Source organism: Carcharodon carcharias, chromosome 4, assembly GCF_017639515.1.
Source record: "Carcharodon carcharias isolate sCarCar2 chromosome 4, sCarCar2.pri, whole genome shotgun sequence".
Taxonomy (NCBI): Eukaryota; Metazoa; Chordata; class Chondrichthyes; order Lamniformes; family Lamnidae; genus Carcharodon; species Carcharodon carcharias.
In genome coordinates, this window is record NC_054470.1 from 112,849,429 (window position 1) to 112,921,517 (window position 72,089).

Here is a 72,089-nt window from a genome sequence, read left to right on the forward strand (position 1 = left end):
CAGAGTTACATGGGTTATTTGAATGTGTGATTGACGTTGTTTAGGGATGGGAAGAAGCTTTGCAGAACCTTTTCTCAAGAGGATAAGTGACTCATATCAACAGTGGAATAGAATGTTTCTGAATTGTAGAAGGGATTATAACCTTTCTTCATGGAGTGTTTTCTTCTTTTATGTTTTCACTGCACTAAGCAACAATATTTTTGCAGCATTTGATTATTGTAATCTGTCCATGCTTTCGTTTATTGTTGCTTTGCTTTAATCATTGTACAGACTGCTTCTCTGAAGTCGAGAGAGAGCAGATCAATCACAGTCTTGATGCACTGCAAACATTAGTCAATGTTAGAGTAAGCATAATGAGAGATGAATATATCTGAATTTTGCACCATTTTGTCAGGTTACATACATTAAGTTAAGAACAATGAGAGACATGAAAAGATGCCATCAATCCAGCCTGCCCCACATTATTGGAACACCTTTTGCAGCACGATATATGCACTCTGTATCCCACCCAACACTATGTGATCTCCTGGGAGATTAAACAGGAAATATGGTACAGAAACATTCTTAAGTTATACAAGGATATATGGCATTCGGCCCACCAGGCCATGCCGGTGTTTACGCTCCCTTGAGTCTCCTCCCATTTTCCTTCTAAATCCACCATTACACCCATCTATTTCCTTCTCCCTCATATGCTTATCTAGCTTCCCCTTAAACGTATCTATTCAATACTATTCACTTCAATCACACCCTGTGGTAGCGAGTTCCACATTCTCACCACTCTCTGGGTAAAGAAGTTTCTCCTGAATTCCTGATTGGATTTCTTGGTGACTGTCTTATATCGATGGTCTCTAGGTTATCCTCTTCCCCACAAGAGGAAACATTGCCTCTGAATCCACTCTATCAAAACCTTTCAGAATTTTAAAGACTTCGATTAGGTCACCCCTCAGCCTTTTTTCAAGAAAAATGAGCTCCAGCCTGTCAATCCTTTTCTGATCTGGACATCTGCACATTTCTGGTACCATCCTTGTAAATTTTCTCTGCAGCCTCTCCAGTGCCTCTATATCCTTTTAATATAGTGACCAGAACTGCACGAGTGGCCTAATCAAGGTTTGATACAGGTTTAGCATAACTTCCCTACTTTTTAATTCTATTCTAAACAAACAGATAGAAAACCCAGGCCAACTTGGGAAAAATTAAGTCTATAAAATTCCTCCCTTTAGTTGATCGAAACTACCTATCCTTGTATGAGCGCTGAACTCCACCCCAGCCAGAAACAGCTCCTGCTTTCACGTGAAGGATTTCATCGAATTCGTGCCCACTGCACAAGATGGAACTTGTTCCAGAGATTGACAATTCCCTGGGGGAAAGAACCACCTCCTGACATCTAAAATAGAATTTGGCCTTGTATAACTCAGCAGTGTCACACCTGGTCTTCCTTAGCCTATTTAATTTGAACCAGTTGTGAACTGGAACACAATCTATCCCTTCATCCCTCAATGAGATCATCCCTAAGTTTAATCTTCTCTAAAATGTAGCATCCCAACTCTTTAGGTTTATCTTGATAAGTTAATGATGTATTGAATAAGGGGCTCAAAAACATGTTGTTTAAAGCCAGTTTTTAAAATTTATTCATTCTTAAGATGTGGGCGTTTCTGGCTGGGTCAGCATTTATTGTTCATCCCTAGTTGCCCTTGAGAAGGTGGTGGTGAGCTGCCTTCTTGCAACGCTGCAGTCCATGTGGTGTAGGTACACCCACAGTGCTGTTAGGAAAGGAGTTCCAGGGTTTTGACCCAGCGACAGTGAAGGAACGATGATATATTTCCAAGTCAGGATGGTGAGTGACTTGGAGGGGAACTTGCAGGGGGGGCTGTATTTCCATGTGTCTGCTGCCTTTTTACATCCAAGTGGCTGTGGCCGCAGGTTTGGAAGGTGCTGTTGAAGGAGCCTTGGTGAGTTCCTGAAGTGCATCTTGCAGATGGTACACACTGCTGCCACTGTGCGTCAGTGGTGGAGGGACTGAATGTTTAAGATGGTGGATGGGGTGCCAATTAAGTGGGCTGCTTTGTCCTGGATGGTGTCAAGTTTCTTTGATGTTGTTGGAGCTGCAGATGAACAAATAGGCTTCTTTTAACATTGAGCATATTGAGCACGGTGTTCATTATGCAAGCTTTCTCAGTCACGTGATTCAGTTCAGGTGATCTTGGAATACACTAATATCAATCTCTTAATAGCAATCAGTTCATGGTCTTATGAAAAAAGCAATTGAGCGTATTTGCAGTTTTGTAAATATACTGTCCACTTTTTTAACCTAAAGGAACAATGTTGGAAATTGTGAGATGTCTTTTATCTTTCTTTCAATGCGAGGAGGCCATGCAGAACTGCAATTCTGCAAGTGTGAAGGTACCAGTACATTAGTGCCAACCTAGTATTGCTTTTCATTGTGTCAACCATGGCTCAGGTTTTTACCTTGCACTGCTCAATATCCAGGCACGCAATAGTGAGGGTTTGTACCGATAAAAGACCCCTGGTTGGGGAATCCTTAGAAATTTCCAGTCTCTAGTTACTGATAAAGGAGCCAGGCCAGCAAAATGTAACCTAGCCTCGACCGCAGCCGCCATGTCTGAGCTCTGCCATTGAATGAAACGAGCCAAATTACTTGCCACCATAAGAGTTGTGGAAAAAATTATACATTTTTTTTGGAAGGATTTACGAAGTCATGGTATTTACAGTCTCTCAGGCTCTCTCAGCGTTGCAAAACTCCCCCCCTTACACTGTGTTCACTTTACACACATGTTTGAACCTCAGCATTTTATGATGCTGTTTTAAAAACCTGTCTCTGGCTCCTTGGCTTAGGCTAAACAGACCCAAGTATCTGTCTCTGGCCCTCGTGCCAAGATTAAACTGGCACGTAATGTATCTTTGTCTCTTTAGCACAAGCTAGGCAGGGCCCTGCCTCTGGTTTTGATTCTGTCGGGTAGGTTAAACGGACCCATGCATCTACTCTGCTTGGCTCTTGGCTTTAGGAATGTAGCCAGCTTCCCTGTTGCAAACAAAAGATTATTTGTGTTACTGAGCCAGTGAATGCTTTTAGTGGGAGAAGCACAAATTAACCTTATCCATTTGCCAGATCTTAAGTCAGTTGCGTGAAGTTGAAAGCTCCCTCATTGACCCTCAAACCTAGAATGGTTCAGCCTTATAAATAAAAAGAATTAACAAGAAGGTTTTACTGAGATCAGTGTTGCAAGACTCCCCCCTACACTGTGTTCACTTTACATATGGATGACTTGAGCTGTCAGCTCGTGGCTCAGTGGCTCTTGTCTCTCAGTCAGAAGGTGGTGGGTGCAAGATCCACTCGGGGGATTGGAGCTCATAATCTAGGAAGGTCAATACTGATGGAATGCTGCAGTGTTGGAGGGTCAGTACCGATGGAGTGCTGCAGTGTCGGAGGGTCAGTATTGAGGGAGTGCTGCACTGTTGGAGGGTCAATACTGAGGGAGTGCTACACTGTCGGAGGGTCAGTACTGAGGGAGTGTTGCACCGTCAGAGGGTCAGTACTGAGGGAGTGCTGCACTGTTGGGGGGGCAGTACTGAGGGAGTGCTGCACTGTTAGAGGGTAGTACTGAGGGGCGCCGCACTATGAGAGGGCTAGTGCCAAAGGAGAGCTGCACTGTCAGAGGTACAGAACTGAGGGAATAACTCACTATCGAGAGGCAGTACTAAGAGAACACTGCACTGTCAGAGGAGCAGTACTGAGAGAGTACTAGGGAGCTGCAGTACTGAGGGAGCACTGAATTGTTGGAGGAGCAGTACTGTACTGTCAGAGGGGTAGTGCTGAGGGAGTGCTGCACTGACAAGAGGGGCAGTACTGAGAGCGTGCTATAATGTCGGGAAGAGTGCCGCAACACTTGTATGTATCCATTGTCTGGCTATTGGTGGCCATGCCTTCAGCTGCCGAGGCCTGAAGTTCTGGAATTCTCTCCTTAAACCTCCCCATCTCTCTTCCATTACACTCTTTAAAACCTACACTTTTGACCAAGATATCCTAATATCATCCTTAAGTAGCTTGGTGCCAAATTTTATTTGAAAATGTTCCTGTTTAGTTTGGGATGTTTTAAAGGCACTATATAAATGCAAGGTATTGTTGTTGTTGACAAATGCTAGAACACAGTCCACAATGACATTGAACCATCCACAACACGCTGCAGGGAAAGAAAGAGCTTAGTGATGGTGCAAAATATTCCTTGGTAGAGCAGTTAATGTCTCCTCAATGCTCCAGCTGCTTCTGAATACACTGCAAAATATTGTGTTGGCAGATGTTTTAATATGGTTAAGCTTTCATTTCAAAGTGAGTATTATCACTGACTCAGAAGTTTATCTAGTACCGTCCTTGCAGCCTCTGTAATCACTTGAAGTTGTTAATGGGTCTACAGACAGAATAAGTCAATTATAACTAATCCTGATCAGTTGGCACTTACTGCCAACAAGGGAACCATTTATTCAGTGCTCTGTTCCAATTCAACTCATTCCCACTTATTTAATTTAAGCTTAAGTTCCCCTCGAATGGTTATCAGTTTTGATTAAATTATTAATACCGCAATATGGTGAATCTAAATGAGGCAAAACTGGTGATTCTGTATAAAAACTTGTGTGTAGAAAACCCAGGAATATTCCTCTTCACGGAACAGTTTGAACAAGGATTAATGACACCAATGGAGCTCAAGAATATGCAACCAGAATCAGTCAAGCAAACATGCCAGCAACGGAATACACCCAAAACGCTGGCATCTACTCAACAATATGGAAAATTGCCAAGGTATGTCTTGCCCACAAAGGGCAGGGCAATCTGGCCAATTTCTGCCCCATCAGCCTCCTCTCTATCATCAGCAAAGTGATGGAAGGGGTCATTGACAGTGCTATACTCAGCAATAAGCTGCTCGCCAATGTACATTTTGGTTCCGCCAGGGCCACTTGCCTCCAGATCTGATTAAAGCATTAGTCCAAACATGGACAAAAGAGTTGAACTTCAGAGTTGAGGTGAGAATGACTGCCCTTGACATCGAGGCAGCATTTGACCGAGTGTGACATTAAGGATCCAAGCAAAATTGAAGCCAGTGTAAACTGGGGGAAACCTCTCCGCTGGCTGGAGTCTCACCCAGCACAAAGGAAGGTGTTTGTAGTTGTTGGAGGTCAATTATCTCATTCCCAGGGCATCGCTGGAGGAGTTCCTTAGGATAGTGTCCGAGGCCCCACTATCTTCAGCTGCTTCAATAATAACCTGCCCTCCATCAAACTGTCAGAAGTGGGGAGGCTTGCTGATGATTGCAGTATTCAGTTCCATTCACAACTCCTCAAATACTCAAGCAGTCCGTATTCATATACAGCAAATTCTGGACAATATCCAGGCTTAGGCTGTTAATTGGCAAATAACATTCATGCCACATAAGTGCCAGGCCAAGGCCATCTTCAACAAGGAAAAATCTAACCATCTCCCATTGACATTTAATGTATTACCATCGCTGAATTCTCCACCATGAACATCTTGGGGATTACCATTGACCAGAAACTGAGCTGGACTAGCCATATAAATACTGTGTCTGCAAGAGCATCCATCCATCACTTAAACATTGACTACTGTAGCTTTGCTACACGTTTTTCTTGTGGGTCCATTAAAGATTGCACAAACATATATTGGGAACTACTACACCCTTTTAGAGGAGGTATCATTTAAACAACTATAATTTGCGTCCAATGTAGTAAAATGTTCACATGAGCGTTATTAAACAAAATTTGATACAAGCCAGATAAGGAGATATTAGATCAGATGATCAAAAGCTTGGTCAAAGGGAGAGTTTTTAAGGAATGCCTTAAAGGAGGAAAGAGAGGTGGAGAGATTTAGGGAGTGAGTTCCCAAACATAGGGCCTTGCACTTGAAGGCACAGCTGCAGTTGTGAGGTGAGTAAAATTAGAGAAGCCCAACAGACCAGAATTGGAGGAGTGCTAAGATCTTGGAGTGGGGGGGGGGGGGGCGGGGGTGGTGGGTGGCGGCGGTTTATAGGCTGGAGGACATTACAGAATTAGGGAGGGGTGAGGCCATAGAGAGATTTGGAAACAAGGATGAGAATATTAAAATCAAAGCATTGTTTAACTAAGGTGATGCCAGAACAAGATTCTGTGCATGGTAGAGCATAGGCAACAGAGTTTGGATGACTTCCAAGTTTAAGATGTGTTGGTTTTAATTTTCCAAAATTCCCTAGATTTGGGGAAGGTTCCATTAGATTGGAAAATAGCAAATGTAACTCCTTTATTCAAAAAGGGAGGGAGACAGAAGGCAGGAAACTACAGGGCAGTTGGCTTAACATCTGCCATAGGGAAAATGTTAGAAGCTATTATTAAAGACATTATAACAGGGCACTTGGAAAAATTCAAGGTAATCAGGCAGAGTCAGCATGGTTTTGTGAAAGGGAAATCATGTTTATCCAATTTATTGGAGTTCTTTGAAGAAGTAATATGTGTTGTGGATAAAGGGGAACCAGTGCTGTACTTGGATTTCCAGAAGGTATTTGATGGCTGCCACGTCAAAGATTATTGCAGAAGATAAAAGTTCATGGTATAGGGACTAGTTGACAGGAAAAAGAGAGTAGGCGTAAATGGGTCATTTTCTGGTTGGCATGATGTAACTAGTGGTGTGCCACAGGGATCAGTGCTGGGGTCTCAACTTTTTACAATTTATATAAATGACTTGGATGAAGGGACCGATGTTGTGGTTGCTAAATTTGCTGATAACACAAAGATAGGTAGGAAAGTAAGTTGTGAAGAGGACATAAGGAGGCTACAAAAAGATATAGATAGGTTAAGTGAGTGGGCAAAGATCTGGAAAATGGAATATAATGTGGGAAAATGTGAAATTGTCCATTTTGGCAGGAAGAATAAAAAAGCAGCATATTATCTAAATGGTGAGAGATTGCAGAGCTCTGAAATGCAGACGGATCTGGGTGTCCTGGTGCATGAATCACAAAAGGTCAGTATGCAAGTACAGCAAGTAATTGGGAAAGCTAATAGGATGTTCCCATTTATTGTGTGGAGAATTGAATACAAAAGTAGGGAGGTTATGCTTCAGTTGTGCAGGGCACTGGTGAGACCACATCTGGAGTACTGTGATAAAGAGTATCGGTCTCCTTATTTAAGCAAGGATGTAAATATGTTAGAAGCAGTTCAGAAAAGGTTCACAAGACTAATACCTGGAATGGTTGGGTTGTCTTATGAGGAAAAGTTGGATGGATTAAGGTTGTATCCACTGGAATTTAGAAGAGGAAGAGGCCACTTGATTGAAACCTTTAAGATCCTGGGGGGTCTTGACAGGGTGGATGTGGAGAGGTTGTTTCCTTTTGTGAGAGAATCTAGAATGAGGGGTCACTGTTTAAAAATAAGGGGTTGCTCATTTAAGACAGAGATGAGGAGAAATTTTTTCTCTCAGAGGGTTGTGATTCTTCGGAACTCTCTTCCTCAAAAGGTGGTGGAAGCAGAGTCTTTGAATATTTTTAAGGCAGAGGTGGATAGATTCTTGATAAGCAAAGGGGTGAAAGTTTATCTGGGGTAGGCAGGAATGTGGAGTTACAATCAGATCAGCCATGATCTTATTGAATGGCGGAGCAGGCTCGAGGGGCCAAGTGGCCTACTCCTGCTCCTAATTTGTATATTCGTATGTGAGTATGAAAGGTGATGGGGGCTCATCCAGGAGTTGCATTGGAATAGTCAGGTCTAGAGGTAACAAAAGCATGGTTGAGGATTTTCGCAGCTGATGAGCTGGGCATGGATGGAGTCAGGCAATGGGTGAAATGACCAGGTATCTGGATACAGAGAAAAAGAAAGTATTTAAAGGTAACTAGAACAAATTTCAAATGGGCCAAGCTTTGAGGAGGTACCAGACATGCAGATTGGGGAAAGGCAGTGGATGTAGTGTACATGGATTTTTGGAAATTCTTTAATAACCTCCCTTGGGGCACCTGGTCCCAGGAGATTCAGTATTTAGCGTGGGTTGGCGGTAAATTAATTGGATTAAAGGTTGTTTAAAATGAAGAAAACAGACTCGGAGTTATGGGCGGTTTTCCCAGGGTAGTTGCACATGGATCATTGTGTCTCACAGAAAGAAGAACAGAAAATGCTGGAAAAAACTCAGCAGTTCTGGCAGTGTATGTGGATAGAGAAATAGGGCTAATGTTTTGAACCCAATATGATTCTTCTTTGGAACTGTGATTTTATTCTCTCACGCAGTTCTGAGACAATCCGGAACGGACTCGCTGAAAGGGTGGTGGAGGCAGGTTCGATCGAGGTATTCAAAAAGGAATTGGATTGCCACCTGAGAAGAGAGAATGTGCAAGGTTACGGGGGATAAGGCAGGGGAGTGCGACTAGGTGGAATGCTCTTTCAGAGAGCCAGTGCAGACTCGATGGGCTGAATGGCCTCTTTCTGCACTGGAAAGACTCTGTGATTCTGTTCTGGGACTGCTTCTGTTCACTGTTTACACCAATGCATTGGATATAGACTGGGAGAGAGGGTCACCATAAATTGCAGATGATGCCAGAATAGGAAGTTTTGTCACTTCTTTAGAAGGTCAAAGGAGACTGCAACACGATATTGTAAGAATGGAGTAAGGGGCTAAAAAATGGCTAAGTAGTGGGCTAATAATTCAGCTTCAGGAAGTGTTATTAAAAAATGTATCATTAATTATACTCGGAATTAAAATGGGATGTGAAAGAAGTAGGACATTTGAGTGTATCATCTCAGAGTGCTTTCTACTATATTTAAAAAAAAAAATTTTTGTTCTATGGGGGTCAGTTAGCTAGATGGCTAAGCGGGGGGGCGATGTAGAATGATGCCAATGGGGCGGACTCAATCCTTATACTGGCAGTGGTAGTTCATGGGGGGCCTGCCTCCTCCTCTTATCCTGCACTTGCAGAGTGGTGCCTCCCAAGGTGTATAAAACCTATGGTCTCTCTCTATGTTGGACAGATGCCTATATTTTGCAGACTATGGCTCTAGCTCCATTTGCTGACTGCAAACTGGATAGGTGCTCCTTGCTCAAAGCATACTGTCCTGTGCGCTCAGTAACCTGGGCCTGAATGTTGCGCTCCCGAGGCTGAACGCACACAGGAGTTAGAGCCGTGCCTGCCGACAATTCAAGGACCAATTAAGGTCATTAAGAAGCCCATTGACCGTGATTTTACATGACCCGTCCGCTTTTGTGGTTGAATGTGCCACATGGACACAGTTTGGTGCATTTTTTTCCTCCCATCGAATCTGTCCGGGTCTACAGCTCCTTGAGGCAGCTCCGCAGCAGGTGCCTGCCTTCAGGTAACTGGCTAGAAGTGCCCACCTGAACCCTGACTTTTCTTGGCGCCCGGCCTCTTACCGCCCCACTGGCAGCGCCGAGCCTTACTCCGAACACGGTTAGGGGGCCGATTGCAGCCGGAGGGGCGTTTCACATCACTCGTGCGTGCCCTACAAGTGCAAGATTCAGGCCCTGGTAAACCTTTGCCAGTGCATTCTGTTCCTCCGCTGGACTCTTATACATTCCGAGTGTCTACGGTGTTTACCCAGAAGGAACAGGTGCTGGTCTGCCGGCTGGGGAATGTTGAGTTATTATTATGTTTTTAAAAACTTGGATGGAGAGGAGCTAAATTATAAAAACAGAAAAATGCTGGAAAATCTCAGCTTTTTGCCTTTCACCATCATCCCTTTTTGTCATTTAATCGCTCCTGCCTTCCGCTCTATCACTGACCTTCCTTTTTGTCCTCCCCCCACCCCCCCACTTTCCCTGCCTCTGTTGTTGCTCGAAACCTATGACGTTTCTAACTTTTTCCTGTTCTGATAAAATGTCATTGACCTGGAACATTAATTCTGTTTCTTTCCCCACAGACTCTGCCGGACCTTCTGAGTATTTCCAACATTTTCCATTTTTATTCTTCAAATCACTCATATGTTTACACTGCATATTGTTACAGCAATAGGGACTTTGACAGAATCCTGAGATTAGATCTTGTCTATAGTCATACATAACAGCTTGTGCTGACGACTAAATTGCTTGACTGTCATAAACAAAAATGATCCACATTTCAGTGACATGAGGAACAATGTGTAGACGTCAGTAATTTTCCCTCATTATCTTTCTGGTGCAGGTTCCTTTGGGATATTGTGTGGGGAGCTGTTTTGAATTCAGGTTGGTTTCCTTTCCTGACTTGTGCACCAGTCCATGCACAAAGCCAAAAGGACGTGGGGGCAGCTAAAGTGACTAGAAACACCTCATTACTATCCGTGCATTGAAAGAGTTTACATTTGTACAGCTCTGAAGGAGAGTCATACGGATTCAATACATTAACTCTGTTTCTCTCTCCACAGATGCTGCCAGACCTGCTGAGTTTTTCCAGCCCATTTTCTGTTTTGATTTTGCATTTGTATAGCACCTTTCACAGCACTGAGGACACCCCAAGCCACCTCACAGCCAATTAAGCACTTTTGAGATGTAATCACTGTTGCAGTGGAGGAAATGTAGCATCTAGTTTGTGTCCAGCAAGATCCCACAGACAGTAAATGTGTTCATGACTGGGTAATCTGTCTGTGATGCTGGGTTGGGGATGAGCTCTTTACAGCCATCAGACGCCTCAAAGCTTTTTACAACCAATAGAGCACTTTTTGAAGCTGTTGTAATAGGAAACGCAGCAGCTGATTTGCACACAGCAAGCTCCCACAAACAGCAATGCGATAATGACGAGAAAATCTGTTTTTTTGTGATGCAGGTTGAGGGACCAGGACACTGGGGAGAAAAATCATCGTGAATTTGCACCTTTCCCCTTGCAAAATTTCCTCAAATGGCAAAGCGACTATGAACCATGCTCTCTCTCTCTCTCTCTCCTTGTGCTCTCTATCACTGTGTTTGTCTCTAGTCTGCACTCCCAGTTAGTGTCAGGTATTTTTTCATAAGCCACTTTCAAAATGGATAACCTCTTGCCTTAATCATGCTGCTGTGAATTTGTTTCGGAGTAACTCGTTCACTAATAGGTTTGAATCACCCCCAGGAAACAATCTCCAGGAACGGGTCCAACTGGAGCAGGTGACCTATCCTACCAGCACATGCTGGTATTTTGCTTTGGGTGGGAATCAATGTGTCCTGAATGGGGTTGCTGATGTTGTGGGGGGTGGAATCAGGGCAACAGTTGAAAGGCTGCTTCAGCTGAAATGGTTGCAGGTATAGTCAGTCACTTGGAGAGAATGTGTGTGGGGAGTAAGAGAGAGGAAGACACGGGGATGGACTTGAATGTTGAAAAGCAGCAGCAAAAACAAGGACCCCTCTTGGCAGTAAGATTCAATAGCAACGGCCAAGGCCTCAGAAGTCACAGTGGAGATAATGGAGCTCTCATTAATTCATGGAATATGTGCGGCGCTGGCAAGGCCAATATTTGTTGATCATCCCTAATTGCCCTTGAGCTGAGTGGCTTGTCACACCGTTGCAGAGGGAAGTTAAACATTAACCACATTGCTGTGGGCCTGGAGTCACATGTAGGCTAGACCAGGTAAGGAAAATTTCCTTCAGTGAAACCAGATGTTCTTACAACAATCGGCAATGCTTTCTTGGTCTCCATTACTGAGACTTTCCTATTTTTTTAAAATAACATTCATGGGATGTGGGCATCACTGGCTAGGCCAGTATTTACTGCCCATCAGAAGGTGGTAGTGAGCTGCAGTCCAAATTATTAATTGAATTCAATGCAGCAGGATTTGAACCCTTGTCCCTGAAATGTTACCTGGCCCTCCCTGACCCTCAGGGCTCTGAGGAAAGGAAAGATCAGGGAAGTAGGGTTAATTGAACAGCTCTTTCCTAGAGTCGGTACAGCCACAATGGGACAAATGATCTCCTGTGTTGTATCTGTCTATGATTCTGAAAAATAAAGGCTGTTGGTTTTTTTATAACTTCCAGGGAGTTAAGCTTCAGGAAGAAAGGGTATGCAGGCAGGTGGTGCTCTATCTCAGAGTTGAATACAATTCTGTGGAAAGAGCATGCATTTGGCTCCATCTAGTGGCTGTTCAGTAGAAACAGGCATTGTACAGAAATAAAATCGAGAACTTCAATAGCACATTTCAAGTTCCAATATACACAAGGACCTTTAAAGCAACAGTGCAATATCTCAAAGTGGATTATTTTAAATGATGTAGAAATAAAGAAGATGATTCTGCTTCTGGGGAAATCCAGAACTAGGAGCCATCAATACAAGATAGTTACTAATGATTCCAACAACAGTAACAACTTACATTGCACTCACACTGAACAATTTTTCCTTAAACTCCTCTCACTTCCTCCAAATAAAAGGTGTGGCTATGGGTACCTGCATGGGCCCCAGCTATGCCTGTCTCTTTACTGGGTATGTGGAACATTCCTTGTTCCAGTCCTACTCCAGCCCCCTCTCACTACTCTTTCTCTATTACATCGATGATTATCTCGGTGCTGCTTCATGTTCTCATCTGGACCTGGAAAAATTTATTAATTTTGCTTCCAATTTCCACCTCTCCATCATTTTCACATGGTCCATCTCTGACACTTCCCTTCCCTTCCTTTACCTCTCTGTCTCAATCTCTGGTGATAGACTATCCACCAATATCTATTACAAGCCTACCGACTCCCACAGCTAACTCGACTACAGCTCCTCACACCCCGCTTCCTGTAAGGACTCCATCCCATTCTCTCAGTTCCTTCGCCTCCGTTGCATCTGTTTCAATGATGTCACTTTCAAAAACAGTTCCTCTACACATGTCTTCCTTCTTCCTTGACCAAGGTTTTCCAGCCACAGTGATTGACAGTGTCTGGACCATCTCCCACGCATCCGCCCTCACACCTTCCTCTCCCTCCCAGAAACATGATAGGGTCCCCTTGTCCTCACTTTTCACCCCACCAGCCTCTGCATTCAAAGAATCATCCTCCGCCATTTCCGCCAACTCCCGCATGGTGCCACCACCAAACACATCTTCCCTTCACCTCCCCGGCAGCATTCCGCAGGGATCGTTCCCTTCGGGACACCCTGGTCCACTCCTCCATCACCTCCTACACCTCAACCTCCTCCCACGGCACCTTCCCATGCAACCGCAGAAGATACAACACCTGCCCCTTTACTTCCTCTCTCCTCACCGTCCAAGGGCCCAAACACTCCTTTCAAGTGAAGCAGCATTTCACTTGCACTTCCCTCAATTTAGTCTACTGCATTCGCTGCTCCCAATGCGGTTTCCTCTAAATTGGAAAGACCAAACGCAGACTGGGTGACCGCTTTGCAGAACACCTTCGGTCTGTCTGCAAGCATGACCCAGACCTCCCTGTCGCTTGCCATTTCAACACTCCACCCTGCTCTCTTGCCCACATGTCCGTCCTTGGCCTGCTACATTGTTCCAGTGAAGCTCAATGCAAACTGGAGGAACAGCACCTCATCTTCCGACTAGGCACTCTACAGCCTTCCGGACTGAATATTGAGTTCAACAACTTCAGATCATGAACTCTCTCCTCCATCCTCACCCCCTTTCCAATCCCCCTTTTTTCCAATAATTTATATAGATTTTTCTTTTCCCACCTATTTCCATTATTTTTAAATGTATATCCATCCATTGTTTTATCTCTACCTTTTAGCCTATTTTGATCCCTTCCCTTCACTCCACCCCACCCCACCCTCACTAGGGCTATCTGTACCTTTATTAGCACATTCCTTTAGATAATATCACCACCTTCAACACCTCTTTGTCCTTTTGTCTGTGACATCTTTTGGTTATCTCCACCTATCAGTGGCCCTTTATCCAGCTCTACCTGTCCCCGCACACCCCCCCCCCCCCCCCCACCCCCACCCCCCCCCACACCCCCCACTGCTTAAACCAGCTTATATTTCACCCCTTTTCTATTTTTCCTTAGTTCTGTTGAAGAGTCATGCGGACTCGAAACGTTAACTGTGTTCCTCTCCGCAGATGCTGCCAGACCTGCTGCGTTTTTCCAGATATTTTTGTTTTTGTTTTAGCTTATATAGCGCCTTTGATGTAATGAGAATTCTCAAGGTGCTTCACAGGAGCATTAGAAAACAAAGCATGACACTGAGCACATTAGGAGATATTAGCCCATAACTTCCGTGCTCCTGGGCATTGTAACTGGGGCTACCCAAAAGATGCACTATGGAAACCACCCCCCTGCCCCCAACACCCACCCCCAAAACCCCACTCCCAACCCCCCACCCCCCACACCCACCTCCCAGCCCCTTCCTCCCATACCCCGCACCCACCCCCACCCCCACCCCACACCCAACCCCCTCACCCACCCCCCTCACCCACTCTCCACACCCAACCCCACCCCCACCCCACACCCACCCCCACCCCCATACTCCCCCATGCCCACCCCCGCCCCATACCCACACCCACCACCACTCCACACCCAACCCCTCCATACCCACCCCTGCCCCATACCCACACCGCCACCCCCACCCCCACCCCATACCCACACCCGCCACCACCCCACACCTACACCCACCCCCACCCCCCACAACCACCCCCACCCCATACCCACACCCACCACCACCCCACACCCAACCCCCCCACACCCACCCGCACCCAACCCCACCCCCACCCCCCCTACACCCATCCCCACCCCCACACCCACACCCACCGCCACCCCACACCCAACCCCCCCATACCCACACCCACCCCACACCCAAACCCCCACCCCCACCCACACCCGCCACCACCCCACACCTACACCCACCCCCACCACGAACAACCACCCTCACCCCATACCCACACCCACCACCACCCCACACCCAACCCCCCCACACCCACCTGCACCCAACCCCACCCCCACCCCCCCACACCCACCCCCACCCCCTACACCCACCACCAGCCCATACCAACCCCCCAAACCCCCACCCCCACCCCATACCCACACTCATCACCACCCCACACCCACCCCCATGCCATATCCACACCCCCCAGGCCCCCACACCCACCCCCCACCCCACCCCCACACCCACCCTGCAATCCCTGGAAGTTCCCAGTTAAGGGTTGCAGGGTGTTTACCTGGGAAGTTCAAACCAATGCTGAACGTTCAGTGCTCAGCAAAGGACTTAGTTTCATACCCTTACGCCCTCACCTCAATGAATTTCGGGCTTGGCATAATGCTGAACTCTTCTTCCGCCGCCTTCGTCTCCGGGCTCACTTCTTTGGTCAGGAGTCCTCTCCCCGTTCAACGGATCCTTTCACCCACCTCCAATATTCTCCCTCCACCTGGACCCCTCCCTCTGGGTTCTTACCTTCTCTTGATCTTTTCATTGAGAACTGTCAGCACGACATTAGTTGTCTCAATTTCTCTGCTCCTCTCACCCATTCTAATCTCTCTCTCTCTCAACTTACTGCATTCCATTCTCTCAGGTCCAACCCTAACATTGTCATCAAACCCGCTGACAAGGGTGGTGCTGTTGTTGTCTGGCGCACTGACCTCTACCTCGCGGAGGCTGAGCGTCAACTCACAGACACTTCCTCCTACTTCTCCCTGGACCACGACTCCACCACTGAACATCAAGCCATTGTTTCCAGGACTGTCACTGACCTCATCTCCTCTGGGGATCTTCCTCCCACAGCTTCCAACCTGATAGTTGCCCAACCTCGGACGGCCCGCTTCTATTTCCTACCCACAATCCACAAACAGAACTGCCCCGGTAGACCGATCGTCTCAGCTTGCTCCTGCCCCACTGAACTCATTTCTCGTTATCTTGACTCTCTTCTCTCCCCCCTTGTCCAGTCCCTTCCCACCTACATCCGTGATTCCTCTGACACCTTACGTCACATCAACAATTTCCAGTTCCCTGGCCCCAACCGCTTCCTCTTCACCATGGACGTCCAATCCCTCTACACCTCCATTCCCCACAAGGATGGTCTGAGGGCCCTTAGCTTCTTCCTCAAACAGAGGCCTGAACAATCCCCATCCACCACTACTCTCCTCCGTCTGGCTGAACTTGTTCTCACACTGAACAACTTCTCCTTCAACTCCTCTCACTTCCTCCAAATAAAAGGTGTGGCTATGGGTACCCGCATGGGCCCCAGCTATGCCTGTCTCTTTATGGGGTATATGGAACATTCCTTGTTCCAGTCCTACTCTGGCCCCCTTCCACAACTCTTTCTCCGGTACATCGATGATTACTTCGGTGCTGCTTCGTGCTCTCGTCGGGACTTGGAAAAATTTATTAATTTTGCTTCCAATCTCCACCCCTCCATCGTTTTCACGTGGTCCATCTCTGACACTTCCCTTCCTTTCCTTGACCTCTCTGTCTCAATCTCTGGTGATAGACTGTCCACCAATATCCATTACAAGCCTACCGACTCCCATAGCTACCTCGACTACAGCTCCTCACACCCCGCTTCCTGTAAGGACTCCATCCCATTCTCTCAGTTCCTTCGCCTCCGTCGCATCTGTTCCGATGATGCTACCTTCAAAAACAATTCCTCTGACATGTCCTCCTTCTTCCTTAACCGAGGTTTTCCACCCACGGTCGGTGACAGGGCCTTCAACCGTGTCCGGCCCATCTCCCGCGCATCCGCCCTCACGCCTTCTCCTCCCTCCCAGAAACATGATAGGGTCCCCCTTGTCCTCACTTATCACCCCACCAGCCTCCGCATTCAAAGGATCATCCTCCGCCATTTCCTCCAACTCCAGCATGATGCCACCACCAAACACATCTTCCCTTCACCCCCCCTATCGGCATTCCGTAGGGATCGTTCCCTCCGGGACACCCTGGTCCACTCCTCCATCACCCCCTACTCCTCAACCTCCTCCTATGGCACCACCCCATGCCCACGCAAAAGGTGCAATACCTGCCCCTTCACTTCCTCTCTCCTCACCGTCCAAGGGCCCAAACACTCCTTTCAAGTGAAGCAGCATTTCACTTGCATTTCCCCCAACTTAGTCTACTGCATTCATTACTCCCAATGTGGTCTCCTCTACATTGGAGAGACCAAACGTAAACTGGGCGACCGCTTTGCAGAACACCTGCGGTCTGTCTGCAAGAATGACCCAAACCTCCCTGTCGCTTGCCATTTTAACACTCCACCCTGCTCTCTTGCCCACATGTCTGTCCTTGGCTTGCTGCATTGTTCCAGTGAAGCTCAACACAAACTGGAGGAACAACACCTCATCTTCCGACTAGGCACTTTACAACCTTCCGGAATGAATATTGAATTCAACAACTTTAGGTCTTGAGCTCCCTCCTCCATCCCCACCCCCTTTCTGTTTCCCCCTTCCTTTTGTTTTTTCCAATAAATTATATAGATTTTTCTTTTCCCACCTATTTCCATTATTTTTAAATCTTTTATGCTCCCCCCACCCCCATTAGAGCTATACCTTGAGTGCCCTACCATCCGTTCTTAATTAGCACATTCGTTTAGATAATATCACCAACTTTAACACCTATGTGTTCTTTTGTTCTGTTGTTTGTGACATCTTTTGATGGTCTGCTTCTATCACTGCTTGTTTGTCCCTACAACCACACCACCCCCCTCCACTTCTCTCTCTCTCTCCCCGCCCCCCCCCCACACACCTTAAACCAGCTTATATTTCATCCCTTTCTTGGATTCACTCAAGTTCTGTCGAAGGGTCATGAGGACTCGAAACGTCAACTCTTTTCTTCTCCACCGATGCTGCCAGACCTGCTGAGTTTTTCCAGGTAATTCTGTTTTTGTTTTGAATTTCCAGCATCAGCAGTTTTTTTGTTTTTATTTTTAAGTTCAAACTTCCGTTGAGCAGTTGTCCTGCAATTGGAACCATCCTAAAATACAACTTTAATTGCAAACTTCAGATGGTTCTGACTGTCTTTTAGCAATAGTTACCCAGGAAAAGTTAGGAGAATTAAATCCAGTTCTAACTCCTGTGTAACTAAAGTACTGACCCCTACTCAACTCCCCAAAAGGACTTCCCCCACCCCCGACAACCCCCATGAGACCTCTGACCCCCCGACCACCTGAACCCGAACCCCGAACCCCCAAGGACCACCCCACCCACTGACCAGCACCCCTGACCACACGGCCTCCCCACCCCCAACCACCTGAACCCCTCCCAACCAACCAACCCCCCACCTGACCATCTACCTCCCAATCCTACCCACTTACTGTACAAACATACCCTCTCCCTGCCTTCTGAAAGTGGCTGGACCTTTAAACTTACTTGCTTTGCAGCAGCTTGTGCCCTAAAAATGGGGGCATGGCCTCCTTACCTCTGACTCTCCGACCCTCGACTGAAGGCCTCGGGACCACGCTGCACTCGTCAGCTGTCACCCAGCCTGAGTCGGAAAGTCGGGCGAGAAAGGAGCGGCTGGATTTACGGGTAAGAAACTAAGAGCAGAGTAGCAATCCGACCCCGATTTCCACTGCACAGAAATTCAGGCCCATTAGGGTCAGATGACCAGAAGCTTGGTCAGAGAGGTAGGATTTAACAAGAGTCTTAAAGGAAGAAAGTGAGGTAGAGAAGCAGAGAGATGTAGGGAGTGAATTCCAGAGCTTGGGGCCCAGGCAGCTGAAGGCCCGGCCACCAACGGTGGAGCCATTTTGATTGGGGAAGCACAAGAAGCCAGAATTCGAGGAGAGCAGAGATCTCGGAGGGTTGTGGGGCTGGTGGAGATTACAGATGTAGGGAGGGACACGGCCATGGAGGGATTTGAACTCAAGGATGAGAATTTTAAAATCAAGATGTTGCTTGATAGAGCCAATAGGGAATTCAGAAGAAAATTCTTTACCCAGAGTGTGGTGAAAAATGTGAAACTCGCTACCACGGGGAGTGGTTGAGGTGAATAGTATAGATCCATTTAAGGGGAAGCTGGATAAGCACACAAGGGAGAAAGGGATAGAAGGATAGGTGATTGATAATGGCCTGAATCTTACCTTTGGCGGACACACGTGATCAGTGGCCCAGGAGTGGTCGGGAATCGGGCCCCGGCCGCAATTTCATGCCAATTAACAGGCAGCCAGCGTGAAACATGCGCTGAAGAGCTCAGCGCTGCCGGGATGGGGACAGGAAGAGGGTGGGCGATGACCTTTTCGTGGGCGCGGGTGTGCGCTGTGAGAGCGCTCCCCGAAGGCAAACAGCTGCCTCAGGGAGCTGCAGACCTGCAAATCATCAACTAAAGGTTTAAAAAGCTGCAAAAAAATGTCCATGCATCACAATCAAGCACCTGAAAATATACCTCATAAAAATGCTGTCCAAAGATGCTTATTCTTGTTTTATTTCAGAGTGGAAATTTCATCCTGCCCCTGAATGAGGTTTGATGAAAAATGCATAGGCCGATTCGCCTTTTTTCCAACCTAAGGTTGGACAGGCCACGAAAAATCAGAGACAATTGCGCCATTAATAGGCTTAATTTCCCTCTTAATTGTCATCGGGTGCACTTCTGAATTTTGTGCATGCCCGCTAAGTGAAATATCGCACAGGTGCGCGGTGACGTCAGGGTGCTCGTCCGTTGTCTTCTCACGCGATTTTATGCCCTGTCGGGTTGGGTGCGGGATGAAATGTCCATTATGAAACAAAATAGCCTTCCTTCTTTCTTTATATATGTTTCTCTCTCTTTAATCTGTAAATTCCATATTCCATCTGTCTTTGTATATTTACTTTTCCCATAATATAAATATCTTTCATGTTGCCAATATGGTCAGTACCTCTGGGAAAAATAACCACACTGCTTGGCCTTGCTTACCTTGTTAGTTGTAAACATCCTATCATCCCTTTGAAACCTAAACAACCCCTTCACTTATCTAAAAATGCAAATTTCCTTCACTCTTTGCATGTTGCCCTCATCCATACTTACTCAATAGCATTTAAAATGCCTTTCACACCTAACTTCTTTTGATAATTTCAACCGTGCAGTCTGTCTGACTCTAATTCAATTAAATCACACAGACAGAACCGCACACACTAACACTCATAAACTTACTTTACAGTAAACCACAATGATATTATGAAAAATATGATAGGTTCGTGACAAGTTGGCGGGAGGAGGCTTAAACACCAGCATATGCAAGTGGAGCCTATTGATCTGTATAGTCCTGAAAAATTCTGTATCACGACATCGCTACGCAACTGAATCAAATATAATGCAATGTTTAAAGGGATCGAGAGAGATTTAGGGATCCAGGGTACACAGATCAGATTTAAAATCAGAAAACAGATAGAAAAAATAATTAAAAGGGCAGAAGACATTGTAGGTGATTCTCTGGACATGACACTCTCCTCTTATCTTAAAAAGGTGAGGTAGTCGCTCACAATGGTATGAGAACAACGGAAACATAAACCCAGGAAGCTTGGCATTTCACTATATTCCTTCCTATGTTTTTATGTTGTGTACATTACGGGAGTTGAGGTTGTGGGGGGTGGGGGGAGGGGGGTGGGTGCTGCACTCTATTTTTGCCCCACAAGCACCAAGAGGGAGAGGATGAATCAGCATGAAGTTTGAAACAGATTTTGATTCTAATCCTATGCATTTGAAGATTGCAGGGAAGGTCATTTCTCGTTGGCCAGTCACTGGTGAGACTAAATTGCAATTGAACTGGCTTTCTTATTCAACGCTGACAGGGTGAGGGTTCTTGGGCTGGCTGTTATTTCAGACAGATCCATTATTTGCTGCAAGACTAACTACGTGCCAACAGCTGCAGGTAATGCAATGAAAATGCGAAAGCAAACTGACAGCTTCAAATTGTTTTTTTGATCGGATCTTGACAATGTGGCCTGACTGTAAATAAGTGAGGAGCGCCAGATGTAGACAGTGCCCCAATATCTATTTCAAAATAGAATCTGAGACTGAAATTGCTGCCACTCACGCATTACTCTGTCACTCAGACATTTGAAAGACGACTGCACTTCTCCTCCTGTCTCCTCACCCACCCATGACCCAATTATACCATTGTTTAATTCCTCCTCTTTCGGCTCTTCTGCCCCCCTGTCTCATCTGTCACTGCTCCTCACTGCTACTGCCACCCCTCTCATCCTTCCTCCCCCAGAATTGGTGGCCGTGCCTTCAGCTGCCAAGGCCCTCAACTCTGGAATTCCTTCCCTAAACCTCTCCGCCTCTCTGTCTCTCTCTCCTCCTTTAAGACACTCCTTAAAACCTACCACTTTGACTAAACATTTGGTCACCTGTCCTAATATCTCCTTATGCAGCTCAGTATCAAATTTTACTTGATATTGCCTCTGTGGAGTTCCTTGGGACATTTTGCTACTTAAAGTTAAGTTATTAATACGGTCTCAGCCTGCTTCGGAGTTAGGTTCACATTTAGTATCTGCTTTGCCCAACAGATAATACATGGCAAGTGTTAGAATTGTTTTTCTGAGTGTGCTGAGAAATACTGAACCTGCCCTGAATTTGGTAGACTCCCTTTAATGAATCTCTGCATTCCTGAGGCTTTATCAATTTCAAGGGGTAGAGCATATTTAGAAAATTGCTCTTTAACTACTTGGCTTTACGAATAGAGACTTAGTGTACCGAAGGAAGGAAGTTTTGCTAAACCTTTATAAATCACTGGTTTAGGCTTCAGTTGGAGTATTGTGTCCCATTCTGGGCACTGTTGTGTTTTTATAATGATATAAAGACGCCAACCACTCCTAAGGGACTGGGTAAACACTTTGTGGGTTCATTTATTTAGGCTAGGCCGGGGTGGGGAACCTTTCTCTTATCACGGGCCTTTCACACACAGACAAAATCAGTCGCGGGCCACACAGATAAAAGCCAACTTAATTTAGATTTTCTTTCAGGGAGAATACAGAAATATGCACCTCACCTGCTGTTTTAAGTCGCTGGCTGAATCTGATAATTATATTGTTTATTATTGTTATAGTAATTTAGCTGATGCTTTTATCTAAAGCACATTTGTAACGATGATGATAAATGCTATTTTGAAGGTGCTACTGTTATTGTTCGATATTTTTAGGAATCTTGCTGCAGGCTGTATGAAATTGAGCAACAGGCTGTATCTGTCCCACGGGCCGCAGGTTCCCCACCCCTGGATTAGGCACATGAGATCAATTATACAAAGGTAGAAATCTTGAAGTTGAGCAGCAGAGCTGTGTTCTGCTCATAGGCAAAAAGTGAAACTAAAACTGGATCACATGACAGACTTCCCTTCTAGTGATGGTGTGCTGCTGTCACTTAAAGGCATATCACAGCAGGCACCAACTGCACTTAAGCAACAATGTCCAGGCTTCGGAGAGGGTGCAGAGGAGGTTTGCCATAATGATGCCAGGGATGAGGGACTTCAGTTACGCAGACAGACTGAAGAAGCTGGGATTGTTCTCCTTGGACCACAGACGGTTAAGGGGGTGATTTAATAGAGGCATTCAAAATCATGAGAGGACTTGATAGAGAAGATTGAGAGACAGTTACCAGTTACAAGGAGGTTCAATAACCAGAGAACGCAAGTTTAAGATAATTAGCCGGGGGAGATGTTGAACAGAATTTATTTTGCACAGAGGGTTGTTGTGATCTAGAACACGCTGTCAGAAAGGGCGGTGGAAGCAGATTGAAAAGCAACTTTCAAAATGGAATTAGATAAATACTTGAAGGGTAATAATTTTTAGGGCTATGGGAAAAGAGCAAAGGAGGAATGGGACTGATTGGATAGCTCTTTCAAAGAGCTGACACAGACACAATGGGCCGAATGGCCTCTGGTTATGCTGCATTGTGCTATGATTCTATATTCTTTGCTCCCTCACCAACCTGCCCAGAGTAGTGTATATGAAGCATCAGAAAAGGTACATGAACCATTCCAATTGAGAATAACAATGAACTTCACGTTTCCATTATTTCTGATTCATTGTTGTATTTGGAAGAATTATTGCGCTGTAGATAAGTATGATTATGTTCCATCATTACATACATAATTCAATTTTTTGCAAGATTTATTGCATCGCAAATAAAATTTTCAAGAGTACAGAGCCATGAGTCAGCACCACTGATACATTATTTATGAATCACCAACCTCCGAAGTTGAATATATTTTGACCTGGCCATTTCTTTTTAACTTTGTAGACTTCAGACACAAGCATATTGACAGGAGAAAGAATAAAATACAGTGAAATCTGTCAGTAGCGATCACTTTGAGTTGTTAGCTGAATAAAGAAAGAATCTCAAAATCAGAAAGCAGCTTGTACTCTCCATAGCAGAATGGGCAGTTTGAAGAGCACACAAGAGATTTAACTAGCAGATCATTACATAACCATAGTTAACAAATGCCTACTAGTTAAATACATGCAATCACATAGCATGGACATTACAGAAGCCGACCTTTCGCTCAAACTGGCTTATGCCCCACACGAGCCTCGTTCCACCCTCGTTAAGTCACTCTAACAACATATCTTTCTATTCCTTTCTCCCTCCTAGTATATCCAGCTTCCCCTTAAATGCATCTATACTGTTCACCTTGACCACTCCCTGTAGTAGCGAGTTCCATATTCTGGCCACTCTCTGGGTAAAGAGGTTTTTCTTGAGTTCCTGATAGGATTTATTAGAGACCATGGGCAGAGTTTAATGTTCCCCCACTGACGGTTTTGTAGGCAGGGGCTGGCTGTAAAATTCCTCGGACTACCTGGCTCCCGCCTGCCCCGACCTCTCCACAATTTTACGCTGGGACGAGTGAGGCCCCAGTTGAGGCCCTTAAGTAGCCAATTATTGACCAATTAAGGGCTGTTTCCCACCCAGCCTCAATTTTCAGGCAGCGGGAAGGTGTTCATGGGCAGGGAGGAGGTTTGTCCCTCTTCCGCGGCTACGTTTGCGGCCGGGTGTCTTTGGAGAGGGAGCACGCGGTGTCTGCCGGCACTCTCGAGGCCTTCCGTGCCCAGTGGGCACCGCGGGGACTGGGGTGCTTTATTGACCCCCTTAATCACATTTTGGTTTAAAGTTGTAAGTATCCTTTAAATTTTGTCTTTAGTTTTACAGCTGACCTGAATTAGGGGCTGTGCTTGATTTGTCCTTCATTTTGTTAATTTGGTTTGATTGGTTTAACCCAAAAGATTCCCTGACACTGAGGAGAGGAGGTGTTTGTTGGTGTTGCTGCTCCTCAGTGTTTCAACTGTTCCCTGCTGCTGCTGCTGCTTTTGGGGTTGTTGCTGCTGCTACATCTGAGTGCTGCTCCAGTGCTGCTGCTGCTGCCCCTGCCCCTGTGGGGCCAAAGGAGAGAGAGAGGCAGGGAGGAGGCCCTGAGAGAACCTGCTCAGCCTTCAGGTGGGAAGGGGAGGAGGGCCACCTCATCAGCCGTCCCCTTTTAACATTGGCTGCTCCCCCACCAAAAAGCCCCAGCAGGTCCCCCTCCCTGCCCCTGTGCCTCTCCACCAACACCCCTATTCCACTCTGTTCGCCCACTCTGGCCTCACCTCCCTGCCCCACGCTAGGACTCCCTGCACTCCCAGGACTTCGACTGTGGAGGCTGCTTGCAGTCCCAGTCCTGGCCACTGCAGCTTCTGGCACTGCAGGGACTAGAGAGCTGCTGGCCAATCAGATTGGTCAGCAGCTCTCTGAGGCAGGGCTTCCTCCTTTTTCCACTATGGAGATGAGAAATGTGTATAGTACACCAGGCATAGTCTAACCTAGGAGGTTCTTTATAAGTCTGACATAACACATAAAAAAAAATCCTATCCCATTATAAATTAACTTTATTTAATGACACAGGCAACTGTTTAAAAAAAAAACTTATTTGTAACTTTTCCAGGTCTTTTCTGAATTGAGTACATTTTCTCAAGAGCGTATTTAGTCCATGCACAAATTCGTCTACCAAACTCCCAGTGATGGCTTTTGAAGATAATGATTTTTGCAAAATAATCCTTTCAGATTTAATCCCAGTTCTATCCATTTCATCTTTCCACCAAAATCAGCTCTCTCATTGTTACAGCGTGCTGTTTGGAGTATATTAAACATGGAAGAAGGAGTTTGGTGTGAGTCACCTCTATATTAATAAATGCACTGTCACAAGTCCAATCAATTCTGAATTTCTTAATTGGCTTTGTTATTTATCTCCCAAGATATCTGCCCTCCTCTCATTCTGGCTCCTTGAATATCTCTGATGTTGCCTACTTCACCATTGGTAGCGGTCGTCCAGACCCCAAACTCTGGAATTCCGTCCCTACACCTATTCACCTCTGTACCTTGCTTTCTTCCTTTAAGCTACTCCTTAAAACTTTCCTCTTTGACCAAGCTTTTGGTCATTGAACCTAATATGTGGCTCAGTGTGAAATTTTGGTTTAATGCACCTGTGAAGCATCTTGCGGCTTATTATGATAAAGGCGCCATTTAAATATAAGTTGTTGTTATTGAACCTGTTAAAAATCTGTGTTCTGGGCTGCGGCAAAACCTGTTTGAAAAGACGGTAGCCGGCATTTTCCATTCCCGTTTGTGGTGGGTGTCATAGTGAGCAGGAGAGAAAACATCAGGAGGTCAGGAAATCGGTTTTACATCGTGCTAAAACCAGTTTGCAATCGTCCACTCTCCCTGTCAATGGTGGGCTGCGTTTCTCATCGCCACGCATTGGAAAGCTAATTTCAATACTTCAGAATCTCATTATAAGCCCAGCTCACCAGAATCAGCCCCCCAGGCTGGATCATCTGGGAATCACGTGTTTCACAACTGCACATAAGCAACGTGTACCTGGTGAGCTTACACGTCGCTCGGGACTTCGATGTTTGTCTGCCTACCTTGCTTCGGGCAGCACTCGTGGTCATCAGTGCCAGGCTTCACAGGCTGCACCACATCACTTTTAGTGGTCTCAGGGACAAGTCTCTACTTTCCAGGCCAACAGTAAGGCGGGGGTGGCTTTTCAACAGCTGCAGGGCTAGGACTTGCTTGGGGAAGGGGGAGAAGTGCCCTCAGGCAAGGGAAGAGGCTGCAGGGCGAGAGCTGTACTGGGGAAGGAGGGTATCCCAGGGTGTGTGTGGGGGCACGTGTTGATCTGTGCAAGTGGCCACAAGAGGGTGAGGGCTGAGGAGGCAGTCTCCAAAGGAAATGAGGCCAGTTGAAGATGTGAGGGTGTGTGTGAGAGGGTAAGTGGTGATGTCCCTCGAGCTGGCAGTAAGATGCCAGTGAATGTGTGATGGGCTTGTGAGTGAGTTTGGAGTGATGAGATGGTTGCCTTACCCTGGCGGCACAGATGAGATCATTCACTCTCTGTCTGCACTGGATGGCCGACCTCTTCTGTGTAGCGTTGGCACTGATCATCACAGCCACCGCCTCCCAAGCCGGAGTGGTGAGATTGCTGGACATCCTGCGGCCAGAGCGGGGGTGGAGGGCATCACAACGGGCCTCCAAAAGGCATTCCAATGATGGGTCACTGAGGTCTTCTTGGCTTTCAGGGCCATGTCTTCACTGGGGCAGTCCTGAGCTGCAAGTGTTGAGAACTGTGTGCATGGCTGCGGTTTAGATATGGCACCCAGAGTGAGGAAACGGTGAGGTAACGGTGTGGCGGGCGATTCAGAGACCGTCCGCCAGCGAGACAGAGTGTTTCCTGTGGCTGCATAATTAATGAGGCTGGAAGCGGGTGAAACGGCGTGAAAATCTGCCATTGCGGCCAGTGGGAAAGACGTTTTTTTTCATGCCCACCACCGTACTTAGTGCAATTCAGGGAAAATTCCGGCCTGTGCCTGTGTGACCAGAACCACATCTGTGAAACAGTGAATTCCAGCACTTGGGCAAAACCCTCAGAGAGTTCTACAAAAATAGACCTCGGAGAATCCAATCTCTGCTATTCTCTGGTGACTGTGTTGCTGGTTAGCCTTCTGGAAGAGTACAGCTGTCAGAAAGAGACAATTATACTGCAGGAATGAGGTTCAAGCTGAGACTCATAAATACAGGAAATCTGCAATCAGCTTTATTGCTTTCAGAAAATGCAGACCTATCCCCCCAACAATGCCTCATACTTGTCTTTAATTCTATTTCCTGATAGCATCAGGAATTCACTCAATAATTACCTGGTTTTCTAAGATTAAAAAAAGAAAATTAAATTTTCTATGTTTATTTAATTTTGATTTTTGTTTTTGTTTCTAGCGCTGTGCTGGGATTTTGTGTGATCTCCTCATTCTCAGTTCGGTGAAGAAAAGGAGGGTATGATTCTAACCTAAGATAAAAGCAAAGCAAAATACTGCGGATGCTGGAAATCTGAAATAAAAATAGAAAATGCTGGAAAAGCTCAGCAGGTCTGGCAGCATCTGTGGAGAGAGAGACAGAGTTAACATTTCGACTCCGTGTGACTCTTCCTCAGAGCTCTGAAGAAGAGTCATGCTGACTTGAAACTTTAACTCTGTTTCTCTCTCCACAGATGCTGCCAGTCCTGCTGAGTTTTTCCAGCATTTTATATATGTCCACAAGCTGTCCCAATCACAAGCAAATCAACTTTCCCCTTCCACAGTAGGGTGAATACATCTTTGTCTGAGAAATAGTTTTGTTTACAACGCGACCAGATACCTTTGAAGCTTACAGAATCATAGAACAATGCAGCACAGAAAGAGGCCATTCAGCCCGTGCTGGTTCTTTTGCAGAGCTATCGAATTGGTCCCACTCCCCTGCTCTTTCCCCATAACCCTGCAAATCTTTTTTTCCTTTTCAAATATTAATCCAATTCCCCCTTTGGAAGCTATTCTGGATCTGCTTCCACCGCAGTTTCAGGCAGCGCATTCCAGATCACAGCAACTCACTGTGTTTAAAAAAAAAACTTCCTCATTTCCTCTCTGGTTCTCATGCCGATTGCTTTCAGCCTGCATCCTCTGGTTGCTGACGCTTCTGCTATGGAAACAGTTTCCCCTTATTATCAAAATCTTTTGTGGTTTGAACACTTCTGTCGAACCTCCTTCTGGTAAATCTTTGGAATTCTCTACCCGAGATAGTTGGGGATGCTCAGTCATTGAGTAGATTCAAGAGAGCATTGGATTTTTGGGAACTAAGAGAATCAAGGAGTATGAGGTTCAAGCAGAAAGTAGGGTTAAGGTAGAAGGATCAGCCTTGATTTTATTGAATGGCAGAGCAGGCTCAGGGGACCATATGGCCGATTCCTGTTCCTATTAGTTATGTTCTCATACTTTTTCACTCTTGAGTAATGGCACCCCTTTAAAATGTAATACCCACTTCTTCCCCCACAGTGTTTCTAGGATGGAAACTCACTCTTACCCTACCCAATGATAAGGCATTACTTTAGATTACGCTGTATAAGTCAACCAAACATAAAAGACAACTCCATTTTCTCAGCCCCAAAACCATGTTTTTTTTTTGCATATACTAAGCATCTAAGTTGATTCCCCTTTTCAGCCAAGGTATGCTATCCTTGCATTAGTGATTGGCCTCAATTTTTCACCCCATAAATAGATATTTTACTTACTGGCACCTTATGACTGGCTACAAGGTGACACAGGCTGTGTTGCGAAGATGCACGGGAGTTTAAGTTACGTTCACACAGAGCATAGCCTGCATGGCGAGTGACAAAGATGGCGACTGCCCACACCAGCGGTTCACTTTTATACTTGATGAATAAGTTGACCCCTGTTTTTGCAGGCAGGTTTTGAGGCTTCAAAGGTCGACTTACACGTTAACATCTACACTAATCCTGGGACAGGGGTTGACAGGATTAAGCCCCCTGAGCTGCCAATGGAATGGAAACTCCACTGCATTGCATTTCCCAACAATGGCGATTGGGCTGCCAAACTCCAAGATTGTCCTGGGGTTTTCCAGGGATCACAGATTAACCTCCAGGACATGTTGTTGACTGCATCCGGGAGGAAACTCATAGGGCCGAGTGCGGGGGCGGGGCAGTGTGAGGTCATGTGACAAAATCTCCAGAAACGCATCCAACCAGAGTGTGGAACAAGTATAGGCATTTCTGCGTATATTTATTTCCACTACAACACACGCTAACCATTAATGTTACATAATGGAGAGAGAAAAGTGACTTGCAGTATGTTCTAGAATGAGATACAGTACTGGACATCTCACTCAGCCTATCTTAGCTATTCTGAGACAGCACACCAGTGAATTTACAACAGCCTTTTTTATTTCCTGTTAGAAGGCAGTGACCATATGTTTATCTATGTAGGCCATTATGTGACATGTATTAGTTGATGTTGTCCCGCTATCAAAAAGTGCTGCTCCACAGTTTAAGTGCTGCGCACATCATCTAAGACTTCTCAATTATGCATGCAATGCCTCTCAGGTGAACTTACAACAATGTTTCAAATGCTGCCTCTTACAAAGCTTAATGACAGGAAAGAAAGGGATCGCACACTATGCTGGATGTGACAGGAATATCCTCAGAAATCGCAAACTCAGCCTCTCCCCGGTAGCCACTGGGCAGACTTCCAGCTTCGAATGATTTGGTTCAATCAAAGGAAAAGAGTTACAGCATTTTTCTAGCTGAAAGGGCTAAAGACATGGAACTAAAAGCAATATCCTGTGTTTAATTCCTTTCCTATACTTCTGTCCTTATATGCTACTTTTGCCTTTACTTGTTCACGGGATGTGGGCTTCTCTGGCTGGATCAGCATTTATTGTCCATCCCTAATTGCCCTTGAGAAGGTGGTGGTGAGCTGCCTTCTTGAACCGCTGCAGTCCATGTGGTGCAGGTACACCCACAGTACTGTTAGGGAGGGAGTTCCAGGATTTTGACCCAGTGCAATGAAGGAACAGCGAAATATTTCCAAGTCAGGATAGTGAGTGACTTGGAGGGTCTCTTCCAGGTGGTGGCGTTCCCATCTATCTGCTGCCCTTGACCTTCTAGATAGTTGTGGTCATGGGTTTGGAAGGTGCTGTTGAAGGTGAATTCCTGCAGTGCATCTTGTAGATGGTACACACTGCTGCCACTGTGCACCAATGGTGGAGGGAGTGAATGTTTGTGGAGGTGATGCCAATCAAGTGGGGCTGCTTTGTCCTGGATGGTATCAAGCTTCTTGAGTGTTGTTGGAGCTGCACTCATCCAGGCAAGTGGGGTGAGTATTCCATCACACTCCTGACTTGTGCCTTGTGGATGGCAGACAGGCTTTGGAGTCAGGGGGTCCAGAGATGGATGATTGAGAGAAGGGAGTTCCAGGATTTTGACCCAGTGACAGTGAAGAAATGGTGATATATTTCCAAGTCAGGGTGGTGTGTGACCTTGGAGGGGAACTTGCAGATCGTGATGTTCCCTTGTGTCTGCTGTCCTTGTCCTTCTAGGTGGAAGAGGGTGCAGGTTTGGAAATGTTGTGAAGGAGGCTTGGTGAGTTACTGCAGTGCATCTGCTGCCTCCATGTGTCGGTGGTAGAAGGAATGGTGGATGGAATGCCAATCAAGCTGGGCTGCTTTGTCCAGGATGGTGTCCAGCTTCTTGAGTGTTGTTGGAGCTGCACTTATCCAGGCAAGTGGAGAGTATTCCATCACACTCCTGACTTGTACCTTGTGGATGGTGGACAGGCTTTGGGGAGTCAGGAGGTGAGTTACTCGCCGCAGGATTCCTAGCCTCTGCCCTGCTCTTGTATCCAAAGTATTTATATGGCTCGTCAAGTTCAGGTTCTTGGCAATGATTCAGCGATGACAATGTTGTTGAATGTCAAGGGGAGATAGTTTAGGGGGTGGAATGGAGCAAATTGTACTTTGCACATCGGTGGTTCATGGAGTGTGGCTGTCTTCAAACAGATCCAAGTTTCATTAGTGGGATGTCCAAGACATAATTTGTGGGATTTAGGCATTTCAGGAGAAGGCTGGAAGTTGTTGGAGTACTTTGGAGAGATACAGTACCTTTTTGAAAAGGTGTCTGAGGGGCACATTTGGGAGTGGTCAAGTCTCTGTTGGGAGAGGTCAAGTACCTTTTGGGATGGTTAGAAGTAGTCATGAATATGAATAATCAGTGGATAAACTCATTGGAACTGCCAAGCTATCAATGAAACTGTCAAGCTGTCAAGGCATTTAAATCCACTGGCCTTTACATGTTTAAAAAATTCTGGAATTAAAAAAATTGGTGCTTGCTATTTTACTCTGTCTGTTGACATAAGCCTAAGGGTTGTCATTACAGGATTGGTGCTGTATGACTGATTTCACATCCAATCATTATCACACAGGATGCCTGTCAGCTCACAGTTTGATTGAGCGCCCCAAGTGGTTATAAAGTCTATATGGGGTTATGAAAACAAATGCTTGTTTTTATACGGGATTAAGCACTTGAATGATATGTTTGTTTTTAAAATGAAAGATGTAATCGAAGGAATGTAAATGTAGTGAATGGATTTTTAAGTACGAGAGTGTTTTTTTTATTAAAATAAAGTATGCAATAGACACTAAGGGTGGAATGGACTGGTCCCGTTGGCAGCGACTGTCATGGGGGGTGGCAGCGGACAATATGGCGAGAAGGCCAAAAACCGGTTTTACATATTTGTGAAACCAGTTTCTGATTGTCCGCTTCACCTACCACTGCACATTGGGAACCTAATTTCAATACTTTAGCATCTCATTATAAGCTCTGCTAGCCGGAATCATTCCCCCATGTCAATATACTGCCCACATCAGTGTGACTTCAGAACGGCTGCTTCATGACTGCCTTTAAAAGGCGTGCCCCTGGCAAGCTGAATCTGAGGGAATCGGACAAGGGCTTCAGTGCAGATGAGGCCGAGCAGGGTGGGGGATGGGGGGTCAGGGTGAGAGAAGTGGCCACGCACTTGGTAAATCTTGTCAAAGTGATCATTCTTTCACAGCTGAGACCGTTCAGCTGCAGCTCCATTGATTCGCTTGGAGTCAGACCTCTGAAGCTTTTCTGCCCACTCAAGCAACACAAAAGCATTAATGTGCCACCAAATGCTCCAGAACCTTTCACCCCTCGGGTGCAGACTGCAAATTCATGTGTGTTTTAGGGGGCAGCAGAACAATTGGCCGATTGGACAAGTTGTACAATCCCTTTGTGAAATGTGGCCATGGCTCAGTTACTGCTGGAGGTGCTCACAGACCCTTGCAATGTTTTCATTAGGGTTTGGATCAGTCTCTCCCATGGTTGAAGCTAACAGTGCAGCCTTGCAGTGCGGGTTAGGAGAATGCCGGTGCCTGAGCTGAGAGCACAGCATGCAGTCCAGTGGGCAAAGCTGCTGCCAATTGGTCAAGTGCAGTGGGGCAGAGGTGGGCGGGGTTTCAGACAGCCATGAAGCGCACTATACACTGGCCATCGAAGTGGTGGCCAGCACTCTCCAGCATAAATGAAGGGGCCTTCAGACTTAACCAAGAGAGGTCTTAGGATCCATATACCATGTGCCTCTCTCTTTGATCCTGCAAGAGAGGAACATCAGGATCATGGTGCCTAGTGATTTGCCTCATGGCTTACAGGGAGCAGTTAAGAAGAAGAAGAGAGTGATGGAGGCACCTGACTCGACAAAGGGAGGAGCACCATCCTCAAAATGCCTGCTCCGCACGCAGCTGAAGATCCACAGAGAGCCATTGCTTGTAGGTAGTTTGTTAAAACCAGGGTCTATACATGACACCTGTTATTTCTACAGATGACTGAGAACAAGTGTTGCTGAAGACTGCTGATGTCTAGGGAATTTGTCGGCCACAAATGCAACCTGCTGCAGGAAATGGTACCATGAGCTCGTGGAGGGCATCCACTGCCAATGGCCACAAAAGTGATCATGGTGCTCAATTTTAATGCCAGTGGAACCTTCCAGGGCTCCACAGGTGACCTGTGCGGGGTCTCGCAAGCCTCCACGCACAAGGAGGTCCAGGAGGTCGCGGACGGCATCTTCGCGAAGGCACAGAACCTTGTCCATTTCGACTGGGATCAGGAAAGCCAAGAAACAGGACCGTGGGATTTGCACAGATCTCAGGTTTTCCACAGGTGCAGGGTGTTATCAACTGCACTCACATGACCCTTAGATCTCCACGACAACAAGCAGTCAACTACATCAACCACAAGGGCTTCCAGTCGCTGAATGTTCAGCTTATGTGCGACAGGTTTGCGCATGATTCCCAGGGAGCGTCCACGACTCCTACATCCTTAGCAGGTCTCAGATCCCTAACATCTTCCAGGATCCAGAGACGCTGCAGTGTTGGCTCCTCGGGGACAAGGGATACCCACAGTGGACGTGGCTGATGATGCTTGTGTGACAGCCTCAGACAGCAGCAGAGTGACGGTATAATGAGGCTTATGCCGTGACCCGGACTTTAGTGGAGCGAACAATAGGCATCTTGAAAATGAGGTTCCGGTACCTCGACAGGTTCAGTGGAGACAGCAATGCAGTCCCCAGAGGGTGTCATACATCATTGTTGTTTGCTGTGCGCTACACAACCTGGCGCTGCAATGGAGCAGGGCCTGGCTGAGGAGGAGATGGAAGAGCTACCCGACTCCTCCAATGAGGAGGATGTTGAAGGAGATGTGGGTAATGCGGTCCTCAAAGGTGTGGATGCTGGTGATGAGGTCATCGTACTGGTCAGATGAGGCAGGCATGCTCAGGAGACCCTCATAGCCACAGGATACGTGGAGGATGATGGTGAGATGCAGTGAGGACAGTCCTGACATCTTCATCTTGCATCCGTTTGACTCCTGTTTGGCTGGTGGCATCGCACATACCCTCAGTGCTCAGGCTCATGTCATGGAAACGCAGTGGAGGCCCTAATAATTGCTAGATTCCAGGAGGATGATGATGACATGCAGTGAGGGCAGTCCATAGATCTTCACATTGCTTCTGTGAATGTCTGACTTCTGTCTGGCTGAGGGCAGCTCGCTTGTGCTCTGTGATTGGGGTCATATCATGGAGACACAGCCATGAAACTTTAAATGCACCTGATCCTTTGTCAGCCTTCAGCACCTGTCCCCTTCAGGAGCACAGCATCAGTGGTCACAGATGTTGAAGAGATGGGGGGGCCAGTCCCAACTCAAAGGTGCTGAGAGCACACAGAGAGAGTGATGGAACCCTGTGACGCCTGCCCACAACATCCTGGCAGCAATGACAAGCACCATCGAGATTCAGGTATCAGTAATGTGTCCAGTGAGTATGAAGCCGGACAATCTCTTTGCTCTGAAGATTCCACACTGCACAGGGAAGAGGTCCTGGACTCAGACACCTGCCTTTATCTTGTGCAGAAAAGTTTCACATCTGAGAGACATGAACACTGCTCATCAGAACACGGAGCCTTAGGCAAGGAGCCATTCTTGGGAGTTTATTTACAATAGTGAACATTATGTACAGGTGATTAAAACGTGTGCCCAGGCTGTGCAGCCTCGAAAAGAGTTACTTCTGCTTAACCCAACTGGTGTGAAGGGAGGTGGGCAGGGAGGAGGACCTCCTAGTGAACCTGTTCCTGGGACTGGCCAAGTTGGCCACTAACTAGCGGCGATCGAGGGAGTCGGCCGACCCGACTGTCTGCCCTTTTTCCTTGGCTAGGTTCACGGCTGGGTGTCCCTAGAGAGGGAGCACATGGTGTCTGCTGGCACTGTCAAGGCCTTCTGTGCTCGGTGGGCACCGCCGGGATTGGGGTGTTTTATCAACCCTCTTAATCACATTTTGATTTAAAGTTTCCTTTAAATGTTGTCTTTGTTTTTGCAGTTTCCCTTTAAGGGGCTGCTTTATAATTTGTCCCTGATTTTGCTAATTTAGTTTGATTGGTTTGTGACAAAAAAGCTACTTCTTCTTTGCCACTTGGAACGGTAGGGGAGCCGAGAGGGAGGGGGACCTCCTTGTGAACTGGCTCTTGGGCCTGGCCAAGTTGGCCATTAACAGGCCCAGGCAGCGGGTGATTGAGGGGGTCATCCCACCCGACTGCCTGCCCCTCTTCCGCGGCTATGTTTGCAGCCGGGTATCCCTGGGGAGGGAGCACATGGTGTCTGCCGGCACCCTCGAGACCTTCTGTGCTTGGTTGGCACCACGGGACCTGGGGTGTTTTATCGACCCCTTTAAACACATTTTGATTTGACGTTGTAAGTTTCCTTTGTGATTTGTTTTTCTTTTGCAGCATCCCTCAAAGGGGCTGACTCTTACTTTGTCCCTGATTTTGTTAATTAAGTTTACTTAGTTTGTATCAGAGAGAGACACAACTTCTTAACATCCCTTACCCGCTGCCACATCTTGGTGCTCCCCCAACATCCACAGCGGAGGTGGAGGTAGCCTACTGACTGCTACGCCCTGTCTGTGATGACCCTGATGGTTGTCCTCTGGAGGGTCAAATCGGTAGGGCCCCCCGGCCTGCTTCGGGTGTCCTGTTGTAGGCCAGCTGCACCCTCCTCGGTCTGTGGAGCTAGAGCTGTGGGGAGTCACAGAAAGAGGGGCTTTGGATTGGTTAGACATTCCCGGAGTCACCTGGGTGGTGGCCTCGGAGTGTCGAGCTGCTGCTCTTCCTCCCTATGGGTGCCCTATGGTCCCTGGCTGACTCCTTGAGGAGAAGGGGAAGCTGGAGTGAGATTAGGCAGCCCCGCACCCCTCTGGTGTTGACACTGTTGGAGGCCAAGAGTGGTGACAATTATGGAGTTCAGCCCGCACAGCAGTGAGGAACAATGTCCTGGACCAAGGTCTCCGTGGTGGTTGCCATCCTGCCAATGTTGACCTCGGTGTGTCGGCATGCCCACGCTATCACCTCAGACTGAAGGCAGGTGGACTTCTCCATTGTCCTCTGCAATCTGAGGAGTGCACCAGATATCCATTCCTGATGTTCCTGTGATTGTCTTTGCAGCTCCAACAACTGATTGAGGACCGAGTCCAGAGGCTCATCATCTGACTGGGACTCAGCAGATTCCTTGCCTCCAGCAGTCCCCTGAGTGCCGGCGACCTCAGTTCCCCCTGCCTCCGCCTGCAGTGGAACAGATTGTGTGCTGTGCTCACCAGATTGTGATCCTGAGGCTGCTCTACATCTAGGTCCCACTGAGGTGTGTGTCGCTGCGTTGGTGGAAGGTGTGGGTGAGTACTGTGATGGGTCTCCAACGGTGCCGCCCTCAGGGTCCTCACCCAAGGTGCTCTCGGCCCTGGGGTCAGGGTAAGGTTGCCTGAGGATGACTTGCCAGATGTGCCTCAGACAGAAAATGTTGATTATTATTGCTTGGCAGCTGTGTTAAACACAGAACAGTCAACTCAGAGTAGCATCGAGAGAGGGATGATGTGGTGCAGGATCCTCACGTGGGTGTTCCCCACTGATCTCACATCGCCACAGGAATGGGCAACGCCTGCTCCAGCCAGCTCTAACCCGTGACTCTTGAATGGGGTGAGGCCCTCCATGTCCAACACTCCACCCCCGGTCTGAGACCTCTCCCGGTGATTGTGTGTGATCTTGTTCTGCATAAAGACAGATGGAGAGAGTGTGAGCAAGGCACATGCCAGGCCCAATGAGAAGGATGCCAGGCATGTGTGTATGCTGAGTGGAGCCATGGACAGGATGAGGAGGCAGTCTCCGGAGGAGATGAGGCCAGATGGAGATGTGAGGGCGTGTGAGAGAGAGTGAGCGGTGATGTCCCTTGAGCTGGCAGTGAGTGAGATGCCAGTGAACGTGTGATGGGCTTGTGATTGGGTGAGTTGAGATTGGTGAGATGGTTGCCTTACCCTGGCGGCACAGATGAGATAATTCATCCATTTTCTGCACTGGATGGCCGACCTCTTGTGTGCAGCATTGGCGCTGACCACCACTGGCACTGCCTCCCAATCCGCAGTGGTGAGACTGATGGCCATCCTGCAGCCAGAGCAGGGCTAGAGGTCACGGCCTCCACGGTGCCCAGAAGCTGTTGCAGGGATGCGCCACTGAATGGGGGTGGGGCGGGGATGGCTGAACTCTTCTTGGCTTTTGAGGTTCACTGGAGCAGTTCTGCGCAGCGAGCATTGAGAAGTGTGCACACGGCTGCATTTTAAATATGGGGCTCGGTGTGAGGAAGTGGCGAGGTAAAGGTGTGGCAAGCCAATCGGAGGCCGGCTGCCAGTGATCCGGTGTGTTTACCATGACTGCGTAATGTATGAGGTGGGAAGGGGATGGTACGGTGTGAAAACCTGTCATTGTGGCTGGCGGGTAAAACTTTTTTTAAGGTGTAAAGGCAAAGGATGGGGGGCATGAGTAGGCACTAAGTTGGCATAGGGACAATGAAGGGCACTGGGGTGGGTAGAGGGACATAGGCTGGTATGAAGGGTATGAGGGACCATGGGACGTTGGTGGAGGGCATACAGTGGCATGGGCTGGCATGGATATGCCTTGGGGAGTGTGTGAGTTTGAGGGAGAATGAGGGGCGAGGGGTGGCGGACTGTTTTCGGTTTTATTGTTTCTTTTACAGCTGGGATCCAGGCGTGCCTCCGCACTAGGCAGCCTCTGTGGCTACCTCCAAACTCTTTCTGGGGGCGGCAGGCCTGACTCCCATTAACGCCCACCCAACCCGCCCTCCCCAGAATGAAAATCAGACCATCCGGAGCAAATGGTTTGCATTTGATAATATAACTTGTACTGATATTGTGTTGTTAGTGCGGGAAAATATTCCACTGGGCTCCACATAGGGGTAAAGAAAAAGATAGACTTCAAGGCAAAGGAGACATTAGGAGGAGCCACACAATATTTGATTAAGAGGTGGGTTTAGGAAGCTGTTAAAGCTTTGGAGTTTCTGGAAGATTAGCTATAAAATCACTAGGTGGCAGCATTCAAAAAATAGCCTTACACACAGACACAGACACACAGTCACAGGCACACAGACAGAGACACACAGACACAGACACACGATACACAGAGACACACAGACACAGACACACAGACAGAGACACACAGACACACACGCACACAAACACACAAACACTTGCACACAAATGCACAAACAGATGTGCGCACACAAACAAACAGACATAAACACATACACAAACAGATGCACACGTACACACACACACAAACACACGCACACAAACAGACACAACACACACACACACAGAGACAAGCACAGAAACCGACACAGACATGCGCGCACCCACACACACACACGACACACACATACATGGCACACACACACAAGACACACACAAGGCACACACACATACAAGGCACATGCACAAGAAGCACGACACAAACACAAACAGGCACACAGGTGCTCATGCACACATATACACATGTGCATGCATGCGCACACACACACACACACACATGCATACATACACAGATGCACGCATACACACACACACATACACACACAGACACATATACACACATGCGCGCGAACATACACACACACAGACACATACACACACACGCACATGCACACAAACTCTCCGCTGGTTGAAGTCATACCTAGCACAAATGAAGATGGTTGTGGTACTCAGAGGTCAATCATCTCCATTCTAGGAGTTCCTCAGGGTAATGTCTTAGGTCCTACCATCTTCAGCTGCTTCATCAGTGAACTTCCTTCCATATAAGTTCGGAAGTGGGGATGTTCGCCAATGATTGTACAATGTTCAGCACCATTCATGACTCCTCAGATACTGGAGCAGTCCATGTCCAAATGCAGCAAGACCTGGACAATATCCAGGGTTGGGCTGACAAGTGGCAAGTAATGTTTGTGCCACACAAGTGCCAGATAATGACCATCTCCAACAAGAGAGAATCTAGCTATCTCCCCTTGACAATCAAAGGTATTACCATTGCTGAATTGTTCATTATCAACATCCTGGGGTTTACCATTGACCAGAAACTGAGCTGGAGTAGCCATATAAATTCTGTGGCTACAAGAGCAAGTCAGAAGCTAGGAATTCTGCAATGAGTAACTCACCTGACTCCCCAAAGCCTGTCCACCACCTACAAGGTACAAATCAAGAGTGTGATGGAATACTCCCCACTTGCCTGCAGCTCCCACAGCACTCAAGAAGCTTGACACCGTCCAGGACAAAGCAGCCTGCTTGATTGGCACCCCATCCACAAACATTCACTCCCTCCACCACCAACACACAGTGGCAGCAAATACTCACTAAGGCTCCTTAAACAGCACCTACCAAACCCACGACCACTACCATCTAGAAGGACAAGGGCAGCAGATACATGGAAACACCACCACCTGGAAGTTCCCCTCCAAGTCACTCCTATCCTGGCTTGGAAATATATCGCCATTCCTTCACTGTCGCTGGGTCAAAATCCTGGAACTCCGTCCCTAACAGCACTGTGGGTGTACCTACACCACATGGACTGCAGCAGTTCAGAAAGGCAGCTCACCACCACCTTCTCAAGGGGCAATTAGGGATGGGCAATAAATGCTGCCTCAGCCAGCAAAGCCCACATCCCATCAATGAATTAAAAAAAATACCACGCACACACATAGACACACACCTTTGCCTGCTTTGCTCATCTATTATTGATTTACAATGGTGGCTTAATGAAATTTTTCTCTAAGATTTCACACTTAGGAAAATACGCCTCTTAAACTTTTTAAACATTTGAGGAGGAGGTGCATTTCCATGAGGGTTAACTGTGACTTCAGAGAAGGGCCATGGCATGCCCTGGTAAACGGCATTTATTCTCTTCCTGTCTGATATTTGTGTAGTTCGTTCCCGCCCCCCTTCTCAATCCTACCCCATTGAGACTCAACTCTGCTGCAAAGTAAATATACGCAACCTGTATAAGCCGGAAGTCTTAAGATCTTTCAGTTTCGTCAATTGGTGAGAATAGCCCTTATGATAATTCTGATGTACTTAATATTGTCTGTGTTTGCATATTCCTTGCCTGTTACCGTCTGTTTTTTGTGTGGATCCAGCCATTGCTTTTGTTAGCCCTAGACTTAAAAGTTCTAACACTCTCCTCACAGCCTCCCATCTTCCACCCTCCATAAACTTCAGCTCATCCAAAACTCTGCTGCTTGGGCCCTAACTCTCAACAAGTCCAATGCACCTGTCACCTGAACTCGATTTTCAAATTCTCACTCTTGTGTTGAAATCCCTCCGTAGACCCACCACTCCCTATCTCCTCCAGCGCAAAAGCCCTCTGAGATATCTGCGCTCCTCAAAATCTAGCCTTTGGTGCACCTCTGTTTCCATCATTCCACCACTGACAGTTGTGCATTCAATTGCCAAGGCTTTAAGTTCTGGAATACCCTCCCTAAACCTCCCCACATCTCTCTCCTCTTTTTAAGACATCCCTCAAAATCTACCTCTTTGACCAAACCTTTGGTCACCTATCCTAATATTTCTGCACATCGATCTGTGTCAAATTTGACTTGATAACCCTCCTGTGAAGCATGATGGGATGTTTTACTATTGTTAAAGGGGCCATGTAGAAATGCAAACTGTTGACATTGTAAAATTGTGTATGTTGACATTTCTGGTCTGTTGCATGCATGCTGTCACGTGGAAAACAGGGTTTTTGTATTTTCTGAGAATGTTAAATTGGAGATTTGCTCATTACTTTGGGGCCTGGTGGGAGATATTAGTGGAGTTTTATCTATCTTGGCATGTACCCTCTGGCTCCATCTCTCTGAGAAGATTAAATACATTGGAGGAGAGTTCACGACTGCAAATTGTTAGCGATCTGTTGGACAGGTTGTTCCAAATGGAGCAGATAGACTTTTACTCAGCTCTTACAGGTTCTAATACAATCCTACGGGACAGATTAACAAGCACTGACTTTTTGAGTAAGGGATGCTTAAGAATTGACACAACAAACCTTCATTGTTTAATACTGAAATAAATGTGCTGTATTTCACTCATTATTTTGCATTAGACAGAATATTATTTTAAGTACATTAGTCCAATGAGTAATCATTTGATTTCTTCATCTGGCAAGTTAATTGATATCTACAGTTATTTACTTTCATTTGTTGAATGGTGGACTTTGGGTGTGAAGCATAAAAATGAAAAACTACAACATTCTACTCTTCGATTTTACTCTTGCAGGTGATAACTTTATTAACTCTTGCTGCGTGTTATTGCTGTCTTTTTGTTCCCAGATGTAGCTTACAATCACACTTTGAGTTTGCAAAGATCAGAAACTCTTTGGCCAGGATTTTAAAGCCCCGCCGTGGTGTGTCTCCCCACCCAGCGGATGCAGCGAGCCATTTAACTCTCCATTCAATTCGGCGCGACTGTAGTATCCCCTCTGGGAGGAGCCGTAAAATCCTGACCTTTAACTTTGCTATGCTGTCTGGTTCATAAGAAGAACCATATTGCACTGGTTATGTGCACATCACTTCAGACTCTACTGCAGCCCTGAAATGTGGCCCCCTGGAACATCTACACAAAACACATTCCTTTCTAGCTAAGTATTTCCTAGCTATTTACAGAGATTTAAAGATAATGCAATAATATATAACAACTCTGCTTTCAAGTCATCCTCAAATTGTTTTTAAATTTCTTTATTTGCTCCTGATACTTTCTAATGATTGTCCAATTTATGTCTCGGTGGTCGTGCTTGTTTCTAATTTTCCACTTGTGCTTTCGTTCACATCTCTCAGATCGTCTCAGGTAGCAAGCCCACCTCTGATCTCTGATCTCAGAGCTAGAAGGCTGTAGATTCTAAATTCCACCGCAGGTATTAATGACATTAACTAGGCCTGCACTTCCATCTGATTCTGAGAGAGCACCACATCAGAACACAGGAACACAAGAAATAGAAGCAGGAGTAGACCAAATGGCCCATTGCGCCTGCTGCACTCCTCATCGCTGATCTTGGGCTTCAACTCCATTTTCCTGTCTGCTCCCACTTATCCCTTGATTCCCTGACAGACCAAAAATCTGTCTACCCCAGCCTTAAATGTATTCAACGATGGAGCAACCACAACCCTCTGGGGTGGGGAATTCCAGAGATTCACAGCCCTTTGAGTGAAATAATTTCTCCTCATCTCAGTCCTAAATGATTGGCCCCTTATCCTGAGACTGTGCCCTCGTGTTTTAGGTTCCCCGACCAGTGGAAACAATCTCTCAGCGTCCACCCTATCAAATCCTATCAGAATCTTGTAGGTTTCAATGAGATCGCCTCCCATTGAGAACAATCAGCCACTCTCTCAGGATGTGAAAGGTCCCAAGGATCTTTGGATCCCAAAAGATCCCAAGATCCAATTTTTGAAGAAGAGCAGGAGGAGTTTCCCCTGGTGTGCTGGCCAATATTCAACTAACTACCCTAAATCAGATTATCTGGTCATTATTACATTAATGGTTGTGGGAGCTTGCTGCATTTCCTGTATTACAACAATGATTACACTTCAGAAATACTTAATTAGCTGTAAAGTGCTTTGGTATGTCCTATGGTTGTAAAAGATGCTATAGAAAGCTAAGCCTAAATGTCTTCCTAACTTTCTATCTTTCGAATACGGTGTTAAACAAAGCCCCATTTGCCCTTGAAGGTGGATGTAAAAGATCCCATGGCATGATTTGAAAAAGTCCGGAGGGTGATGGGGTTGCTGGGGATGCAGTGGTGGTGTTATTCTCCCAGCTGTCCTGGTTAACATTGAGGCCTCAACCAAGGTCACCTAAAAGGGAAGCTGAGCATTGCGGTTGATGGAAATCCGAAACAGAGACAGCGAATGCTGGAAAATACTCAGCAGGTCAGGCAGCACCTGTGGAGAAAGCGACAGATTTCGCAATCCAGGTCGAAAAGCTGGAGGTGCAACAGGTTCTGAGCAAGCGGCGAGTGGGACAAGGCCAAAAGGAAGGTGTGTGATAGGGTGGAAGACAGCAGAGATTGAATGACAGAAGAGGAAGCCTTCCAGGGCCAAAGGAAATGGAGATGAAACAAAACAAAGAAACTAAAGATTTGTCTAGAGCACATGTGCCGCTGACTGCAAACAAAAATAAGAGAAAAACTGACTTACGCAAAAAAAAGGAAACAAAATAGTGGGACAGAGCTTACAGCTTGAAATTGTTGAGCCTTCTGGACTCAAAATGTTGAGTTCACCCATTTTAGACACTAAAATCTCTCCTTCTATTATGTTTCCTCTTCTTCGCATATTTGAAAAATTTGGAGGGGGTTGGGCAAGAGCAGGGGCAGTGGGACCAATTGGATGGCTCTTTCAAAAAGCCAACACAAATGCAATGGGCTGAATGGCCTCCTGATGTGTAGCATGATGATTCTATGTACATTGATACTATTTGCTGAGTAAAATGTGAGTAGATTTTTCTCTTCCTTAACTCCTTGGTTTAAACAACAGGCAGCTTTGAATATTGGTGGAGGTAAGAGCTTCCTAAAATAATGAACTGTTCACACCCCTGGTGAAGTGCGTTATTCAATTTTCCTATTTTTCACTAATGCTGTCAAAACTAAAGGAGTGAAGTGGTTTGTAGATGAAAAGTCTTTTTGTAAATAAAATCTCTTTGGTGTTGCCATGAAGTGAGCGCACACCTAAAATACTAATTTTTTTCAGGTGCCAACCTTATCTCAGGGGGTACGACTCTCACCTGAAAGTCTGGAGTCCAAATCCCTTTCCAGATAAGTGAACATGTAACCTAGGCTGACAATCCCAGTACCAGTACTGAGGGAGTGCTGTATTGTTAGAGGCACCCCCACGTTGAATGAGATGTTGACCTGTCTGCCCTCACAGGTGGACATAAAATGATCCTTTGACGTTATTTCAAAGAAGAGTAGGGGAGTTCTCAGCCAATATGTACCCCTCAACCAAGTTCACTTAAAAATAGATAATCTAGCCTCTGTCTTATTGTTGCTTATGAGGCCTTCCTGTGTGCAAAAACAAACTACTGCAGATGCTGGAAATCTGAATTAAAAACAGAAAATGTTAGAAATATTCAGGAGGTCTGGCAGCATCCATGGAGAGAGAAACAGAGCAAACATTTCTCTTCTCTGCGACAGGACTTCTGTTTGTTTCTTTGGCCCTGTTACAGTATAATATCATCACATTTCTACTTCTCTTTAGCTCTGAAAAAGGGTCATATGGACTCAAAACGTTAACACTCTTTCTCTCTCCGCTGTCAGACCTGCTGAGTTTTTCCAGCATTTTGTGTTTTTATTTAACGTTTCAGGTCTGTGATCTTTCTGTCTGCAAGCTGTATCTCCAGCATTACAGCTTTAACTGTAAACCTCTTCAGGATGTCCTATGGAGGCGAAAGGTGCTATATAAATGCAAGTCTTTCTTTTTTAAGTACCTGTAATACAACAGATGAAAACATATTTCTGGCCAGCACTGGGTTAATTAGCTCTAAAATTTAATATTTGGACAAATCAGCCATGTTGTTAATTAGCTCTGTAATTAGAATGGTCCATCAGAGGTTCATGAAAAGTCATCAAGACTACAGTTAATTAACCAAATTGAAATTCTGTAATATGTGCTTTAACTTTAAACCATCATTGAGTTGGAATATAAACTGTTTTTACCTGGTTGATTTGCTTTTGAGGTGCCACATCACAGCTGATTAGTTTTAAGTTTCAAGACTTTAAAACACAGATAAAGTGATATACAGATATACACCCCACACCCCGCACGTTAGATTGTTTGCTTAACTGTGACTTTGGGCCACAAACATAAAAGCATAACAACAACTTGGATCTATATAGCGCCTTTGGTGTAGTAAACAATGCCAAGGTGCTTCACAGGTGCATTATCCAACAAAATTGAACATTGAGCCACAAGGAGGTATCAGGACAAATGACCAAAAGCTTGGTCAAGGAGCTAGGTGTTAAGGAATGTCTTAAAGGAAGAGGGAGAGGTAGAGTGGTTTGGGGAAGGAATCCCAGATCTTAGGGGCTTGATAGCTAAAGGCACGACCGCCAATGGTGGAGCGAATGAAGTCCAGGGTATGCAAGCGGTCCGAATTGGGGGAGCGAAAGATAATGAGGCTGAAGTTAATTACAGAGCTAGGGAGGGGTGAGGCCATGCGTGAGAGGATTTTAAAATGGAGGCATTGCCAGACCTGGAGGCAATGTAGGTCAGCAAGGACAAGGGTGATGGGATGAATATACTCATGCCAAAAACACATTTTTCCCATGCACGCCTGTTCTGCCCTCACCTGCTGCAAATTTGGGAAAAGGTTCATTTGGCTGGAAGAACATGGCTAGATTCAGACCTATTGGTGTAGGAATAGGAAGAGGCCATTCAGCCCCTCAAGCCTATTCTACCGTTCAATTATATCATGGCTAATCTGTATCTTAACTCCTGTTTACCCACTCTGTAACCCTTAATAACTCTTGCCTAACAAAAATCAATCTTAGTTTTGACTTATTTTTCAATTGATCCCCCAGCCTTGACCACTATTTGGGGGAGAAAGCTCTGTCACTTCACAAAGATTATTTTTTTGCCGAGCCCTAATCTGAAGATTAATTTATGATAATCTCTTTGTTACTCAAGTGTAGCATGACTTGTTCCTCTTTGCATTTGAACCTTGCTGCAATTGAACATGTCATTCTCAATTCACAAAGCTCAGAAAGATTTTGCCAGTTGGTTGTCATTTACAGAAGTGTTTTCTAAATCATTGTCCATATTAAACCGAAACCTAAAAGTAAATTTGTGGATGTTTCCATGACAATGATAAATGGGATAGTGCTAATGAGTCTCTGTGGGTACGAATATATTGGTTTGTTCCTCAACCCTGGCACTGAGGAGAAATTAGAATTTAAAATTGAAGTTTATAATGAAGGGGGAGGGGGATGGGTCAGAATTTTCAGTTGAGGATGATCTTTCTCAGTGAGGTGCATAATTTAGTATCCCCTTGTTGTGTGAAATTAACCTAGCTCTCCAGAAAAATAATCATCTTAATATATAATAAAATACTAATAAGAGATGTTTTGGATAATCTTCTCACTGCTTAACTAATTCCCTTTTTAATGCATCAACTGTTTACCAACATTTTTCATCATTCAGATGAGGCATTAAGCCAAGAACTCTTTCTGCCCTTCCAGGTAGGCACAAAAGGTCCCCCAGCCACTATTTCGAAGAATAGCCGACAGCATTCTCCCTGGTGTCCTGGGCCAATATTAATCCCTCAACCCAACATCATTCATAAACCAAACTTGCTGTGCTCAAATTGGCAGCCAGGTTCCTTATGTTACAACACTGGCTACCCTTCGAAAAGTACTTCATTGGTGTTTTGGGACATTTTGAGGTTGTGAAAGGCTTTATAGAAATGTAAGCCTTCCTTTTTATGATTCATTGTACAGGAAGATGTTTGCATAACTGAATGTTAGATACTACACTTGGCATAATGCTTTATAATAGGTGCTAGTATGCAGTTGGATTGGACAGTAATTTATAAAAGTATGAGTCTCATAATGTTCCTGCTGACAGCTGATTAGAAAGTTACTGCAGGGTTCCTTAGCAGGCAATGCACTTTCTCATCTGAAATATGTTCCAAACCCATTATTGATACAAATCTCTCATTATTGGCGCTTAAGGGAAGGGAGCAAGGGGGCGAAAGAAAGAAATTGTTTTTATGCAGCAGTTTTCACAATCTCAGGACATTCTAAAGTGTTTCACAGCTTAAAGCCATAAAGTATTATAACATATTTACAGCACAGAAAGAGGCCATTCAGCCCAACAGAGCCATCCTCCCCAAGAGCCTCCTCCCATCCTTCTTTATCTCCCCCTTTATCAAAATAACCTTCCACTCCTTTCTCCCTCACACGCCTGTCTGGCTTCCCATTAAATGCATCTATGCTATTCCCCTCAGCTGCTCCATGTGATAGTGAGTTCCATATTCTCACCACTCTCTGGGTACAGACGTTTCTCCTGAATTCCCTATTGGATTTATTAGTGACTACCATGTATTGAAGGCTCCTCATTTTAGTCTTCACCCACCCCCCACTGATCCCCACCCCGCCAACAAGTGGAAACATCCTCTCTCAATCTGCCATGTCAAACCCTTTCATAATCTCAAAGACCTGTCAGGTCACCTGTCGATCGTCAATAACCTCTCCATTCTGGTATAATTCCAGTATTTTTTTCTTTGCAGCTTCTCGTGTGTCTTTATATGCTTTTTTATAATATGGAAACAAGAACTGCTCACAGTGACGTCAAGGTTCAGTAGAAATTTGACATAGCTTCTCTACTTTTCAGTTCTATCTTTCGGGAACATTACTGTCCCTGTGTACTAACATTCCAATGGACATCGGAGCTGCTCTTGCTCCTCAGGCAGATTATTAGCATGAAAAGTTCAAATCACACGACGCAAATCTGGAAGTTTGAATTCGGATAACAAAAATGAATAAATTGGAAAATCAAAACTAGATGCAGCAAAAAGTGACTACAAAGTCGTCAGGTCCTCATATAAACCCAACTCATTCATTATTGCCCTGCTTTGCTTACTCGCTCTACAGGTAACTCCAGTCCCCCATCAACGTGGTTGAATCTTAACCACCCTAGTTTTTTTTTAATTCATTCATTAGGTGTGGGCATCACTGGCTGGGACAGCATTTATTGCCCATCCCTAGTTGCCCTTGAGAAGGTAGTGGTGAGCTGCCATTTTGACTGCTGTAGTCCAGGTGGTGTAGGTATACCCACAGTGCTGTTAGGGAGGGAGTTCAAGGATCTTGACCCAGTGACAGTGAAGGAACGGCAATATATTTCCAAGTCAGCATGGTGAGTGGCTTGGAGGGGAACTTCCAGTGGTGGTGCTCCCACCTACCTGCTGCCTTTGTCCTTCTAGATGGCAGTGGTTGTGAGCTTGGAGGGTGCGGCCTAAGGAGACTTGGTGAATTCCTGCACTGCATCTTGTAGATGGTACACACTGCTGTCACTGTGCATCAGTAGTAGAGGGAGTGAATGTTTGTGGAGTGGGTGCCAATCAAGTGGGCTGCTTGGTCCTGGATGGTGTCAAGCTTCTTGAGTGTTGTTGGAGCTGCATTCATCCAGGCAAGTGGGGAGTATCCCATCACACTCCTGACTTGTGGATGGTGAACAGGTTTTGGGAAGTTAGGAGGTGAGTTACTCATCACAGGATTCCTGGCCTCTGACCTGCTCTTGTAGAAGTAGTATTTGCATGGCTAGTCCAGTTCAGTTTATTGTCAATGGTAACCCCCAGGATGTTGATAGTGGGGAATTCAGCGATGCTAATACCTTTGAATGTCAAGGAGAGATGGTTAGACTCTCTCTTGTTGGAGATAGTCATTGCCTGGCACTTGTATGGGGCAAATGTTTCTTGCCAGATGTCAGCCCAAGCCTCAATATTGTCCTGGTCTTGCTGGTCTTGCTGTATTTCGACATGGACTGCTTCAGTGTCAGAGAAGTCATGAATGGTGCTGGACATTATGCAATCATCAGTGAGCATCCTTACTTCTGATGGAAGGAAGGTCATTGATGAAGCAGCTGAAGATGGTTGGGCCTGGGACACTACCTTGAGGAACTCCTGCAGTGATGTCCCTGAACTGAGCTGATTGACCTCCAACAACCACAACCATTTTTTTTAGGCTTTTCAGCAGATTGATACAACTAAGTGGCTAGCTAGGCCATTTCAGAAGGCATTTGTCTGGAGTCACATGTTGGCCAGACCAGGTAAGGGCAACAGATTTCCTTTCCAAAGGGACATTAGTGAACCAGATGTGTTTTTACAACAATCATTAGATTTTTATGACTATTATTACAGATTTTTATTGAATTCAAATTCCACCATATTTGAACCTGGGTCCCCAGAGCATTACCCTGCATCTCTAGATTACTAGACAATACCATGACGCCACCGCCCGCACCCCCTCCCCCCGCCCCCCCTCATCCACTCAGTTTGCATAAAACTGCTATAAACAAGAAGAAAACCTTGCATATTTGCCCATGTAGCCACACGTCTGAAATAGCTCGTTGTCATCACAAGGTAACCAAATGCAAGTTGTCTCCTCTATCTATACTCCCAACTGAACTAATGTTAAAGCTTATGGAGATTTATTTCAGGAAAGGGTTGATTTCTGGGTTGATGGTCGTCCATTTCAACTGCATTGATCATCAAACAGCAAGATGTCGCTCGCTGTTAGTTTCGCATCTATTCTAACAGCTGCAATGAAATCCGTGACCACAGGAAATAGGTCCAATCATTAATATTTCTTGGCTGCTGAGTTTAATCTCTTGACGTACAAGATATGTGAAGGAGGCTATCAAATGTTTCTCACAGGCTACGAGGAGGGAGTGAAGACAGGATAGGAGAGCGTACAACATCAGAGGTGAGAAAGTTAAATGTTTTGAACTTGTTAAGTCAAAGATATAGTGCAACTTTTTAAGTTGAAACTGAATGACAAGATAGCATTGGGTATTTTTAATATACAGACTGCAAACTGGAGATGAATGTGCGAAAAGTTAGAAGAGGAGTTTCTTTTAACACCAAGGCTTTACGTATAGTGACGTTCCTAGGAGGTGATTGGGAGAGAGAGGTGGAGAGGCAGAAATGTTTAGTGAGGGAATTCCAAAGCTTAGGGCCCCAAGAAGGCATGCCACCAATGGTGGAGCAATTAAAATCGAGGATGCCCAAAATTAAAGGAGTGCAGAGTTCTTGGAGGGTTGTTGGGATGTATGAGGCCATGGAGGGATTTGGATACGAAAGTGCGAACCTTGAAGTGAAAAGTGTTGCTAGACCGGGAGCTCATGTAGGTTGGAGAGCACAGGGCTGATGGATTAATGAGATTAGGATGAGTTACCACACGGGCAGCAGAGTTTTGGAAGAGCTGACATTTATGGAGGCTGGAAGGTGGAAGGCCAGCCATGATTAATAATGGGCTTGAACTACGTTTCCAGGCAGCAGAACCTGAAAGCATGCAAAGGCTTCCAGATAATCTATGCACTGACATATTGTGCACAAGTGCTTGAGGAGAATTTTGTTGTGCTTTTCTAAAGTAAGAGTGTTCTCCTGCGTAGGAAATACAGTTGACATTGTTAAACAAATTAGGAATAGTTTGAATGCACTGCCTGAAAGCTGGGGGGGAGCAGAGCCAATAGTAACTTTCAAGCGGGAATTCATTTTTTCCCCCTTATTCTTTCATGGGATGTGGGCATCTCTGGGAAAGCCATAATTTGTTGCCCATCCCTAATTGCCCTTGAACTGAACATTTCAGAGGATAGTTAAAAGTCAGCTACATAACTGTGGGTCTGGAGTCACATGTAGACCAGACTAGGTAAGGATGGCAGATTTCCTTCCCTAAAGGGCATGAGTGATCTTGGTGGGTCTTTACAAGAATCAATGATGGTTTCATGGCCACCATTGCTGAGACTAGTGTTATATTCCAGGTTTGTTAATCAAATTTAAATTCCACCAGCTGCTGTGGTGAGATTTGAACCCATGTCCCAGGGTGTTAGTGTTAACCTGGGCCTCTGGATTCCAATTCAGTAATGTAAGATGATGACACCGTCTCCCTCTAATACTTGACATGCAAAAAATTGCAGAGACATGAGAGAAAGAGCAGAAGGCAGGGGTGGATTGGGACTATCTGGAAAGCTCTTTCAAAAAGCTGGTTCCAGCACAGGCACAATGGACCGAATGGCCTCCTCCAGTGCTGTTAGAATCTGTGATTGTAAAACGTACAGATGCTATGTTGTTCAAAGAAATTATATTTTGCAATCATTCATCCCTGGACCTCTAGACTCCCCAAAGCCTGCTCACCATCTACAAATTCAAAAAGCTTGACACCATCCAGGACAAAGCAGTCTGCTTGATTGGCACCACATCCACAAGCATTCACTCCCTCTACCACCAACGCACAGTACAAGATGCACTGCAGGAATTCACCAAAGCTCCTTTGACAGCATCTTCCAAACTCACGACCACTGTCATCTAGAAGGACAAGGGCAGCAGATAAATGGGAGCACCACCACCTGGGAGAGACCCTCCAAGGCACACATCATCCTGACTTGGAAATATATCGTCGTTCCTTCACTGTCACTGGGTCAAAATCCTGGAACTCCCTCCCTAACAGCACTGTGGGTGTACCTGCTCCACATGGACTGCAGCGGTTCAAGGCGACAGCTCACCACCACCTTCTCAAGGGCAACCAGGAATGGGTATTAAATGCTGGCCCAGCCAGCGAAGCCCACTTCCCATGAATTGATAAAAAAAAGGATGACGGGTTGGTGAAGTTTATGATCAAGAGGAGATATTTGGGACAGAGACAGAAATCCTATGAGGGCTACTTTTGGATCAGCGCTAATAATTAAACTGATATCGAGATGAGAATGTTACTTATCTTGTAGCAATTCATTGTTATCTGGTTGCCTTAACCACGATGAATGATTTAAGAGGCCTTCCATTTAAATTAAATATAACATTGTCCAGTCATTTCTTTGTCTAAGAGCCTGTACAAAGAAATATTCATTATTAAAGAAGAATAAAAAATTCAGTACAGTGCATATCTTCTGCCACCCTGTGGCATTTTCTAGTTCATCTCGTTTTATCCAGAGGTGAGATTCAGAGATACTAGGGAAAGGGTTTGTAACATTGCACAATGATTGCTATGGTGTTGATCAGAACTTTATCATTGTGGATATGTAACAAGATATAACAATCAGGAAAGGCTAAACAGGTCAGGGCTAGAAAGGAGAAGCCTGAGAGGTGGCCTGATAGATGTCCTTAAGGTGATGAAAGGGCTCATCGGGTAGATGTAACAAAGATGTTTTCCTTTGCAGCGGAGAATGAAATTGGAGGCCAACAATATTAAGAGAGTCACTAGTAAATCCAATGGGGAATTCAGGAGAAACTTCTTTACGCAGAGAGCGGTGAGATTGTGGAACTTGCTACCACAGGGAGTATTTGAGGTAAATAGTATAGATACATTTTAAGGAGAAACTGGATAAAGACACATGAGGGAGAAAGGAATGGAAGGTTATGTTGATAGAGTGAGATGGAATTGGGGGGAAGGAGGATAAACACCAGCACAGACCAGTTGAGCCGAATGGCCTGTTTCTGTAATCTCTGTGTAAAAATGAGAAAGTATACTTAATTAAAGATATTCCAAGGTATGGGCTCTTGTTGAAGATTTGTTTAGAAGGGGTGATTCCGCTGTGGAAATTTAAGCTAGCTATTTTCTACAAAGGCGAGTGATCTGCTCAATCACTTCACCTCCCAAGAGCGGAGAAGGTGAAAGTTAACACCTCCAAATGTTTATTATTCAAAGAGAGCCACAAGCAGGGAGTAAGTGTTTTATTTGCATAATTATGGAGGGCAGGATTTTGAACCCCTACTAGGGTCAGGAATAAAGGCAGGCGGGAGCTAAAAGTGGCCTCGCCAGTTGGCAGATCAATTTCCCAGTTCCAGTTATGCAGAGATGGGTGTGGGAGGTGGCAGGGCTATCCGCCCGCATGTGGCAAGTAGCCGACATCGTTTATGAACATATGGAATAGGAGCAGAAGTAGGCCATTCGGCCCCTCGAGCCTGTTCTGCCATTCAATAAGATCAGTATGTGTTTTGAATTCCACATTCCCTTCTACTCCTGACGCATGCTCTAGAATGCCTAGATCCCTCTGCACCTCAGGATTCTGCAGCCGTTCTCCTTTTATGTGATACTCTTCCCTTTTATTCTTCCAGCCAGATTTTTGCTCATTCACTCAACCTATCTATATCTATCTGCAATCACCTTGTGTCCTCTTTACAGCAAACTTATCTTTGTGTCATCTGCAAATTTAGCTACCAGCCAGCTACAAGCCTAATTGAGGCCAATTAATGACAGGAGTTTCCACAGCTACCCAGGGCTGTGGGCATCACTGCCAAGGTCAACATTTATTGCCCATCTGTAATTGCACTTGACCTGTTGGGCCATTTCAGAGGGCAGTTAAGAGGCAGCCACGTTGCTGTGGCTGTGGGTCTGGAATCACATGTAGACCAGTCCAAGTAAGGCTTGCAGATGCCCTTCCCTAAAGGATATTAGTTAACCAGATGGGGTTTTTACAACAATCAATGATAATGTAATATAGTGCCATAATCACTATTACTGAGACTAGCTTTCAGTTCCATATTTAGTAATCAAATTTAAATTCCACCAGCTACCATGGTGGGATTTGAACCCATGTCCCCAGAGAATAGTTTGCTAGTCCAGTGACATGACCACCACACCATCACCTTCCCCCTGAATTTAGTTGCCTGGAGATGGCCTTCCAGCGGCAGTCTGCCCGCCTAGATACAGCAGCAGCAGCCACAGGGCTGCCCTGGAGAGGGATTGCCCTCCCTTTTAGCGGTGACCTTGCTTAATTTGTTTAAAAACGTTGGAGAGAGAGCGCCTCCATTTTGCAGCACCCTCTCCCTTACCTACCCTCTGCTGCACCTTACAAGCGGGAAGGCCTCTGCAGCTTTGAGAGGCTACCCGGCGTCCTTACTTGGATGGCGCACCTGCCTCCATGCCAAATGAGGGGCACCTCAGTGAAAATCACAAAGGGTTTCTGTTCCCCACCCACCCGCCACTGCTTGACCTGGGGGCATGTTCAGGGTCCAGGAAAATTCCTGGCCTATGTTTATGACCCCGGAGGGAAAATCCTGCCCAGGGTCTTAGAACCAGATTGGGGTGTGACCCCAGAATGCCTATTCACGAGTCTTTAACAATATGGCAGGCAGATCACATCGGGCCTGGAATAAATAGGCATTCTGCATCTGTCACATTGGCACGTAGGGGTCTGATTTATTCCTGGAAAGAGACTGGAGCTCGAATAGTCTCTTGTGTGTATACCTTGCTGTTCATTACTGCCTAAATTTTTCTTCAAAGCAAGTAACAAAATAATGGCATGAAAGAGAATAGTCTTTCAGCCTCCAATTTCTTACAGACACTGCCCAATCTACCTTATTGTGCACTCGATCTCTTTTAATCTCTTTAGGGAATCTGCTATTCTGACCCTCAGTGGTCATCAAGTGACCCTCCAAGCCACCTATGTAGCTCCACTATGGCACAATGGGTAGCGTTCTCACTTCTGAGTCAGAAGGTTATGAGTTCAAGTCCCACTCCAGAGACTTGATCCAGGCTGATAGTGCAGTGCTGTCTTCTGGATCAGACCTTAAACTGAGGTTCTGCCTTCCCTCTAAGGTGCATGTAAATAATCCCAGGGCACTGTTCTGAAGAAGAGTCTGGGAGTTCTCTGTTGTGTTCTGGCCAATATTTATCTCTCAAATAGTTGCTCGGTAGTATAGAACTTGAACATTGCTTAAAAGAGAGACATGTTGCTGAAGCTTTTCAGCTTGCACTCATCAGGACAAATGCAAGAATGCCAAATTTCACTACAAGAGAAAAGGGTGCTGATTGGTTGGTAAGTTGACCCTGTTTGAGGCATTGCAATGGAGAAAGCTAATGGGAGCTGTAGGCTTCTCGAGCTCCTAGGTAACTCAAAAGAGACACAAGGCTTGAACATGTTCCTTTTGTTTGCAGAGAACTGATTCCTGTGCATGAATGTATGTCGCTTCTAGTGAATGTAAACGAGTCATGTTACGAGCTTGACTGATCATCTTAAATTCGTTATTAGTGTAGCTAATCAGTAGTATCCTTTCCTCCTGTAGTATAAATTGTTGTGAGCATTTGAAATTTGGCATTCTTGTGTTTGTCCTGATGAGTGCAAGATGAAAAGCTTTGGCAACATGTTTCTCTTTTTAGCAATATTTATCCCTCAGTCAACATCAGAAAAATAGGTCATTATCTCATTGCAGTTTGTGGGGTCTTACTGTGCACAAATTAGTTGGCCACATTTCCTACATTACAACAGTAACTACACTACAAAAATACATCATTCACTGTATAAAGCCCTTTGGGGCATTCTGAGGTCATGGAAGATGCTATATAAATTCACACAAGTCTGGCTTTGTTTCTCTCCTGTCCATCTGCACTGCTTAAATGACCCTCAACTGAGCACAACCTGGATAGTACAAGAATCAGCACTTTCCATGGTGTGTTTGAAGCTTTCAGCCTCTACCTGTAACAAATAACCCATAAGCCACATCAGTTTAATGTTAAACGGTTGCTGACAGCTAGCTGAGAAAAGTTCTCAGTACATATTTCACCCACTGTGATTCAGCAAGCTACTGCTATGCAGATATTTAATATTTAATTCACAATAAAACCTTCCGAGCCACTGCTCCCTCGACTCTGTGTATGTTTATGATGCTGTCAGGAGCTGCCTCAAGAGGCTGACAAATGACGCAACTGCTCTTAAACAGGGGGTTGGCTCTGAGGCAGCGGAGTCACTGTGAATTCTGACAAACATCACCAGTAATCAATGCAAATCGCCAGCTGGGAGTGATGTGTTGGTGTCTGACAGAACATGAAAGGGACAATTATTAAGTTCTTCTGGGCTCTAATGGATATAACTCACGCAAAGGAAAACGAGAATTAAAGAAGAATCTAATGATGGATGTGGCCATTTGCACATTTTTCTAGGCTCAAGATCCAATATCATGCCTCTTAATTGGTTGTGGTGCTTGCTCTGTTTCAGACCTAAGGAAATGTCCTCCCTTTTAATTTTTTTATATTCTTTCACATGATGTGGGAAGCATTTGGCTGGGCCAGCATTTGTTGCCCGTTCCTAATTACCCTTGAGAAGGTGGTGCTGAGCTGCATCCTTGAACCGCTGCTGTCCATGTGGTGTAGGTACACCCAAAATGCTGTTAGGAAGGGAATTCCAGGATTTTGACCCAGCGACAGTGAAGGAACGGCGATATGTTTCCAAGTTAGGACGGTGTGTGGCTTGGAGGGAAACCTGCAGTTGGTGGTGTTCCCATGCACCTGCTGCCCTTGTCCTTCTAGATGGTAGAGGTCACAGGTTTGGAAGGTGTTGCCAAAAGTTCCTTGGTGAATTCCTACAGTGCGTCTTGTAGATGGTACACACTGCTGCTACTGTGCGTCAGTGGTGGAGGGAATGAATGAACAGGTCATTGGTGATTCCACATCTCGAATACTGTGTGCATTTTTGGTCTCCTTATTTAAGGAAGGGTGTAAATGGTTGGAGGTGGTTCAGAGGAATTTTACTAGATTGATACCTGGAATGAGCGAGTTGTCTTATGAGAAAAGGTTAGAAAGGTGGGGCTTGTTTCCACCAGAGTTTAGCAGAGTGAGGGGTGATTTAATTGAAGTGTATAAGATCTTGAATGCTATTGACAATGGACTTGGAAAGGATATTTCCTCTTGTGGTTGAGTCCAGAACTAGGGGGTACTGCTTTAAAATTAGGGGTTGCCCTTTTAGGACAGTTATGAGGAGAATTTTTTTCTCTCAGAAGGTTGTGCAACTTTGGAACTCTGCCTGAGAAAGCGGTGGAGTCAGGGTCACTGAATATTTTTAAGGCAGAGGTAGATAGATTCTTGTTAGGCAAAGGAATTAAAGGTTATTGGGGGTTGGATGGGAATGTGGAATTCAAAATACAATCAGATCAGCCATGATTTTATTGAATGGCCCAGCAACCTTGAGGGGCTGAATGACCTATTTCTGCTCCTATTTCGTATGTTTGTATGTATAAGGTGGTGGATGGGGTGCCAATCAAGCGGGCTGCTTTGTCCTGGATGGTGTCGATCTTCTTGAGTGTTGTGGGAGCAGCACTCATCCAGGCAAGTGGGGAGTATTCCAACACACTCCTGGCTTATGCCCTGTAGATGATGGGCAGGTTTTGGGAAATCAGGAGGTGAGTTACTCATCGCAGGATTCCGAGCTTCTGACCTGCTCTTGTAGCCACAGTATTTATATGGCTGATCCAGTTCAGTTTTTGGTCAATGGTAACCCCTAACATGTTGATAGTGGGGGATTCAAACGATGGTAATGTCATTGCGTGTCAATGGCAGATGGTTGGATTCTCTTGTTGAAAATGGCCATTGCCCTGTTCTATCCAGTGTTCTTAATGACATGGTAATCATCATGATGTCACAAATTGAAAATAAGCTCTTCATAACGAGCAGGCAATGCCTTGGAGAGATAATAACAACAACTTGCATTTATATGGCACCTTTAATGTAGTAAAACGTCCCAAGCCTCATCACAGGGGTGTTATCAAATGAAACTGGACATTTAACCATATAAGGAGTTATCAGGATAGACAGTCAAAAGCTTGTTCAAAGAGGCATAATTTAAGGAGCATCCTTAAGGAGGGTAGAGAGCTGGAGAGGTGTAGAGATGGAATTCCAGAATTTAGCGCCCCAGCTGCTGAAGTTACACATGCCAATGATGGGGCAGTTAAAATCAGGAATGTGCAAAAGCCCAAAATTAGAGGAGTGCAGAGATCTTGCAGGTTGTAGGGTGGAGGGTGTTAAAGTACCACCTAGTCCATGCACGGATGCTCTACATGATAAATATGAGTGCTCTACATTCACTCTCCAGTACGTTGAACATCTTTGTCTATGGGGTTGAAAATAAAACGGAAACATCAGATTGATATGTATGTGCATATTTATCCATTTTCTCAAGCCCTTGAGACAGCTATGCCACATCTTTATCCATTATCATGAATTATTATGGCAAGATTGACGATTGCATTGCAAGTGAATGACCAATTATAGGAGATTTGTTAAAAAACTGAGATTCAGAGCGGTGTTGCCTGTTTGTCGTGTTTGGGATGTTTGTCAAGCAAGATTGATACTACGGGCAATATTTCCTTCCTGTATCGATCTGAAGGGGTCTGTCACGTGCTCCTGGACGTGGAATTGTCACGGCTCACAGAACTCTCTAGGTCATATCCGTTTAACAATTTTGGAAACCCTGGATTTCCCTGTCTCAAGCCAAGCCCCACATGCAACTGCGACAAGTTGTATTTATATAGCACCTTTAACACATAGGGCTGAATTTTACTGGAGGGGGGGGGGGTGCATATTGTTAGTGCCACCCCCACCCCAACAGGACAGTCGGACCCCCGCCAACCAATTTTAAAAGAAAGCGCTCCCCACAGCAATGACCTGTGGCCAGCGGGCTAGACGAGCAGTTCTGCCTTCACTGGGAGCAAGTCCTGCCCCCCAGAGCTGCCAGCCAACTTGATTGGCCGGCAGCTCTGGCAGTCCCAGCAGTGCCAGAACTAAGCAGTGGATGGTGCTGGGACTGGAAGTAGGCACCGGATGAAGACAGCCATGATGCCTGGACCCATATAAGTCTGGGGTCTTGGATGGGGAGAGATCGGGGAGCCTAAGGGGAGGGGCAAGGGGGCTAGCAGCTGGGTTTTAGAGGCCAAAGGGGAGGAACAAAGGGGTAGAGTAACATCTTGAGGAGGGGTGCTCCCAATGTGCACTGGGCACCCCACCCCCCCACTTCCTTCCTGCCTTTTCCACAAAGTTGTTTTAAAAGTGGCCTCCTTACTACCATGGATAATGGTAACAAGCTCAATTGCCCATTAATTACTTCTTTAAAAATGGCAGGAGTGCTGCCAATTTTGGCACCTGCCCACTTACCATTTTCAGAGGACTGGGTCAGGTGTGGATGGAAAGGCTGTGGACTAGGTCACTCGTCATATTTTACAAGCTCCACTCCCTGCCAAAAACATACTCGGCACAGTGCTGTAAAGAACAGCTCATAGTGTCAGCTTCATATCTTCCAAAGCTCTGCTGCCCACGTGTTAACTCACACAAAGTTCCATTCATCTATCACCCTGGTCTTGCTGCCCTACAATGGCTCTCACTGTAGAAACATTTCAAGTTTAAATTTCCCATCTTTGTGTTCAAATCCTACCGTTGCCTCATTCCACCCAATGTCTGTAATCTCTTTTGTAATATGCCTTTAAGGGTTAGCAACATGCCATCACTTGAAGGGAAGTGTGTCATGTTATCCAGTCTCAGTTTCACTTTAGCCTGTGAGCAGAACACAGCACACACAGCTCTGCTGTTAATGTTTTCAAGCTTTCTGTCCATGTTTATCTGTTCTTATGTGCCGAGCTTAAATGAACCCATAATGTGTCTACACAATTTCTTATGACTGATTGGTGCCCTTGATATCATTGTAAAAATACAGCTATCTCCACCAGCCCTCCAACCCTCTTTGTGTCTCCAATTCTGGCCCCAATTTTCAACGCTCCACCATTGGCGGTCATGTCTTCAACTTCTACTGGCACAAGCTCTGAAATTTCCTCCCTAAACCTCTCCATCACTCTATCTCCTTTAAGACACTCTTTAAAACCTATTATTTTGACTAAGCTTTTGGTGACCTGTCCCAATATCTGCTTATGTGGTTTGATGTCAAATTTTGATTGATAATGCTCCTGTGAAGCACCTTGGGATACTTTACTACATGTAAGTTGCTACATAAATGCAAGTTGTTGGTGCAGCAAAAGCATGGATGAGTGTTTCCACAGCAGATGAGCTGAGGCAGGAGCTGAATCACACAACGTTAAGTTGGGGAAAGGCAAAAAGATCCTGTGCCAGAGTAGAAATGCCATTGTGGTAACTAAGGAGAAACTGTTTCCACTGACAGGAGGGTCAGTAACTGTGTACCACCGCTGACCACCATGTTGTGTTATGGGTTTGTTTGATGTTTCAATGGTGAAATCTTGAATATTGTATGTTTAAACATGAACCATGTATTGTTTATCTTTAACTATGTACAGATCCCAGTTAATGGTGCTGCTGCCAAGCAGGTAGGCTGCCTCTAGATTGTTCTTTCTGAGCCCATTACCATGTGACTCTATATATCATACCGTGGGCAGTACTATTCTCCAGTTCCACATTAATCCTTGCTCTGTCGAGCACCTTTATATTAAAATGGCATGCAGGCACATATAACACCATACAACAGTAACCAGATGACATGGAGTTAAGCTCATTAGCAAAAGAACCAAATGGGAGAGAAGGAGAATTTTTTTAGGCAGCGATCTTTATGATCTGGAATGCGCTGCCTGAAAGGGTGGTGGAAACAGATTCAAGAATAACTTTCAAAAGCTGTTGCTATTGTTTGTAGCTACTCCTACCAGGAGAACTGCTGTCATGGTATGTCACACTCGGTCTTGCGCTATCTTCACACACCCACCGTAGTTCGTCTGCAACTGTGACGTCTGTCATCCCACTATGCCTAGGTTGATCCTTCTTTCTGCTGCCCTCCACTTTGACCTCTAGAAGAGGTCTCTGTAGCTTTTCAGCTCTGATCAAATGGCCAAAATATGGACATTTTCTTTTCTGGATGTCACATTTTAAGGGTTCTTTTTGCTCTTGTAGTTTGAAGCATTTCTTCATTGGTCTTATGGTCTGTATGTTGAATTTTTAGCATACATTTTAGCATCCACATTTCAAAGGCCTCTATTTTCTTCCACAGATTTTTAATTATTGTCCAAAAGGGACATACTTTCAAAAGGTAAATACTAGAAGGGGATTTTGTTTTCTTCTATGGGACATGGGTGTCACTGGTAAGGCCAGAATTTGTTGCCCATCCCTAATTGCCCTTGAACTGAGTGGCTTGCTAAGCCATATCAGAGGGTCTGGAGTCACATGTGGGCCAGACCAGGTAAGGATGGCAGATTTCCTTCCCTAAAGGACATTTGTGAGCTAGTTGGTTTTTTACAACAATTGATGATTGTTGTCATCGTCACCATCACTGGAATAGCATTATGTTCCAGATTTATTAATTGAATTTAAAGTCCCCTAACTGCCATGATAGGATTTAAACCTGTGTTTCCCAGGACATTAGCCTGGGTGTCTGAATTACTAGTCCAGTCGCATTACCACTATGCCACCATCTTCCCCCTTCATGTTTCAGAGGGTTTCAATGGTGCAGAGTGAAAGGGAAAGGATTGGGGTGGGGTGGGGTGGGATGCAGTGACATTAAAAATGGATCGTTCTTCCAAAGAGCTGGCACAGGCATGATGGGCAGAATGGCTTCCTTCTGATCCTACATGGTACAGCCTTCTGCAAAATGGTGACCACAGTGGGACAGAGGAGTCATAGTTTATCCAGGGAGATGAGAACAAGGGATCTACACTTTGATATTCTGCACCAGAACAATCTGCCAGGAGGAAACGCAATCAGGAAAGCATGTCTCCATCTCCACAGTAGAGTCATCACCTCCAGCTCTGTTCCTCATCAGCCGAAGTTATCAGAAGAGTAATCATCACTTGCTGCGCGTGGATTAGTGGAGCGTGTACCAGGCTGTGACAAATCTGTTACACGGCGGAAAGGAGCTAAAACCATTTCTCCAAATCTTTTTGAGCTCCTAGCTACTGCCGGGATCAGATGGGTGATTTGTGTGTTGCAGCTGTCATTGGATAGTGCCAGCTAATAATAACAGTAAACAAAACTCTCCTGCAGTGTTCTATCTTGCAAAGTTATTAGTCAGGTCAGAAATTATATCAGGTGTATGTTGCTGTGGTTTCAGGCTGAAGGAGCATGGCTAAAAAAGCAGGGATCATAAGGGAAATAGGGAGAGAATTACAGAGTTCTAAACTAACGCAATAAAATGATGTGGTGTGGTATTAGTGGCCAACCTGATAATACGTCTGTCTGAAATTCCTCTGTCGACTGTTCTGACAATGACATTTTCCTGTTTAGACTATTTTAAATAGTTAGTTCCTTCAATTGAAAAAAAATCACTCAAGAGGCTCATGCCATCCAGGACAAAGCAGCCTGCTTGATTGGCACCCCATCCACCATGTTAAATATCCTCATACTCCACCACTAGCACACAGTGGCAGCAATGTGTACCATCTGCAGGATGCACCGCAGTGATTCACCGAGGCTCCTTCGACAGCACCTTCCGAACCTGCAACCTCTACCACCTGGATGGAAAGGGCAACAGATGCATGGGAACACCACCACCTCCAAGTTGCACACCATCCTGAATTGGGATTATATCGCTGTTCCTTCACTAGCACTGGGCCAAAATCCTAGAAATCCATTTCTAACAGCCCCATGGTGCCCCTACAACACATGGACTGCAGCAGTTCATGAAAGCAGTTCACCACCACCTTCTCAAGGACAAAATGGCCAAAAAGTGCTGGCCCTTCCAGTGATGCCCATATCCCATAGAACTAAAATATGACCAAGGAATTTGATGGATTCATGTACATTTATGGCTAACATTAAACAGCATTTATGGGTGAACAAAAAATAGGCAATTCCCTCTTTACTTCCTCTGTTTCCCAGGTAGCAACATCTTACTCTGTTTCTCATGTTTGGAGATTTTTTTTTTAATTCATTGGGTGTGGGTGTCACTGGCTAGGCAAGCATTGATTACCCATCTCAAATTATTCTGAGAGCATTTAAGAGTCAATGTGGGTCTGGAGTCACATGTAGGCCAGACCAGGTAAGGACAACAGATTTCCTTCCCTAAAGGACATTAGTGAACCAGATGGGTTTTTACAACAATCAACAATGGTTTCATGGCTGTCATTAGACTTTTAATTCCAGATTTTCTTTTCTTCGAATTCAAATTCCACCATCTGCAGTGGTGGGATTCGTACCCAGACTATTACCGTGGGTCTCTGGATTACTAGTCCAGTGACAATATCACTCTCCCCTGCTAAAATGAATCCTTTAATTTGCGCGTAAATATTTATTACTGTGGAAATCTTCTATCAGGTTGGAATTATTGATTGCTTTGGAGATACTGAAATCACTTACAAAAGATAAAGGGTGAATGGTCAGATTTTGTGGATTTTTCGCTTTCAAGATTAAGCAATTTCTGCTGTGTGTATTTCTGTTTCACTGACTGGTAAGAAATAGATGGTTTGTTCTATTATTTTAAATTGCTGTTAAAAAATGGACCAGGGACAATTTGGTAAGTCATTTTTAAAAAATCTTTAACTTTGGTGTCATTTTTTACCCTGAGATGCGCTTCTGCCCACATATTTGTGCCATCACTAAGATTGCTTATTTTCATCTCTGTAACATCACCCAATTCTCCTGCTGAAACCTCTCAGCTGTGCCTTTGTTACCACTAGGCTTCACTATTGCAATGCATTTTAGTCACCTTATTTAAGAAAGGATATAATTGTGTTCGAAGCAGTTCAGAGAAGGTTTACTCAATTGATACCTGGGATTGCGGAGTCATCCTATGAGGAAAAGCTGGACAAGCTGGCCCTGTATCCATTGGAGTTCAGAAGACTGAGAGGTGATCCTATTGAAACAGATAAGATCCTGAGGGGGCTCGACAGGGTGGATGCTGAAAGGATGTTTCCCCTTGTGGGAGAGACTAGAACTAGGGGACACTGTTTGAAAATAAGGGTCTCCCATTTAAAATGGAGATGAGAAGACATTTTTTTCTCTCTGAGGGTCATAAGTCTGTGGAATTCTCTTCCCTGGAGAGCGGTGGAGGCAGGGTCATTGAATATTTTTAAGGCAGAGATAGATAGATTCTTTACTAACAAGGGAGTCAAAAGTTATTAGGGGTAGGCGGAATGTGGAGTTGAGGCCACAATCAGATCAGCCATGATCTTACTGAATGTCAAAGCAGGCTTGAAGGGCCAAACGGCCTATTCCTAATTCATATGTTCGTATGTTCACTCCTGGTAACCCTTTCATGTTCTGCCTTCTGTAAACTTGAGGTAATCCAAAATTCTGCTGGTCCTGTCCTAACTTGCAGCAAGTCCCATTCTCCCATTCTCTCTGTGCTCCATTGGCTCCCGGTTAAGCAATGTCTCTTGTTGGCCACTTGAGCACTCCTGATCTTCATCACTGCACCATTGGCAGCCTTTCAGTTGCCTTTAATGAAGTAAAATGCCCCAAGGAGCTTCACGGGAACATAATTGGACAAAATGTGACACTGAGCCACACAAGAAGATAATTAGAACAGATTGCCAAAAGATTGGTCAAAAATATGTGTTTTAAGGAGCTTCTCAAAGGACAAAAGAGAGGCAGAGAGATTTAGGGAAACAATTTCCAGAGCTTAGGGCCCAGGCAAGGCCACCAATGCTGCAGCAATTAAAATCTGGGATGCATCAGAGGCCAGGATTGGAGGAGCAGAGAGATCTCGGAAGGTTGTAAGGCTGGAGGAGGTTACTTGATAGAGAGGGGTGAGACCATGGGCAGCAATTTGATAACAAGGGTGAGAATTTTACTATCAAGAGGCTGCTGGACCAGAGCCAGTGAAGTTCAGCAAAGGCATGCATGATGAGTGTTGGGGACTTGCAAATTAAGATGCAGGCAGCAGGGCTTTGGATAGGCTGAAGTTTATGGAGAGTGGATGATTCCACCATGCTGTCTATACTTCTGCATTTCACTGACAGCGCAAGCTCTCTCTAGCATATCAAATCGATAGCTTTTGTTACGTGCTCAGAAATGATTTTTCATTTGGAATAAACACAGGAGTATTGTTCAGCACTAGTCCCTTTTGGCTGTGTCACATTGCAGAAATGGTTGGAAATCTGCAGCAAATTTTGCCCAATGTTTTATGTCATCCTGCCAGCTCATCATCTGTTGCCATTGCTCTTGCTGTGTTTATGGTACAATTGACAACTAATTCTCGTGTGTGGAGTGGGAAGGCACTTTGCTTTCATCAAGTCATCATTACGATTCTAAAAGTCACCCTCGCATATTGCTGCACTTGTTCCATCTTTATTAATTGTTTATTTAAGACCTTTCTGTCTGTTCAGCTGGAATTTATAGGTAATTATCACGAACTATATTGTTGTCATAGTTAATCACAGAATGTCTTTATTCTGTGCTCCGTTGTGGGCAATTCTTACATCCTACGGGAGAATGAATGTTTCTGAGAGGCTTGGGGTGTCTGTGGGTCCTTTAACTCTTCGGGATCTGTTTTCAGTGCAATTGCGTGCAAGCTGTGATTATTTCCAGCAAATAGGCAGAATTTTACATTCCCCCACCAGCGGGGTTGCTGGCCTGTAAATTTCCTCAGATGGTCTTCCTACCACCCTCCCGCCCACCACAATCTGTCAGCAATTTTACAGAGCGACAGGCGAGACCTAGGCCAGCCGGCCCACCTATGTCTCAATTGAGGCCCTTGGGTGGGTAATTAATGACCACATAGAGTCTGTTTCCCACCTGGCCTCAATTTTCAGGCCCAACTTTATCAATGACGTGAATGAAGGGAATGGATGCATGATAGCTAAATTTTCTGATGGCACCAAGATAGGTAGGAAAGTAAGTTGTCAAGAGGAGCTAAAGAGTCTACAAAAGGGATGTGCATTGGTTAAGTGAGTGGACAAGATTTGGTGGATGGAGTTTAATATGGGAAAATGTGAACTTGTCCCCTTTGGCAGGAAGAATAGAAAAGCAGGGCACTATTTAAAAGGAGAGAGATTATACAACTCGGTGGTACAGAGGGATCTGTGTGTACGAGGACATGAATCACAAAAAGTTAATATATAAGTACAGTAAGTGATTAGGAAGGCAAATGGAATGTTGTTGTTTATTGCAAGGGGAATGGAATATAAAAATAGGGAAATTTTACTGCAGCTGTACAGGGCCTTAGTTAGACTACATCTGGAGTACTGTGTACAGTTTTGGTCTCCTTATTTGAAAAAGGATATAATTGCGTTAGAAGCGGTTCGCAGAAGGGTCATGTGACTCATTCTTGGGCTCAAAGGCTTATCTTATGAAGAAAGGTGGAAGAGGTTGGGCCTACACCCATTGGAGTTTAGAAGAATGAGAGGTGATCATATTGAAACTTATAAGATCCTGAGGGGATTTGACAGGGCGGATACTGGGAGGTTGTTTCCTCTTCTTGGGGGCGACTAGAACTAGAGGACACACTTTAAGAATAAGAACACAAGAAATGGGAGCAGGAGCAGACCATATGGCCCTTCGAGCCTGCTCTGCCATTCAATATGATCATGGCTGGTCTTGGGTTCCAATTCCACTTCTCTGTCTGTTCCCCATATCCTTTGATTCCCTGAAAGACCAAATATCTGTCTATCCCAGCCTTAAATGTATTCAATGATGAAGCATCCACAAGGAGTCTCCTTTTTCAGACGAGGATAAGGAGAAATTTTTTCTCTCAAAGGGTTGTTAGTCTATGGAATTCTCTACCCCAGAAAGCAGTGGAGGCTGGGTCATTGAATTTATCCAAGGCTCAGTTAGACAGATTTTTGAGAGACAAGGGAGTCAAGGGCTATGGGGGGGCAGACAGGAAAGTGGAGTTGAGACCACAATCAGATCAGCTATGACCCTATTGAATGGTATGGCAGGCTCAAATGACTGAATGGCCCACTCCGACTCATAAGTCTTATGTTTCTATGTGTGTTCTTAACTGATCCATGCTGGATCCATTTATATATTCTATTCTTTCATCCTGTCTGTCCTATATTCCTATGTTACTATTTACCTATCTTTCTATCAACAAGTCCTTGGGAATACCACCACCTCCTGGGTTCCCATCACCGTGATTTGGACTGTGCTTTCAGTGGCGCTGGGTCAAAATTTTAGAATTCCATATCTGACACCATGTGGGAGCACCAGCACCACAGGAATTGCAGCGGTTGAAGAGAAAATCCCACCTCCATATTCGCAGGCCAACTAAGGATGGCTATTGAATGGGGTCTTGGCAGTGTCACCACAACCCAAAAGTTCAGCACAAACCAACAGTTAAGTTCGAATCATCCTAGTTTGTTTGACTTTACAGCAGTGAATTCACTCACTAAGCAAAATCAAAGGAGTTGCTTCTCCAACTTTTATTAAGAAAAGACACTCTATCCTGTCACAACTTTGCGTGTTTGAAAATGTGTCCTCACTTTCAATGATTAAGTAGTTGCTGTAATCAGATGCTGACTGGTATGGTTTGAAAGCCATATATTACAATATGAAGTACAAAAATGCTAGCTAGTACTAAAAGCTCAATAGATTTACTGTTACATACTAGGGAAGATTTATAATGGGTCAATTACACTTGGTAAGGAGCATAGAAACAAGAGGAGGCCATTCAGCCCCTTGAGACAGTTACGCTATTCAGCGAGAACTGATTTGTATTTAGTTCCATGTAACTGCCTTGGGTCCATATCCTTTTATGCCTTGGCATTGCAGGATTCTGTTAATGTTAGATTTAAAATGATTAATTGAGCTAGCATTGCCTGCTTTTTGTGGGAGAGAGCTCCAGACTTATGCCACCTTTTACATGAAGAGCTTCTCTCCTGAATGGCCTGCTTCTGATTTTAAGGTTATACCCACTTGTGGCTTAGACTCTCACACAAGCAACAAACATTTCTCTCCATCCTTCCTATCATTTCCTTTCAAAATCCTAAAAACTTCAATCGAATAGACCCAGTTACCAGGGAATACAAGCCTAGATTATGGCCAGAAACTTTGGGTCGGCGTGAGGGACGCACGTCCGTCATGTAAAATGATGCATCCCGACGTCACCGCGTGTCATTCAGATCTTCAGTTCGGTGGGCGCACACCAGAGTCGGCTGCGCGCCCATCTATGCCCGCTCCCACCCAGCCCTCACCGACGGGGAGAAAACTCTCCCCACAATCTCTCCTCACATTCTAATTCTTGGAGGCCTGGTGGTGCAGGATTCAAACCCCTTTGTGGAGGGTTGGGGTCGGGTGGGGGGTGGGGGGGGGGGTTGTGCAGGTTCCCATTTTTATTTTATTTTCATTCATTTATCCGTGGTTTTATCCCCTCCCCATCCCCACAGGGCCATGCGCTTCCTGTGCAGGCGGGGGAGGGGGGGCGACTCCCTGAGCCAGGAGTCTGCTCTTTTGCGCATGTGCATGAAAGAGTGCACGGATTTCCCTGAGGCTAAGTGCTGCCCCAGGGAGATTGGCTCAGGCTTCGAACAATCAATAAAGATAAGGGAAAAAAAATTACTGACATGTCCCCTCATGTGGCACTGTCACATGAGCTGGAGCATGTGAATTTCTTTTATTTAGGCATTTAATACAAATTTTACTACCCTCACGAAACCTCATCCTGCCCACGGATGAGGCTTCATGTTTCTTCAGAAGCCCACCTGGGCTCCCGGCCTTAAGGTTGGACGGGCAGGTCCAATGATTACTTTAATTACTTTATTAATGGCCTTAAGTGGCCGTTGACAGGTCATTCTGGAAATGTAAATGACGTGGGGGTGACGTTGGGATGCCCGCCCGCGTCCATTTCACGCCTCGGCGAGCGAGCCCTGCCCCCCCCACTCGCCACCTGGAAGATGCAGCCCCTGGTCTTCAGCAGCCCCTGGGGATCGAGGATGACTTGCTTCCACTCCGATTTGATGGGTTCTGAGATGGCTGACAAGGCCAATGTGCAATCTGCACACTCTGCCACGTGCAGGGCAGCTGGTACTTGAACGGCTGGGTAAATGGGTTGTTTGGAGGTTTTATGTGCACCCTCCAACACCTCAACTTTGCCTCTCCATGCTCCTGATTAAGCCTGTTTTTGTGCTCAGTTCTTTCCTGAATGAACCTTCTCCATTTTGGGCGGTCACAATCCAGAGTCTCCCATGAGTCAGCAGGTATATTTGACCTCTTTATGGATGCTTTGAGGACATGCCTAAAATGTTTCCTCTGTCCTTCTGGGAGTGTCCAGTTATGACCAAATTCCAAGTAGGAAGTAGAGAGTTGGAGCCCGGGTAACATTCTGGTGAATCCACACCACACTAATTGCAAGGCCAGTATATCCTTTTGATGTTGTGATGCCCAGAACTATACACAGTGTCAGAAAAACTAAAATGCTGGAAAAACTCTACAGGTCTGGCAGCATCTGTGGAGAGAGAAACAGAATTAACGTTTCGAGTCCGTATGACTCTTCAGAGCTCTGAAGAGAAGTGGAAATGTGATTAAATTTATACTGTTCAAAGGGGGAGGGGCAGGTGCAGCTGGATGAAGGCCAGCAATAGGTGGGGACGAAGGAGGGATTGACAAAGCTGTCATGACTAAAGGACAAAGGGAGTGTGAATGGTAGTGGGTTAGTGCTAAAAAAGGTGCTGATAGTGGCAGAAAGGTAAGAAAGTAGAGTGTGATAATAGCAGAACAAGGGTAGCATTGTGTGAAAAAACAACATGGAACAAGTAACAGATGGACCTGTGGGGGATGTGGTGGGGAGAGGGGGCAGTGGTGGGGAAAAAAAAATAGAAAATGGGATAGAAGGGGGGATAAAAAAAGGTGATAAAACCACAAATAAATGAATTAAAATAAAATAAAAATGGACAAAAAATAAAAATGTCTACTGAATCTACTGCTCCCAATGTGGTCTCCTCTACATTGGAGAGACCAAACGCAGACTGGGTGACCACTTTGCGGAACACCTGCGGTCTGTCCGCAAGCATGACCCAGACCTCCCTGTCGCTTGCCATTTCAACACTCCACCCTGCTCTCATGCCCACATGTCCGTCCTTGGCTTGCTGCAAGGTTCCAGTGAAGCTCAACACAAACTGGAGGAACAGCACCTCATCTTCTGACTAGGCACTTTACAGCCTTCCAGACTGAATATTGAGTTCAACAACTTTAGATCATGAACTCTCTCCTCCATCCCCACCCCCTTTTTAATCCCCTTTTCTCTACATTCATTTTTGTTTTTTGTCCATTTTTATTTTATTTTCATTCATTTATCCATGGTTTCATCCCCTCCCCATCCCCACAGGGCCATCTGTTAACCTTTAGTTCATGCCATCTTTGTCAATCCCTCTGGCCTTCTATCCAGCTCCACTTTCCCCACCCCCCTTAACCAGTATAAATTTCATCACATTTCCACTTCTGAAGAAGAGTCATATGGATTCGAAACGTTAACTCTGTTTCCCTCTCCACAGATGCTGTCAGACCTGCTGAGTTTTCTCAGCATTTTCTGTTTTTGTTTCAGGTTTCCAGCATCCACGGTATTTTGCTTTTAACCATACACAGTGTTCCAGATTTGGTGTGACCAGGGCTTTAAACTGAATAGTTTCCAGTTTTGATAGTCCAGGATGCTGATTTGACAAATTGAGTTGATTTTATTTACTTATTAAATTTCAGCATAACAGATTGCTATTGCTAACTCATGCTGAGCGAATAAATAGAGCCTTCTATCTGATTATGTATAGATATTTGAAGTGAATTCCAACTCTCAAACTCTAACTTTTAACCTGTTGAGTACCCAATTCAATGCTTCTGATAGCTTCAAAAATGGATTAACCAGCCCTTGTACCCTGTTTGCTGTTTGCTGGGCTCAAATAGGTTGCATCACCACTTAAAGACAGTAGACTGAATTTTCAGGATCCTTGGGGGCTCGACCCCCCACTATCTTGCTTGGCATAAGGTGGGACTGCCGCCTCTCACGTGGGATGAAGTCCCGCCTTGGAGATTGATTGGCTGGCAGCTCTTCGGTCCCTCCAGGCACAGCGCTGCACTGGCTGGAAGAGGCATTGCAGGGAGCTGCCTGAAACTAAGTCCTGGGACCCAGGGGACAAGGCAGGTGGCAGGGGTCCCAGGGCGGGTAAGGTAGGTAATGCCTGAGAGGGAGGGATCAGGAGCGGGGAGATCGGGATCTCAGGGGATAGGCTGGGTGGGGAGGGAGATCCAGAGGTCACCGGGCCTTAAAGGGAGAGTGTATCCAGGCAGAATGGGTCTCCTGATGGAGGCAGCACGCCCCCACCCACCGCTTCCCGCACGAGGTCCAACGATTTTTATTTCCGGCCTTCCACCACCTCCCCTCCCCCCTATCCGGTGAGCTGCCATCCACCTGCCAGCCTAAAAATTGAGGCTGGCCAGGAAACGGCCCTTGAGCGTCTATTAAGTGGCCACTTCAGGGCCTTTATCGGGGCAAGGGTGGGCTTCCTGTCAGAGGCTCTGCCTGTCCCAGCGTAAAATTGTGACCTGGTTGGGGCGGGCGAGAACCCCAAAAGGATCCTGTCCATGCAATTTCATGCTTCCCCCCACCCCACCTCAGAACCCACCAGGGGGAAGTGTACCTCAAAGTTATTGCTGAATAGAGAGACTTGTTGCTGAAGCTTTTCACCTTCTACTCCAGGACAAACACAAGAATACCAAATTGCAAACGATCACAACAACTTATACAGAGTTAACATTTCGAGTCTATGTGACTCTTCTTCAGAGCTAAAGAGAAGTGAAAATGTGATGAAATTTATAATGTTTAAGGGGCGTGGAACAAGTGAAGCTGCGTAGAAGGTCAGTGGTAGGTGGAGGCAAAGGAGAGATTTACAAAGATGTCATGAACAATAGGACAAAGGGGTGTTAATGGTAGTGGTATTGGCTAAAGGAGGTGCAGATGGTGGCATTAAGGTCAGAAAGCAGAATGTGGCAATAGCAGGACAAGGGTAAGCTCTCTGGAAAGAACAACATGAACAAGTGACAGATGACCCTTGTGGGGGTGAGGGGAGGGGACGGTGGTGGGGAAAAAAGATGAAAAATAGGATAAAGGGTGGAGATAAAACAATGAATAAAAATGAAAATAAATATAAAAAACAAAAATATGTAGATAAAAAATAAATATTAAAAAATAAAAATGAATATTAAAAAAGGAGGATAAAAAAGGGGTGGGGATGGAGGAGAGAGTTCATGATCTGAAGCTGTTGAACTCAATATTAAGCCCAGAAAGCTGTAAAGTGCCAAATCGGAAGTTGAGGTGCTGTTTCTCCAGTTTGCACTGGGCTTCGCTGGAACATTACAGCAGGCCAAGGACAGACATGTGGGCATGAGAACAGGGTGGAGTGTTGAAATGGCAAGCGACAGGAAGGTCTGGGTCATGCTTGCGGACAGACCGAAGGTGTTCTGCAAAGTGGTCGCCCAGTCTGCGTTTGGTTTCTCCAATGTAGAGGAAACGGCATTGGGAGCAGCGAATGCAGTCGACTAAATTGAAGGAGGTGCAGGTGAAGCACTGCTTCACCTGAAAGGAGTGTTTGGGCCCTTGGAAGGTAAAGGGGCAAGTGTTGCACCTTGTGCGGTTTCATGGGAAGGTGTCGTGGGAGGGGGTTGAGGTGTAGGGGGTGATGGAGGACTAAAAAAGTGGTGTACTAGTACAGCCAGTTTCACACAGCAAGATTTCACACAGAGCAAATCAGGTCTGCTGATGCTAGCTGCAGCAGAAGTGTTGGCCTGGAGAATGGAAGAATTATTTGATATTCTGAGATTAGTATGATGGAATCTCTTAACTGCATTAGGAAAGTCAGACTCACCTGAAAGACAAAATCTTCAACAATGCTGCACTCCTATGGTATTGCACCTAAATGCTAGCCTAGATTATATGCCAAAGTAGGGCTTGAACCCCCCCACACTTCTGAGTCGGAGGCAAGTGGCGTATCCACTGAGTCACAGCGAACACTTAAAGTTAAGGGAAGCTGCCTGGGCATTTTTAAAACCTAACCCTGACTGAACAATTTCCATCCCAATTGAAACTGGTCTCACATGTAACTATTAAAAACTCTCCTGGCTGGTTATATACAGTATTGCTGAGAATTACATTTTATTGAGAATTACCTTACATTTCTGTTTTATGAACAC